At 53.4% G+C, this 67,362-nt stretch overlaps 6 protein-coding genes across 8 annotated transcripts in view; 3 read left to right on the top strand and 3 right to left on the bottom strand.

The window, feature by feature from the left end:
• UBAP1L (ubiquitin associated protein 1 like) overlaps positions 1-633 on the top strand; it is a 21,097-nt gene extending 20,464 nt beyond the window's left edge. The window contains exon 6 of the mRNA XM_044444926.1: positions 1-633. This exon is cut by the window's left edge and continues 1,287 nt beyond it. The gene's annotated coding sequence lies outside the window, so the exon portion shown is untranslated.
• A 2,623-nt stretch (positions 634-3,256) lies between these two features.
• On the bottom strand, positions 3,257-4,618 carry KBTBD13 (kelch repeat and BTB domain containing 13). The gene has a single exon (XM_044444925.1). It carries the CDS (start codon positions 4,616-4,618, stop codon positions 3,257-3,259), a length of 1,362 nt encoding a protein of 453 aa, XP_044300860.1.
• Positions 4,619-9,216: 4,598 nt separating this feature from the next.
• RASL12 (RAS like family 12) lies at positions 9,217-21,953 on the top strand. The gene is made up of 6 exons (XM_044445063.1): positions 9,217-9,273; positions 11,495-11,619; positions 13,458-13,514; positions 18,927-19,000; positions 19,805-19,995; positions 21,252-21,953. Exons 2-6 carry the CDS (start codon positions 11,502-11,504, stop codon positions 21,634-21,636), a joined length of 825 nt encoding a protein of 274 aa, XP_044300998.1. The 5' UTR covers positions 9,217-9,273; positions 11,495-11,501; the 3' UTR covers positions 21,637-21,953.
• A 4,338-nt stretch (positions 21,954-26,291) lies between these two features.
• On the bottom strand, positions 26,292-33,672 carry SLC51B (solute carrier family 51 subunit beta). Of its 3 annotated transcripts, none has more exons than XM_044445067.1 (5): positions 33,515-33,672; positions 29,204-29,298; positions 27,922-28,057; positions 27,152-27,242; positions 26,292-26,703 (listed from the first exon to the last, which is right to left on the bottom strand). In XM_044445067.1, the coding sequence occupies exons 2-5, from the start codon at positions 29,240-29,242 to the stop codon at positions 26,481-26,483; spliced, it is 489 nt and encodes a 162-aa protein (XP_044301002.1). In that variant the 5' UTR covers positions 29,243-29,298; positions 33,515-33,672; the 3' UTR covers positions 26,292-26,480. The 3 variants fall into 3 exon arrangements, with proteins under 3 accessions (XP_044301002.1, XP_044301000.1, XP_044301001.1); XM_044445065.1 differs by having other exon boundaries at positions 27,922-28,071; positions 29,203-29,298; positions 33,515-33,661; XM_044445066.1 differs by lacking the exon at positions 33,515-33,672 and adding an exon at positions 32,665-32,833 and having other exon boundaries at positions 27,922-28,071; positions 29,203-29,298.
• Positions 33,673-39,469: 5,797 nt separating this feature from the next.
• On the top strand, positions 39,470-47,849 carry MTFMT (mitochondrial methionyl-tRNA formyltransferase). The gene is made up of 9 exons (XM_044445000.1): positions 39,470-39,627; positions 41,078-41,290; positions 42,131-42,253; positions 43,085-43,187; positions 43,411-43,486; positions 44,208-44,299; positions 44,431-44,512; positions 44,996-45,078; positions 45,677-47,849. The coding sequence occupies exons 1-9, from the start codon at positions 39,470-39,472 to the stop codon at positions 45,872-45,874; spliced, it is 1,128 nt and encodes a 375-aa protein (XP_044300935.1). The 3' UTR covers positions 45,875-47,849.
• A 764-nt stretch (positions 47,850-48,613) lies between these two features.
• Positions 48,614-65,991, bottom strand: LOC123030786 (cartilage intermediate layer protein). Its single transcript, XM_044444999.1, has 7 exons — positions 65,928-65,991; positions 59,476-59,745; positions 56,806-56,985; positions 54,904-55,218; positions 54,218-54,326; positions 52,612-52,769; positions 48,614-51,028 (listed from the first exon to the last, which is right to left on the bottom strand). Exons 1-7 carry the CDS (start codon positions 65,989-65,991, stop codon positions 48,681-48,683), a joined length of 3,444 nt encoding a protein of 1,147 aa, XP_044300934.1. The 3' UTR covers positions 48,614-48,680.
• Positions 65,992-67,362: the final 1,371 nt, after the last annotated feature.

Genomic DNA, 67,362 nt, shown 5'->3' with positions numbered 1-67,362 from the left:
AGTTCTCTGAATTTCATAACAACATTCTCCCATCAAAAAGTGCAGGCAAAAATTGTACCATAGGGGCTAAAACATTCAAAAATAACATGCACATATCAGGGGGGAAATGTTTCTTTGATGCAAAACTGCCTACAAAATCCATGTATTTGGAGCACCAAAACTGTTTATGAGAATTCCGGGAAATTTTAAAAGGAGAATTCTTAAAGTTTGGGATGAATTGAAAATTGGAGAAATGAGAGAAAACAGAAGCGACAGATTCAGCTGTTCCTATTGCAAAGGATTCCATGATTGCGCTTGGCTATAATTACCTCAATAGCTGTGTCCTAATTAGAACTCTGGATTTGAAATAAGGAGGGAAAAAACATGTTTGCAAGTAGGAGCAGTTCTTTATTTGCCCCACGACTGCGGACAAATTAGAGTTGTTCCCTTAGACAAAACTATGTACTTATCTGCATCTAGCGTATTTGTTTTCGCCAAGCTTTTTTTTAAAAAAAGGGAACTTGTGTCTCATATTAAAAGAAACAGGTAAAACAACTCTGAGAGCAACAAAACAGAAGAAAACAAGCATCCTTTGTGGTCCTGTAGGTACCTGATACAGCCCATTTTTTTCCTCAAATAAAGGACTCACTTCTAGTTTGTGCGTTCTCTAATTTCAGGAGAAGGTGAATGGGAAGCACAGACAATGTTTCAGATTTACCAGCCTCTTCCAGCCAAGGAGCATATCCAATTTTGGGGAGGCACCTGGGGGCTGCGTTCTGCTGTGGTGCGGGAGAAGCAGCTACAAGGCGGGGAAAATACGAAAACAGGGAAATGCGAGCATCGGTGCAGCTGGAAGCTCTTTCTGCCAGTAACAAATCGGGGAAGGGGCATTCTGCCATTTTAGAATGAGGGAAGAGCTTCAAATCAAGGTCAGCTTCCCCTCGCCTGGTGTCATTCAGATGAGTGGGACCGCAAGGCACATCATCCCCTTGCCAGCAGAAGCGTGGGGCACCAGGTTGGGGAAGGCTGCAGAAGACGCCTCCGTGGACGTGGGAGCTGCTTACTCAGGAAAGCAACGTGGGAAGGCAGAGCTGAGAGTAGGGGCATTTTGGGCCTGGCCTGGTGTGCAAGGAAGTAGAAATGCGCCGTCACTTCTGAAAGCACAGATGAGATCGGGGACGGATTCTGGGGCCTCCCCAGAGGCTCTTCGGAAAGGCTTTGCCCGTGGCCAGGCCACAATTCTCAAAGGACGGGCCGTGCTAAGGACATCGGTGCTGCAGCAGCCTTCTCAAAGAGGCAGACTTTCTGCAAGAAGAACGAACTCTGGGAAGAGACGAGAGGAGCGCAAGTGGATGGAGAAGTTGCATGAATAATCCGCAGTGAGCACACACAGCATACGTTTTCATCAGATCTTCCAGACGGAGATCTCCCAGCACTCCCAGTCCAAGACCTTGTGCTGCAGTTTGGTCTTTTCCTCCTTTACAAATGTTTTTGTGGGAAGAAAAAATACAGAAGAATTCCCGGGGAATCATCCTCTTCTACACATAACCCTCCCATGTTTTTCATGGCTTCTTCCACCGTTTTCCTTAATGCAGAAAGTCCGTTCAAGAGGAGCTGTAAAATCTTTCCAACTTAATGCTAGGAATCGTCCATCTGAAAGCAAAGCCCTTCCAAGCCATGGGCTTATCAAAGGCTGTTTCCAACCCTCATCAAGAGCCTACTGCAAGCCTGGCTTTGGTCATAGACCCTCAAGGAAACACCTGGTGCTTAGCAGCTGTTGCCCTCTCCTCTGAAGAAATGTGTATGAGTAAGAAGGAACAGGTTTGCAAAGAGGAAGGTTTGGGTGCTGCTGTTTCCCCAGGGACTCGGTGGAATTAGCTGCTCTCATCTGGATTTAATTCAAAGTGGTTTAATGCAAATCAAAAAGAATGTTTCGACCCAGGATCTGAGTCACTCTGTGTTTATTGTGAAGCCCTTAATTCCCTAACGAGGGTTTATTTATAGCCCTTCTGAACTTGGAGTGCTGGGAATATAAAACCTACAAGCACGCACACCGCACAACTTGTTTATATGATCACAGAAGACCTGGGCTCACTGACTAATCGCTCTTAAGCTCCAGCAGAGAAGAAGGGGAAGGACGCCCAGGGGCTCAGTCCATAGGCCTGAGTCCTCCCCCAGCAGCTCAGCCGAGGCTGGGGAAGGCTCCCCACAGCAGAGGCGGAGCCCGTGTGGAGCAAGGGGGCTTCCTAAGAGGCTCACGAAGAGGTCGTTGCTTCGCTCACCACAGTTCGGGTTAAAGCAGCAGGTGCTCAAGCTCTCTCAGACTGGAGGCAAGCTGGATTTCAGATGCCCCTAGGGCGCGTTCCAGGGCCGCGGGGAGGGCAGGCAGTGCCGCAGGTGGCAGGGAGAAGCTGCGCGCGGGCCTGCAGTCCTGGCCAGCCCCACGTGGCCGCCGGCAGTGCCCCTTGCCATGCTGTGGGGCTGCTGGCCGGAGCTCAGTGAGTGCTTGCAGGCTCCCTCTGGGCTCAGCATGCTTTGCAAGGCCAGGCCGCGCGTGGGGGGCAGTCTGCAAACACTCGTGGAACTCCCCTCGTGCCACCAGCATCGTGCACGACAGCCCAGCAGGAGGAGGGAATCTGCGAGCAGCATGCGACTCCTGGGCATGCTTACCTGGAACTCAGACCCATGGTCGCAACAAAGTGGACCGGAGCCTGCAGAGCTGAGCCCAGGCAGCGTGACATTTCCCCACCCCCGGAACAGGCTCGACACCCATTTGCAGCCAGAGGGTGGGGGGTAGGTCCTAAGAAGGTGATCTGGGGATCTGGCCAACAGGCAGGTCAACGATTCCGTACCCCTGGCCTGGAGGTACTTGGCCAGTCCGATTCTCCAAGCCCCGCATGGCACATTCGAAGATCCCAGAGCCGACCCTCTCTCCGTCAGTCTATAACATTCCCTCCGGGCATCACTGGCCTTCCGTGGGTAGTCGGCCAACAGGCAAGTACTGCTACCATTCTGGAGAACTGGACTACCTGCTGGTCCCCTGAAAGCTGCCTGCCAATGGCACACCCAGGTGTGGCCATGAGCCAAGCAAGCCGTGGGGCACTCGCTCCCGGGGCAAAGAGGTAGCCCGGATCGCCCCAGTGGTCTCCTCAAAAGACATCCGTATGCATCACAGTGTTAGCACAAGCCTGGAGCCAGTTTGGGTGCGTCCCAGGACGCCTGGGAAAGCGGAGGCGACGCCAGTGCTTGAGCAAGGGATGAAGGGCCCCCTCCGGGTCTAAGTTGCAATGCTGTGATCCGTTCTCGGAAGCCTGAGGAGGAAGGTTTGCAACGAGCCGCTCCTTGGAAAGCCGGCCCGCTCCTTTTTGAACTTCCACTGATTCCCCTCTATGCTGTACAGCAGGGTCAGCATCTTGTTGACCGTGTAAACAGTGTCCCCTCTGATGACGGCAGTGAAAAGGGCCCCTTTGCTGTTCATGTACTGCCCGGGCAAGGCCGTCCACTGCATCGTGGTGAGGTTGAAGCGGTCGATGGCGCACCTCAGGAAATCATCGAACGGCCCGTTCCGCATGATGTAGAGGTTATCCCGGTGCGCCACCATGCAGTGTCCATAGCTCTGCTCCCTGTTCAGGGTTGAGACGGGCAGCCACTCGTCCTTCGCAGGTGCATACTCATAGATGACCGTGGTGTCCAGCGGCTTCCACAGGCACACGAAGATGCGCCCCATGGTCTGGGCGCAAGGCACGGCTCCGGCCGCCTGGGGCAGGTCGGAAGCGAAGCTCCAGGTCTTGCTGGACAGGTCGAACTTCTCCACGGACTTCAGCGGGGTCTTCTCAAATTCCCCGCCGATGGCATACAGGTGGCCTTCCTGGCCCGTCAGTGTGACGTCATAGCGGAGCTGCTGCGGGCTGGGGAACTCGCTCCAGCTGTTGCTGGCAGGGTCATAGCAAAAGCTTTGCTCCACCACCTGCTTGTTGTACCCGTACACCCCTCCCACAATGTAGACCTTGTTATCCAGCGTGGTCATGCCTGCGAGGAAGGTGGTGGCAGTCAGGGGCAAGCAGGAGAGGGTCCGCCACTGGTTGTTGTCCTCATCCAGGTAGCAGATGGTGCGCGAGACATCCTCCAGGAACTCGAAGGTGGGCGTGTGAGCCCCCACCGCCACAAACGTGCTGGGGAGGAGGGACTCCACGTAGCCCAGAAGGTCCGGGGGCAGGCAGTCCAGGTCTTCCTCCAGGTCGGAGTAGCTGTCGCGGATGTACAGTGCGGCGCTGTGGAAGAGGTCCAGGAGGCCGAACACGGCCGCTGCCTGGTAGAGCAGGAAGCAGTTGTCCGAGTTGATGGAAGCGATCAGGTACTTGGCCACGGCTTTCACCTGCAGAAAGGAGGCGCACTCCACCAGCTTCAGGTTCTCCTCGCAGCTCAGCAGAGGGTGCTCCCCCTGCAGGATCTGCAGCATGATGGAGAATCCCACGGCACTCAGGTCCCGGACCTGGATCTCCTTCTGTGTGCTTTCTCGCATGCCTGATTGGAAGAGGGCCCGGAAGTATTCGCTGTGCTCCACCAGAAGGCTCTTGTCCACAGAAAAGGACTCCTCTTCCATGTGGATCCGCACCCTTTCGGCAAGCTCTGGCTGCATGGCCCCGGCCGAGGTTGGCCTCTTGCGGCCAGGATCTGGTCCTCACTGGCCCGTCTGCAGCTCCCTCACCGCAACGGAGCAGCGAAGAGCGGAGCGTTCGGTCCTTTGGGCAGCAAACTCTGCAGTATAAATACCTCCTTCTAAAGATAGCTCGGGCCCGTGTGACCGGGCAGCCGCAGCACCCAAGCCTTTCCAAAGGCAAGTTGCAAACTGATATGAGCAACGTTTGCCCAGCTCCGGAGCTGGGGGGCAGCTAAAATAAAAGCACCTGGAACTGGCAGGTTCGTGGAGGTCACCTTCAGTGGAAACGGGAACACGGCCTGAGGGAGAGGGCACCACCAGCTCCAGAGGGCTCTGCAGGAGGGGCATCGCAGGGCCCCAGGGCCCTCTTGGCAGGCCTTCTGCTGCACAAACCCGCTCCCACAGTCGTCCCCAGGTCTCCTGGCTTCATAATCCAATGGGCCAGCATTCCCACGGGGAAGGGTGAGTCGCCCACCCTGGGGCGTGTGCCTGGAACGGCCGTGGGCCACGTGCCCCTCCGCCCCGCCAGGAGGCGGCCCCTCAGCACTGCCCCCAGGAGGACCACCCCTCGTGCTCGGCACAGCTGCTCCTCAGCCCCGGACCGGCATGAATTGTGGGGCGGGCCGCTACTCCAGGGGGCCCTGCCAGGGGCTCTCCCGCTGCAGCAGTGGCGCGATGCAGAAGGGGCTGGCCGAGCGCGAGGGGTCCCCGGAGAAGCACCGACGCCTCCCCCTGGGGGGTCCCCAGAAGCACCGGCCTGGCTAGCCACTGCTCCAGAAATCCAGGCCTTTCCCAGGGCCGCTCTCCAGAACGTCGACCCCGGTGCGTCGCTCTAAGGGTGCTTGGCAAGGCATCCGACGGGGCAGCACCAAACGTGTTCTGCTGTACAGAGTGTCCTCCATGTGTTCTTCTTTACAGAGGACTGTTCCCTGTTTGAAGGACTGTCCAGGTCCAAGCATGGTTTAAAGCTGCAAACCTTCAGATGGAGAAAGGGGTCAAGGTCGGCCATTGCGCTCCTGGGCAACTTGCTGGCCTCATTCCGTCCCAGTGTGGGCAGGTGCCTGGCATCTCTATTTTAATTATAGCCATTATTCCTACTCGTGCATTTATTTATTTATTTATTTATTTAGGAAACTTCTATGCTGCCCCATTCGCCAAAGCCTCAAGGCGGCTCACAAACATAAATAAACTTCCTTAAAATGATATAAATTAACAGTATTTATGTGTTTGTGACCTGACTTGTACCACTTAAACCCAAGGAGTCAACCCCACTCACGCGTCTGAACAAGGGTGAGTCGAACAAAGATCGCGCATGCCCCACACAAGAGGATACGGAGGTCAGAGAGCCCTCTGCGAGATACCCAAGCGCAACGGCAGCCTGGCACATCGGTCCCAAAATCTGTGAACAGCGAGCCCTGGCTGATCTGGCTGGGGCAGCCTCAGGGTCTCAGGCCTTTTTTTTCGGGCAGGAGAAACTTGGGCAGGAATCCTGCAAAAGGAAGCTGTGCCATGGGATGAAACGTGCAACATTTTCAACTGAGAAATCCCACCCTAAAGATGATGTGCACAAAGCTACGAGCACAGACACCCCCTGCGCCCTCACTCCAGAACCGCTATTTAAGGCTGCATACATTCAACACAACTGCAACGATATTCTGAGGTGCTGATCCAAATGCAGCCGTTCCTGTCAGACTCTGGCATTCAGGAAAGGGCAAGCATTAAGGCGAGCTCTGCGCTTTTCCTCCTGAATAGCAGATAGACAACACGATGGGAATACGTGCGTGTACACGGGCTTGCAGGCCTCCGAGCGCCAAGCCTGACACTGCACAAGCAGGCCCGTCCCTCTGGGGTCCTGCTCAGGACTCAAGCCTGCCCTGACTGCCCCGGATCACAGGATGCGGCCTCAAAGCCACCCCCTTTCCCGCTTAGCCCAGTGCTTCCGAGCCAAGCGGCAGTGTCTTTCCCAGCACACTGTGGGGATCCTTCTTCATGGGTCCCAGACACGTGAACTCCCAGAGAGTCACGTGGCCTCACCCCAACAAGCCACAGCCAGAAGTCGCTCTCTGCTTCCAGGAATAGAAAGCAAACACGCACGCCGGCCCAGGAACACGTAGTTGCGTGACGGAAGAGCAGCCCGGTTGCCCTAACCAGACATTTCTGCTCCGCCACTTGCAAGGGCTTCTCTGCCCCGGCAACAGGCCGTCAGAGACGTTTCCCAGGACTCTGTTTACAACGATTTAGCTCTCCTAATAGCCGGCGAGTGCTTGCTTAAAATAAATGGATAAATAATGGGATGAGACGGAAGGGCTCAGGGCTGGCCTTGAAGGAGCTTCTAGCGCAGACCGGGCGAGTCGCTGAAGTCCAGAGGCCCATTAAGGTCTGCGCATGTAGGTGATTCCATATGAGCTGGGAAGCAAATTAGCTACAACAAGTTGAAGCAAATGAGATTTTTTCCTGGAGGAAGCTGGAAGGCCACCGCAGAGCAATTGCCGTCCATGGGCCCTGCAGGGTTCCGGCATTTGGCAGGTGTCGAAGCCTACATCCTAACTTCCTGCAGCATTTGCCAGTGGAATTGAGCTTTTTTAAATTTTCAACTGTGCACATTGAAAAGGTATTTCCATCCAGCATTGGCACTGTTGAAGGCTACCAAACCTGGACCGTTGCACAACCTCTGCATGTTTAGAATTTTTGAAAGTCCTGCAGGTCCAGGGCCCAAGAGAACTCAAGAGAAGACATAACACTCCAAGAGGAAATGGTGCTGCCATCCTGTACCAGCTCAACTGAAGGAAGCTCACCCAGTCTTCCTTTTGAGTAGATACGCTTTGGGGAAACATTTCTTCTTAAGCAGGGATGTAGAACCTGGATCCTCCAGACATTGCAGAACTACAACTCTCCCTAGCAGCAGTCAACATGACTAATGGTCAGGGGTGGTGGGAGATGTAGTCTAACAGCACCTGGCAGGCCACACTTCCCCACACCCAACTTTGAGTCTAAGCAATTTTCCTCCCGTTTTCCGCTTCGTTCTCTCCTTCTTCCGCCTCCCTTATCTTCCCTTCTTTCTCCTTGGGAATTTGCATCCATGGTGAGCTTCTCCTCTGGAGCTGGGCCCCCTGCAAAGGCCCTCCATGGAGGAGCTGCACCATGTCTGATGGGACCGGGCTCCCACGGCTTTAAAGGTCAGAACCAAAGCCTTGGACTGGGCCTAGGCAGGTAAAACTGAGCCTCAGCACCCCTGCAACTTGCTCTGGATTGAGTGGCTCTCTTGCCCAACTTTTGAGACCCAGTTTGGTGCAAATGCTGCCATATTAAGGGGCATGTGTGCGATCGGGTGGGGGAGGAAAAGGCCCCCTGGCCACCCTTTTCTGAATGTTTTCCACAATGCTGCACATTACTTTTAACGCAAGAGAGACTCCCAGCTCGGAAGGGCCTGGGGTGCCAAGAAATGGAAGGATGGGTTTCGTTCAAGGCAATTTGGAGGAGAAGTGAATTGACCGCCTCTGCCTCCTGTGCCGTGTCGGCGCTCGGAATGATGGCTGGGTCTGGAAGTAGAAACAGAAATCAGCATGTGCAGATTTCACGCAGGTGTGTCTGCTGCAGGCCGAGTGCCAAATCCCATCGCCCCGACTGCGAGCCATCACTGCTGGGGATCTGAGCCAACAGTTAGGGGGGAAGGAAGCCCTTGGCAGGCTAGGGACCTCTGGGACTGCTCCCAGAGCAGATTGGGGGGCCATGGCTGGTTGGGCCACCATGAGGCAGCTCTCCAAGCGCTGGACTAAGTGGAGAGGGCTGCTCGGCCTCAGCTCCCCAAGAGTGCTTCAGGAGGGAGGCCCAATGCCAACCATAAGTTCCTCGCCTCCAGGTTCTAGGGCATTGTGGGAAATTTAAATGGCAGCCAGACCTAAATGCCTCCCAGCTCTAGGGCGTTGTGGGAAATTTAAATGGCAGCCAGACCTAAATGCCTGGGTCACAGACCTAAAACCATACTAGGAAGACAGAGGGAGCCCAAGGCAGGGGTCAGCGGTGGGCCCTCCCGAGGCTTCTGCATCCGCTGGGGCCTCCTTTTCTCCAGAAGCGGAACCTCTGGGTCCCTACAGCCTTGGAAACAAGCCCAGATCCCTCCCCCCGGCAGCCCCTGCTTTCAGATGAGCCGCTCAGGAGCAACGCACGGTGCCCAGGAGAGCTCCCAGGGCCCTGCTGGCTGATTCCACTTTCAGGCTGAAGTCAGGAAGTCCCATCCGTCCCCCCCTCCTCAGGGCATCTGAATATGCCTTTTCCCCTCCAGAAGGAATGGCCCCCGCCCTCACCCTGCCCTTTGCCGATGGGAAATTTTGTCCTTCAGAGGCCAGGAAAGGCAGCCGCAGCTTTCCTTACAAGGAGTTTGGCTGGAGCTCAGCTGGCGAAAGTGACGGGAACGGGAGTCTGCGCCTCATTCATTCAGGTCAACTCCGAGTGACTTGCAGCTCTGGGGAAGACGGAGAGCCGGCTCCCTCCCTGCTTCGCTGCGGGGACCCCGGAGGCAGGGACCTGGCAGCCCAGCGGAGAGCAGCCACGGCTGTGTGGCTCTAAACACCTCCGGCTCTTTCCGGACTACCTCCTCTGCCAAGCTCCCAGGAAAGCCCAGCTCTGATCGGAAGGTGAGCCGCTGGTTCAGTTTTGCTTCTTCTCCCGGGGAAGCAGTGAGCAGCTTTTCAGTGGGCTTCTGACAATGATGCCTACGGCCTCGTTTATTCCAAAATGGAGTGCATCCCTGTTCCTTTGGGAACCCTCCTGCTCATGAGGAACTCTGGACCTCTGCCCCAAAGTCTTACGCGGCAGGCACTGCCGCTTTTCCACAGGCCGGTGCCAGGCAGATGGGGAGCTGCGCAGTGCCCCCGGAGAGTCGCTCCGCGGCGAAACGGGGCTGACTGGCAAGCCCTCCCAAGGTGGCTCCGACGAGCCTGAGGCAGCCAGGAGGGGCTGAGGAGGGGTGGGAGGAGGCATCCGGCCCAGTCGGGCTTTGGCACCACAGATGCCTCTGCTTGCACGGGCCTCTCTGGCTGTCGCAAAACGCCCAGTGCCCGGCTTGTTATTCCATTTGTGAGAACACACGGACATGCATTCTGCCCGGGTTGCCTCTTTTGTGGAAACATCAGTGCCCTGGAGAGAATGATTGTCTGCCCCACCCTCTGCCGAGCATGGGTCTGGTCCGAAGAGATGGATCTGCAGTCCCCTGGCTTGCAATCCCCAGGCTTCTGTGTGTGGGGATGACTGGGCACCCTGTTCACAGAATCACAGAAGGGCAGGGGCCAGAGGGCCTCCGGTCCCACCCCCTGCTGCTGCAGGACTCCAAGCTGAACCATCCCTGTTTCCGAGCTTCCCAGAGGCCCTGAACTAAGCACCGGGGGAAAGAGACACTGGGCCAGATCAAGCTCGGCCTGACCCAGCAGGGCTGTTTGCCCGTGCTTATGTGCAACCCAATTTCAGACTGTGAGTCCTCCCTTGCGATCCTCCGCTTCCTGCTTGCCTCCTTTCCTCTCGGTACTAACCATTAACTGTAAGGTCCTCAGGGCAGAGACTGCCCCGCTTGGCTTACATTGCGAAGCACCATGCTCATGCCCCATGGAGGCACGGACAGTGCTGCTACGTTGTGCCGACAATCAAATGCCGGGGAATCTCCTCAGTCGGAGGCTGGCGCAGTTCTCTGTGTAGAGCTGCAAAGCTGCTGGGATGCCATGCAGGGAGAACCGTGGCTCTGATTTGAGCAGGGCAGCCCCTGCACTCGTGGGATCTAGACAGTCCAGAGTTCTGGCAGCTCTCATTTTAGAAGCCAGCAGTTGGACCAGGCTTGCTGCTTGTCCCGGTTTGGCAGGAAAGGGACGGAAAATTCGTTCACGACCGCACGAGATGGAAAATACCCTCGGATGAGCCGGAGACTGCCTGTCAGCCCGGATCCCCCCAGATCTCTTATTCTCCGCTTACTTGCTGGCAGGAATTGCTTGTGCTGCAGTCAGGGGAACTTCTGAAGAAGAACTAGCTGCGTCTTGGGCGAGGCTCAGCTTTCTGGGGCGGCCAGTGCCCTGCTTTTTGCCCAAGTGCTGAACCTCTTCAGTTATGCAGCATCTCTCAGGGGCCTCATCTTCTAGGGGCTTGATGGACCAAAGAGGCAGAACCAAAATGCAGCATCCTTTAGTTGAAACGTCTTACTGCCTTGGGAGAAATGTTTCAGCATTTCTGATGGGAAGCAAGGAAAAGCGATGGGACCAGCCATCTAGGTGGATTCCACGCTCCGGGTAGGAAGCACCAGGTCCTCTGCTTTGCAAAATCCAGAATCTGGCTGTCTCGGTCTGCTGCACACCCAGGGAGGGCTGGGCTGGGCTGGGCTGGGGAAGGCCCTGGCCTAGTCCCGGGAAGCAGCTGTCCGGGAGCATAGGGGCAGTCCTGAAACGGGGCCCAGCAGCCTGGCTCTGTTGCAGGCAGTGTCCCGTGTTGCCAAGCCGGCTTCTGAGGCCAGCGAAGTGCCGGCCAAGCCCATTGCCCGGCAGCATCAGGGTGGTTTGTGTGCACCCTTCAGCCTGCGCGTCTCGTGCCTTCGCTTGGCAGAAACAGCCGCCTTCTGCCTGTGGGCACATCTGCACCTCTCGTGTGCACGGACGGCTGGGTACGTTCACGCTATTAGGAACACGAAGTGTGCAGTTGCGATTGTCTGCACACACTCGGTGAAAATAGCTTGAGCTTTGCCAGCCAGCCTGTTCGTGGGCGGCATTTTCTCTTGCTGAGGCCTGGTGGGTTTGATCAAGGCTTCTCCAAGGAAGTTAAAGAAGGAACCAAATGACGTGCGGCTAACGACCTTCCCCACACTGTCTGTCGTTTCCCTAGTCCGAGGATGTCGTCCATGTTTGGCAAGCCACGGAGCGCCTCCTGCGCGAATGAGCGTCATCCCTGCGGCCTTCTCCAAGAGTGCAGCGTGGCCATCTTGGGACTCCGGGGAGCTGGAAAGTCAGGTCCGGAGGTCTGGGGAGGGCTCTGTGGGGTGCGTGGGGGACTTGGCCCAGGTCCGGGGCTGTCACCCCAGCGCAGCCATGTTGGCCACCGTGGCTCCAGCGGTGCCGCCCGCATGTCCCCACCCAGAAGCAGAGCGGCTCCTGTGCAGGCGGAGGAATCGGCTCTGTGCCGGCTGGAGGAGGGGTCACAGGTGGGCAGGCCTGTGGGGAGCGCGAAGCCTTGCAGTAGCCCTCCCCAGGCTGATGCCCTCCGGATGCTTGGACTGCAAGTCCCAGCATCCCTCAGCCAGCCCTGAGAGTGGCAGCCAGCAAGGCACCAGGCTGGGGGAGGCCGCTCTCGTGGGGGCGATGAGCACCTGCCGCCCGCTGCCGCTCACGGGGCGAGGGGGCTTCTGCTTAAGGCCCGGGGCCTTTTCAGCCTCCACGGCGGGACCCCGGGCCAGCCGCGGCGACGTGGCCAGAGAGCCGCCTTCTAATCATGCCGAGCCCTGAGCTGGGCGCCCCCGGCCCACGAGCCCCTGTGCCCCACATCCGATCGTGCTGCTGCGTGACCAGGCCAGCATCTGGGAGCCCGTGAGGAAAGCGCTGCCGGAAGGGCAATGGAGCCCCCCCCCCCCCGCCCCAATAACAGCTCAGAAACGGTCTTCTCAAACAGCCTCCCAACCTCGTGCTCCCCTCAGTCCTCAGCCACGACGTTCGTAATGACTGCCTGCTGTCCAGGCTGCCTGGGGCTGATGGGTGTTGTGTGGAGCTGGTGGGGAAGGCTCCCGAGCCGTCAGAAAGAAAGAATGCCAGGCACCAAGAGGGAGGCAAGGTCGAGCAGGGCCGCTGGGGCGGAGGGGCCATGGCAAGAACCCTGGCGGGGGCTGCCCAGTGTCGGCACCAGCCCCGAGCGGCAGGCGTACCGCTTCTCCAGAGGGCAGAGCTTCCCTTGACACAACGAAAAGCAGAGAGCGTGTCTCCGAGAGGAAGGCGGAGAGGAACGCCCAGGTTCACCCAGTGCACGGACCTGTCCTGGGATGCTTTGCTTTGTTGTTCCAGCTGAGACTGATTCCTGCAGGGCAGCTTGTCTGAGAACAACCAGCCGTCCCGGCAACCCAGCTCCGGCTTATTGGGAGTGCTGTGGTGCCTCCAAGGGGGTGCTGGGTCATCCGCCCCGTTGTCTTACTCGGCGGGAGCCAGCTGATCGGCCAGGCTGGGCTGGTGGGTCATGCAGAAACACCCGAAGTCTTGGTGGCCAGCCAAGTGGAGAAGGAGATTCAAATTCGCCGAGCGAGAAGCAGTGCGTCCGAGGGCAGAGGACACCGCCGTTCCTTCGGAGGGTTCTTGTCTGCCTGGTCCTTCCAGGTGCAAAAGGGGGTTTGCCTGACGTCGAGACAGCACTGGAGAGCAGCCTCCCCAGCTGCTACCCCTCAGGGGGAGTTTCATTTTCATTTCCTAATTGATGTATCTCCAGTGTTTTTATGCTGCTCCATGTTTAGGCTGATTCTGGAGCAGCAAGCAGTGAAACAATAAACAGATAAAAGGATAGAAAGAATACATTCAAAAGGCATCCCAGAATGAGGCCTGGCCTGGCATTCCCTGCCTGGCCACCCGAAGCAGGGAAAGCCAAGGAAACGGGGCCATGAAAGCGGGATGTGGTTGTAATAGGATGTGCCTTGCGATGGGGTTTGCCTGCCACAGACAGGCTGATGTCCCCCAGCAGAGGATTCACTGCCAGTAACCAGCCCCACAGAGTTTTTGCAGGATTCCATGCAGGACTGTACCACTTGTGCAAATAGGACACGCTGGCTCAGTCCTCGCAAAAATGCTAACTGCCCCCTTCTTGCTTCTTACAGCGCTGACGGTGAAGTTTCTAACCAAGCGGTTCATAAGCGAATATGATCCTCACCTGGGTAAGGCACCTTTGCCCCGGCTGCAGCTTCCAGACCCCTCTCCTCACATTCCTTCCACCCCTGTGCCTTTTCTCCCCTGACAGCGGAAACTCACTTCTCCGGGACGTGGACCAGGGCCGCCCCCCCTCCCCCAGTCCTGAGTGCTGGAGCGAAGCGACTGCTCTGCCACAGCACGTGCGTTTGGGTCCCAGGTGTCCTGGCTGGGGATCATGCAAGGGGTGGACCCACAGCTCTTGGGGAAGCCCGCTTTCCGGCCATCAGGCCTGGAGGAGGCAAAGAGTCCTTCCCATGGAGCCGTTCTGCAGCTGCCCGGCCCCAGCAACCAAACCCCATAACCCCTGACCGGGGAGGGGGAGCTGCCGCCCACGGGCCCAGCCTGGCCTGGGCCACATTTCTGCACAATTCTAGGGGTCACTCGAGGCGAAGCTGCACGCCAGCCAGGCTGCCTTCTCTCGGCTGATTTGCGAGCAGCAAGCAAAATCCCTGACCCACATCTTGGCTGTGTCAGAATCCCGGAATCTCAATTTGAGAAGAGGGAATAAAACTCGGGTTCGTGGGAAAGACCAAGCGTCCAGACCATCTAGGCGTTATTGAATTTACCCCAAGGTTCCCGCGGTGCTCACGATAATGCATGCATTACCGGGCAGGCAGAGATGAACTCTGCTGCCAAGCTTCAATACCACTACAGGGCATTTATAGGTACACAGGTACAGGGCAATTGATGACAGAATGCAGAGATTACAATAAGATTCTGAGGTCATCACAGGACAGATAAAGAAATGTCAGTCAATCACACTGTAACAATGAGATTACAATATTTCTAATTGCCTGTATTGACACTTTAGTTGAGTAACTTGAACCCATCTCAGGGTCTGCTCAGACATGCAAATTCAAGCTACTAGAAACTATTCATGATAAGCTCAGACCCCTATCTCGACTCTAAACATTCTGCATGATCAGGGGACATGAAGCCCCCTGGGCTATCAAAAGATTATTGTAAACTGAATTCCAACAATGACTATTTACAATGTATATTTGGGCTAAAATGGCCTGTCTACTGTAGCCCACAGCTAAAGGTGAGAGAAAGGAGCGGGGAATGCCATTTTAAACAGTGACAGCTTGGTTTTGAGAAGGAGTACAGGATTTGATCCCACAATGCAAAGGCACACAGAAGTAATGCTTTTCAGACAGGATTTATCCAAATTTTCCAAACAGCTGCCATTAAAAATAGAAGGTCGGGATGGTGGGGGTTTAACCCTCACAAATGTGGTAGCTTACGCCCCACAGATAGAAACTGGAGCATGAGAGGACCTGGCCGAGCCCCTCAAGGTGGGCTATAAGCAGTCCTCACGGCAGAGCGTTTGGTACCCCCCAGTTGCTGGCAGGACCGTCCGCGGCAGGAGGGCTGAAGTGGGGGCAGGGAGCACAGGATGTACCGATCCTAAAAGAGTTCATTAAGAGCAGGGCAGAAACAATGGCCCTGATCCTTGAGCCCCTGGGAGACCTCAGCAATCCTCACTTCTGCCTTCTAGGGAAGGCTTGTCCGGAAATGTTCCCAAGGAGTTTCAACTGCCAGAGTTCTGCTCGCTCTGTTGTTTTGCCATTATTTGAAAACAAGCTGCCAAATTTAGAGCACATACCAAGGAAAGCAGAGATGGAAAATCCAGATTGTGCAGAAGGGAGGCTGTTTGGATCTTGAAAACCCTCCGAACTTTTTGCTTATGATATTCTCTTTTACCCTTTGTGGGCCGGGAGATGGAGCCCCCAAACTGATGGAGTATGTGGGAAAAAAGCATCGCAAATGAGGCGTTTCAGTGCAGTAGCCAAACCGTGATGTCGCTCTCGGATCTCAGCCTCCTTTTCCCTGTCTTGTTTCCCGCCTGACCTTGCAATTTGTGGAAGGCAAAAGTTTGCCGTCGCATCTGAAATGGGACACCCATGGTTTGCACAAGCCGTAACTGGGTTCCGCCATCCTTTGGAACTGTGCTTTGCACAAAGAGGTTTCCCATTCCCATGTAATGGCAAACTGGTGGCTAGCTGATCGGATCGTGCCAGTGTGGTGGAGTGGTTAAGAGTGCAGGACCGGACTTGGGCAATCCGGGTTCGAGTCCCCGCTCGGCCACATGGAGCCCACTGGGTAACTTTTGGGCTGGTGGCAATTCTCAACCCAGCCTACCCCACAAGGTGGTTGTTGTGGGGATAAGACTGAGAGCAGGAAGAGGAGAACGTAAGCCACTTTGAGTGTTTAGAGTTCAAAAGCAGGACATAAATCAGATAGATGGACAGATAATAATGCCACCTAGCCCAGCGTTGCCATCCTGATTGGCAATATCTCCCCAGAGCTGCCGGGCTTTGAAGCTGGGCTGTTCAGTATGGAAATCATAGAGTGTCCCACTCTAATTCCCTTTTCTAATCTTGTCCCAGTCCGGCCCAGCAAAGGTGAGATGCAGCGCAAAAGCTCTCTTAAGACCGCCCCCCACCCGATGAAGGACAGACCGGAGTGCAACGGTCGCAAGGTCTGTTCCGAGTCGGCTGCAGAGGTGGCCCGAGCCCGTGAGTGGCACAAGTGGGGAGGGCACCAGAAAGGTGGGGCTGCACGGAGAAGGCCCTCCAGCCCACGTGATTTCGGTTGCCGCCGACCTTAGCGCTCGTGCAGGTAGGAGGTCCGGGAACATTTGACCCAAGGCAGCCTGCTCCGACCTGCTGCTCGCCGTATGGACAACTCCCGTCCTCCCAGCACGCACATGTGCTAGGAGCTGTCGTCCAACAAAGTTGTAGGGCACCCGCTTGGGAAAAGCTGTTCCAGGCATCTGCCCACAGCCTCCAGCTGACCACGCGAGGGGCGAATGCAGGGCTCTCCGGGAAGGGGAGCTCGGCCGCCCCAGGAGAAAGGGCGGGTGTCCCCCTCCCACACACGCCACACATTCTCCCCGCCTCAGCATCTGGGAGCACAGCTTTTTGGCAGTTGCCGACTCCGGCACCAAGCCTGTCTTCTGCACAGCCTTCACGGAGACAAACGCACACCCATCACTCTGCGCTTTCATGGGTTTCCTTCAGAAAGTAGCAGCATTGCTAAGATATAGTCGAACCTTCTGAAGAAAATATGCAGGATGCCTGCATGTAATCTGCCTCCCCCCCTTCCCGCTCCCTCCCCAGAATTCCTTTTCTCATCTGGACGGCACACACAGCTCTGTTTGAATTCACAAACCTGCAATCTGCAAAGTGTGTTAGCTCTGGCAAGGACTGTCCTAAAACAAATAATTTCAAAAAGAATCAGGCCGGGCCAAAACTTCACGCTCACTTTAAACATGCGCTGCCATTGCTAACTATTCCTGGCATGTTTTTCCACTGCTGCATTCAAGAAGTCAGAATTATTTTTATAGCAGGAGACAGCAAGCATCACAGAGAGCCTTTGGGCCAATATAGTGGAATATACGCTTAATAAACAAATCTGCAAACAGTCATTAGGGTCCGAATGAAGGCCGCATGTGAGCTTGCCCAAAGGCAGGGTAGCTTGAATGGGTGATATTCGCAAGCAGGATCTGTTCCTCAAACTTCCAGGTAGGGGGTGTTTCCACGTATCTCTAGAAGGCACCACGTATCTGTTCCAGTGTACATCCCTGAGTGGCTTTTCTCCTCAAGGCAAAAGACAGAAGAAGCAGTATGAAAACGCAGGCCTGTCACAAGCGGAGAGGAAACCTCCAGGCCCCGGGAAGCATCCACAAATAAATCCAGGTGATGGCACGAGGCAGGTCTTCTTCCGTGAACTGGGAAGACGGCGCCGTGCATCCCGCATTCCTCCTTGTTCATGGAGCTCTGCAGCAGGTCCAGGTGCCATTGGCCTCTTCCGGGAGTAGCTTCCGGGGTTCTCCCTCCGCTCTTCCACTTCAACTCCCTTTTCCTACTAGAAAAAAATGCACCAAAAAAGAAAAGCCTTCACATAGCCGTGCTAGGAGCCCCCAGTCTAAAATCCACCCAAACGGGGGAAAGAGGGCGATGCCGCCCCGCTGTTTCTGTGGAAAGATTTCCCTGAAAATACACAACGAGAGTCACAGAGCACGCGGGAGAGAACCTGGGGCAGGAAAGGCCCTCCCTCGGACCGCGAGATGTGCTTCTTGTTTTGGAAAGTCGCTGTTGATAGAACCATGAATGTCACCGTCTGGATGGGGGCTGGGGGGGTGGCGCCCCCGGTGCAGAGCACGTTGCCAGGGAGGGATGCTTGGGCGGGCTAGCAGCTCCAGGCGGTGGGTTGCCTCTCTGCCAGAGGGACCGGTTGCTGTTAGCATTTGTGTGCTGCCACAAAGTCTGGAAGCTGCAGGGAGAGGGCAGGAGCTGCCCTAGTCTCTCTGCCCTTGTCTCATTCCCTGGTGTCGGAGTTATTTGCTGCCGTCTGCGCAAGAGCCCCGGCCTGGAATTTTGGCCGAGGCACCTCCGGCCCAGGGTGCAAGCTGGGTTCCTTTCCCAGGCAAGCCCCACTTCTTGTTGGAGGGGCAGCAGCTGCTTTTGAAGGTTACAAAGTGTGGCTCATCCCCTGTTCCATCCGCGGGAGGTGAGGGGTTCCACCCCATAGGCCCTTGGCCAAAACCCTGGAGGGACACTGCCAGTCAGAGCAGGTAACACCAGCCTAGGAGGACAAGGGGGCGCCCGACTTGGAGCCAAGGCAACTGCCTTTGTTTTTTCTTTCTTGGTGTATCTCAGGAGAGCTATGAGCAAAAGACGCAGGGCGCCAAAGGCTCCGTCAGTGTGTCGGGGACAAGAACACCCAGATACAATCTTGCAGACATTCTTGGCAGGTGGCTGTTCTGAGCCGAGTCCAGAGCCTGGGAAGGGTGAGAGGAGAAGGCGGGGGAGAAAGCGCTTGGGGTGGGTGAAGACTCTTATCGGAAGGTCTCCGAGGGGATTCTTCAAGCCCGAATGCGGAGTTTTCGGCAAAAGACGAGGATTTAAACTACCTTGATATAAAAGGAAACAAGCAGCCCATCTGACTAGCCACTCTAAATAAGAAGCAAGATTCTTGCTTTGCAGGAGATTCCCAGCGTTCTCTTGTTTTGGTCTGGGGGAGACTGGCCAGCAGACAGAGGTGGTGGAAAAGAGCCAGCTGTCTCCGAACCTCCACCCCACAAGGGGGAACCCAGTGGGCTCCCCAAGGAGCCAGGCTGCATGCCAGGGGCAACTCACGTGGCTGCAACAAAGCGTCCTTCCTGGCAAGACTTATGGCACCATGACACCGAATTTTACGAGGGGTCCCGGCAGTGTCCTCTGCTACTTCCAACCCCACCATCTTTCCCTTCTGTTGCTTTTCTTACTGCAGAAAATCTGTTACAGAGAAACCCTGTGGGATCGTGCATGCTGCCTCCTAAGGGGTCCTTTTCATGCTTGGCTTACCCACTGGAAAAAACCTTTCTCTTCCAGAGGACACTTACGCCTCAGAAGAAATTGTGGATCAACAGCCAGTTCTGCTGAAGGTTATGGATACGGCCGACCAGGTACTGGAAGGCAGCGTTTGAGGCACACGGGAAATGGCCGCTTCCCAAAGGGTCCCCGGGGATTGACAGAGGCACAGAGCACCGCTGATTATGTGGCGCGATGCTCCAAAAGCCATGCGCTTGCACAGCTGAGCTTCCCCCGCAGGCGTGCACTGCCTGCACATCTGCGATGCTCTTTCCCACCCAGCTGTAGAACGTCTGGAGGCCGATGGGATGGCCATGAAGACAAAGATGAGGACGCAGAGCGATCCTTTGTAGAAGGCCCAGTCACCGAAGCTCGTTGGGCAGGTCCCAGAACAGACAAGACAATAAAACACCGCACAATTGTTCGACCACACAACTGTTTTAAAGTGCAGACAGGCCCCTGTGGAGAGACCTCACTGGTGGGGAGGGCCACTGAGAAAGCCCTCCCCTCATGGCTGCTCTCTGGGACTCCCTTCGAAGCGGCACTTGGAGGGGGAAGCACTGGGGGTCCCTCAACGAGGGGAAGCCAGGGCAGGACTCAGACCACACCGCCGGGCGGTGGAATCCCTGCCTCTGGCTTGCCCTCGGCCGTGCCATGCGCCCTCTGGAAATGTGCCCAGCTGCCAGATGCATCTTTCCCAGGTCTTTCTTGAAAGCTTTCTCTGCATAGCTTGAAAAAGCAGGTTGCCTTATACACCGGATGAGCCAAATGGCCATCCCAGTTGAGGGACCGGCAGGTAAACAGCAGAAAGTTTCTTCCAAGGCAGAGAGCAAAGCTTGTCTTAACGAACAAGGAAAGGGGCAGCCCGTTTCTGACTGCCCCATTTGCTTCCCTGCCAGGATGCGCCCATGAACTGCGAGCGATACCTGAACTGGGCCAGCGCGTTCCTGGTTGTCTACAGCATCGACAACCGGCGAAGCTTCGAGGGCTGCCGGCCGTACCTGGACATCCTCACCCTCCACTCGAAAAACACGCAGAATGAGGCGCCGGTTCTCCTGGTGGGGAACAAACTAGACATGGAGCAGTACAGGTAGGTGGGGAGGGGGGGAATCAGGGGATAAAAATGCACACACACACCCCTCCTGCCAGCTCTGCCACGTTCACTTCCCCCTCTCTCTCGTTCAGTGAAGCCGTTTGTCATAAAATTGCTAATCCGCTCCAGGCAGCCTCGACATCAAATCACTCTGGCAAAAAAATAAGATCAAACTGAGCTGCAGCCAGTGAAGAGAGGGCTGCGCTCCTCACCCACCACTCTTTATTCACGGTTGTTTACAGATGCTTTAGATAACTGGGGATCCTTCCAGTTGTGATTCTGCTTTTTCGGGGCCCTTTCCATCATTTTTAGAACAGGGGAAAGAGGGTATTATTTTAGAACTGGGGAAATGGTGCTGTTTTGCCTTGTGCTTTTGAGCTAAGCCGCTTAGCCTAGCTTCAGCTCGAGCAGACGTGCTCAAACCACGTTCCGCGGACCCTGTGGCTCTGCAAAGGCCTTGCAGGGGTTCCACGAAAAATCTCGGAAACCAAATTTAAAACAGATTCTAAACAAAGCCACACGAGGCCAACCATTCAATTGTCAGTTGGCTTCCAAGCAGCAAACAAGGAAATTAATCACGTCATTTGATTACTGGGACTCTATTGTGTAGTGTTGGGAACAATCGAAAGAATTCATTTGGGATATTACCGTATGATCTCTTTATTAATTCCTTCTATCTAAGATGTTTTCTCTTTATTTCCAAACCTACTCCTTTCTGCAAAGCACTTGGGCAATAGGAGCAGATGAAAGAGGGGAGGACGTTGTGGGTTCACAATGGCGAGTAAAAATCAGCGACGGGGGTAGGGTTTCGTGGGGGAAAAATGTCTTCGGAAAGGTTCCACGGCTGGAAAAGTCTGGGAGTGCTGGCCTGGAGGTTACGCAGCAGAAAAGCAAGCAAGCAGGACTGTGGACTTTGACCTCATGGAGAAAAGTCCCCAGAGGCTTGGTAACAAAGGAAGAGCAGGGCACTCCCCCCCCGGACCCCCCCCTTGTCTTCGATCCCCAGAAAAGGGCACGTTGCCCGTTCTCCCTTTTGCTCCCCCTCCCTCGGGCCCAGAACTGCCCCTCGGGGTCCATGCTCTTTTGCACATGTGCGCACGATCCAAGCTTTCCAGAGAGAACTGCATCTATAGACTGCCTGCCAGCAATGGAGATTCAGGATGTGGCCCGTGAGGGGTGGGGGTCCCATAGCCATCCTCACCCACCTCCCTTCCCCGGAAACCCCTCGTTCCATTTCCGAATGCCTTTCCCAGACAGGTCACCAAAGCGGAAGGGGCCTCTCTCGCCGCCAAGTACGGCTGCTTCTTCCACGAAGTCTCGGCCTGCCAGGATTTCGAATCCGTGCAGCACGTTTTCCACGAGGCCGTCCGGGAGGTGAGGCGCGAGGCCGAGAGGCACCTGCCGGTCCGCCCCTTGTACATCTTCGAGGAGAAGCCCCCGCTGCATTTCGTCACGCCGGTCCCCGTGGCCTCCAAGCACGGCCTGGCCAGCTGCACCTACAGCACGCTCTCCACCGCCAACTACAAGGAAATCCCGTCGGTGGCCCAGGCCAAGCTGGTGACGGTGAAGTCCTCCCGGGCGCAGAGCAAGAAGAAGGCGCCCACATTGACTCTGCTGAAGGGGTTTAAGATATTCTAGCGGGGCAGCCGGAGGAAGCGGGAAGAAGCCACTCGGGCCTGCGTGGAGGCTCCGGCACGATCCAGCGGCCACGTTTGCAGATGGCGGACGGGCCGGCCTTCCGGACGGTCCACACGGCCGCTCGCTCTACAGCAAAGCATGCTGGGAGAATCAGGGACCCAGCCTGGGGGAAGCCAGGGACCTGTTCCTCTGCAGACCACCCCACTGCCAGTTTTCCTCGCGGCTGGTTGCGGGATTTGCACCCTTGCGCGTGCGAGTGGCACCAGCTATTCCGGAGGGCTTTGCTCCTGGGTGGAATTGCTGCCACGTCGCCTTGGGGATATTTCCAGCTGCTCCGTGCACCCTCGACGTGCAGCCCGGATGCCAACCGAATTGCCCGACGGAGCCTCTGCTGGGCAGGACTCAGAGCAGCAGGCCGGAGGTGCCCAGCCGAGACGGGGTCACTTGCACTGGTGGCAGAGCACCCCATCCTCACGGACACGCAACGACGGAGGCCAGCACTGGGGACCCGCGAGCCCAGCCTTCCTCAACCTCAGCGCACCCCCTCTGGGAGATCCGATTCGCAGCCTGCTGAGAGCTCCTCACAAGGCCTGCCAGTGGGAAGCCCGAGTGCGGCGCAGGGGTGGACCCTGCCTTCCCTTGCTGCCGGTTTACAACTGCACAGGCCGCCGGGGCACCGGGCTGCCCATTCCCTCCTGGCCGCTGTCTCACACGGCCGGGTTGCGCCACTGTGCCTGGAAGCAGCAGTGAGAACATGCAAAGGCGGGGGGGGGGGGCGTGTGAAGGGTGACGGGCTGTGGACAGGACGTGGGTCACCGTTCAGTAACCGCTGCTGGCCACGGATGCGTCGCCTGCCCGCTTCTTCAGCACTCACCGTGGCTGCGGATCAGCTGCAAGCGGGGCCAGAACAGGGGGGGGGGGCGCCCAGCAGAACATGCCCCGGTAACAGCGGGGGTGCCCGGGGCTGCCTGGCCCACAAAGCTGTCCCTCCCCACTCCCACCAGCTCTGCACCTGGCTGAGCCCCCCCCCCCCGCCAAGTGCTAGCGAGGGGCTGGTTGGGTCCCCCTAGGGCCAACCCGCTTGGCCACCCTTATTTTCTTAAACGACCACTGCCATGGCAAAACGAGCCAATTGCCGTCGTGATCAAAACGAGCAACCACCACTGATGGCTAAAAACCTGGTGATTACAGTCGCCCCTCGTTCTGGGGCAGCTGCAGGGGGCTTTGATGGCCAGAGAAGAGGAGGGCGAGGCTGAACCTGTTCAGGCCGGTCTCTTCCTTTAGAGGTTAGTCTACACAAAGCCCGGGAACACCGAGGACCGGACTTGCTGCGTGCAACGCAGGGGCGTTGCCTTGGCCCGCTACTCTTGGGAAGGCTGAGCGAGTCCCCTGTTTGCACAGCACCCACGTTAAGGGGCGCCCGGCATGCCTTTGTCCCGAAGTCCTCGACGTGCTGGGGCGGGCACGGGCCGCGTTTTCCCGCGTCCGCTTGGCCCGCTTCCCTCGCGCGCGCGCGCGCCGCCCCCCCTCCGTGCCGAGGTCGCGTCCTGGTTCTGATCCCGGAGGACGCTCTTCTCAGGCAACCGCCTTGCGCTGTTCCCCCAAGGTTACAAGCTCCCCTTGCACCCTCCCTTGTTTTTCCACTGCTGCTTCCGTCCTCCTTTCTTTCCAGAAAATTTCCACGGAAAAGGAAATGATGGAAGGGGTACGTGTTGCCACTGGGGCGGTAATGTGAGGAACTGAAGTGTCCTTGCTTTTCACGCACACACCCGGTTTCACACTCACACACGTTTTCCCAGGCACAGGTGGAAAAACCTCCTGTATTCTCTCCAGGAGGGAAAAACACGTGTGACCATATCACACGTAGTGGAAAGGACTTGGGGCTAATGCTTCCAGATACAGAATGGGGGGATGGGGGTCCCTTTCCCCCCTAGGGCAGTCCCCACCTTGACTTCTCCCACGAGGGCAGGGAAACCCGCCAGATTTTGGAGGGTGTGGTGTGGGGGGCTGCAGAGACAAAGGAGAGGGGGACCTTTGGCACCAGTTGGCGCAATGCTAGATTCTGCCCTCGGCTGGCACCCTCCCTCCGAAAATCTTCATCCGCACCGAGGCATGGACACTCTGAATCCAGGAACATAGGTGCGTAACTGCAGGATCCGTCTGCCTTTGTCATGAGAGTGTTTTAACCATAATGGGGACGGGTGGGGAGGCAAGGCATGGGAGGAACAGACGGGAACGGAGGGAAGGCGACTCTCTCTCGGTGCGTGGCGGGTGCCGAGGCGCGAAACGGCCGCTCTGCAGCGCCTCTGTGCCTGGGCGGAAGGGACACGGGGCCCCCTGGTGGAAGAGCGGCCACCCGTTTTGCATCCAAGATCCTGGCGGTGGCGTCTGCCCCTCGGCACGGCGCGTGCAAATCCCGCAGGGGCGCCAGCCCTTCCCCGCCCGGCGCCGTCATTCGGCGGAGAGGGGCAGCTGCCTCCGGGGCGCCCTGTGCTGCCCCGAAAGGGCGGGCCATTCGGCTTATCCTGGGGGTGTTTTGTTCTGTGACGCGAGGGAAGGAGAGGCGGCTGTGCGGCTCGCTGCCCCCAGGGACCGGCCTCGAGGCCGAGTGCCCCCCGGCAGGCCGTCCCGCGCCCAGGACTGGCCCAGCCCTCCCGTTGAGGCGCAGGGGAGCGGCCTTGCCGCCGGGGCCAGCCTCCCTGTCGGCCGGGGAGCGGCAGCGCTCCTGGGAGGCGAGTCCGCCCTCCGCGGGGGACAGCAGTAGGGGCTCCGCGCAGATCTGCCGCCGCCTCGGCCAGCGCTGGGGCGGCCGACCCGGTCCCCGCGGCCCTCGGCGGCGCCATGGGGCGCCCTTGCAGGGACTCCCCGTGTCCCCGAGTTCCTCTAGCTGGAGGCGGGAGAGCGCGGCGGGATCCCCGCAGGGCGTCGCTCGGAGGCCAAGCCCACCCGCTGGGCGGGGGCGCAGGGGGCGCCCGGAGCCTCTCGGGGAGCCAGGGGTTCCGCGCCCTGCTTTGGGGGTGGCCGTGTGGGGTGCATTTCCTGCGGCCACCACCCCCCCCCCCCGGCTTTCTGATCGGATCGCCGCCCTGCAGAGCGACGTCTTCAAAGGCTGGGCGCGCTCGCGCTTCTGCCCTGTAAGCAGCGGCCACGGGCGGGACACGAGCGCAAGGGCTTCTCTCCCCGCCACAGTAAACCGTGGGAGCTTCCCTGGAAATGCAAGGAGTGGTTTCCGGGAGTCGAGCTTTATTTGGGATCGTGGCAAGGAAGGGAAAGTAACCACCCCTTCCTCTAGCCGGCGGTCCCTGGGTGGCCCCAGGGCTGCTGCTGTCACGGAACAAGAACAAGACTGGTTTCGTGGCCATCCCTTCATGCCTGGGAATGCAGCCCCACAATTTTTAGCAAAGAAACTTTCTACCTTCCCTGAACTACAACTGGCAGTACTGGCGGCGGGGGGGGGGGGGGGGGGGGGGGCAGAGAGAGATTAAACCAGCAGAAATCCAGTAATAGGGCAGCTTTGGTCTTTGGGAAGACCCAGTACTTAATTCTCCGTTCATATGGCATAACAGATCAACAGAACCTTGGTTTGGCACCCTTTTTGTAGTTTTTTCTGAACCATTCTCCGTTTCTTCTGATTTTATGGTTGCATAACCCTATAAAATAATGTTTTTCTAAAAAAATGTTAAGAAAAAGAATCACAGCATTTCATGATGAAAAAAATCAGCTGATTTATGTTCCTTTCCTTTTGGGGCAGCGTAGAGAGTGGGCAAAGTGCATTGTGGGGTAAACACACTCTTATCTTCTATCCAGCTACACTTCTTGTCACAAAATGTCCGTTAGATTCAGTATTTTGCTCAACTGTTGTGGAAAATATTTTAATAAAGGAAATGTGGGGAAAGCCAAGCGTGGGATTTTCTTCCTTTCCGCTGGTTGGCACCATAGCAATTTTCCTTCTTGGTTTAGGGTTTGATTTATTCGCCTGGGCCCTTGAAATAACTTAAATCATGCACACAGGTGTGTCCTCTTGCACATTCATTGGGATAGTAACCACTGCTCCTGCTCCCATGCTCACTTGTGTGTGCAGAAAGGAGCTGGCAATTTCAGTAAGGTTAGGTAAGTAACCTTAAGAAAATATCCAACTTCCAATCAACCAGACTGAAGTATGACAAGGAGCTTAAAAGGTACAGAGTGGGAGCTACGCTGCCTTAAATGTTTTGGGGAAATCCTCTGAAAAAGGGTTGGTCAGACTTTGAAGGGTGCTTTCAGGTAAGCCGGCCAATGTAACAGGAAATGCTGTTTAACATCTCATAGGAGGCAGCCTTTCTTTTTAGTCAACTTGAGTCGGAAGATCTGGGTTCAAGTCCCACCTGTGTTAGGTATACCTGGACCACAGAATTAAAATGTTGCACAGGTGTGGGCTCAAACCAGAAATTCACTTTCTCCAGGGAACTCTGGGAACTGTGGAGGGGGGCAGGCATTCCGGAACGAAGGAACCTCTGGGCCTTCTCCAAAGCCCAGTTCCCAGGGTTCTCTAAGAGAAGCACTGATTGTAAAAACTGATATAAAATCTGTCAACATGTTTAGTGCAGAGACACTTCTGTTTCTCGGCTCCCGGGGTATTGTTGGAGCCCCTGAAAAAACTACAAAGCACTTTAAAATGATAATTAGACAGACTGTTTGAATCTTGGTAGGTTCCATATCACAGGTGTAATATGAAGGCAGATGCAGCTTTTCTGTTTGCTCACTTCCACTTGACACGCATCGCTTTGAGACATGATTTCCAAAACTGCAGGTGGTCCTGCAGTCCTGGCCATCTTCCACTGCAATGAAAATTATCACGCTGGTTGTTACACGTCTTCTTCAGACACCTCTGGATACAAGCTCGTGGTGGTGCCATCCTTCCAGTGGACCAGCACCTGGTCTTCGTCCTGTGGGTTTGGATCCAGATGCTCGGCCGCACTATTTAAGTTGCTACTTTCCTTCAAAGTCACAAAACCTTGCTTCATTTCTGCATCAGTCAGCTGGCTCGCTTTGCTTTGGTCTCCCTGCAGGTATGTAGCTTTCCTGTTTCTAAATGGATGGGGAAGGAAGGAAGGAAGGAAGGAAGGAAGGAAGGAAGGAAGGAAGGAAGGAAACAGAGTAATCTCAGATCAATTCTGAAGATGTCACAATAAATATGCAAATACGTAATCACTGCCTGGTGAGATTTTGGAAGCCAGTGTGGGACTGAATAGGATCTGCATAAGCAAATAGACACTGCGGGGCTTCCTCCAAAGAATGCTGGGAATTGTAGTTCCATGAAGAAGGTACTGGGAATTCTACCTATAAAGCTGCCCCCCTTCTGCCCAAAACAATAGTTCTTGGGGATCCTGGTAAGAGAGAACGGTCTAAAGCAGAGGGTAGACGATGCGGCATTTGGGGGCATGTGGGGGAAGTTGCTGGCCGCGGCTGCCCAGCCCAGCTGCTCCCTCCTGAGAAACTTTTCCGCCCCACCCTTCAAGCGCAACTTTTCCCTTACTTGTTTGCCTTGATTGTCGTTCCCAAGAGGACAACGCCTATGAGCAGAACCATAAACGAGAGGGCGAGAGTGCTGTAGTTCCACGCAGGCACTGGGGGCAGTACAGTGGGGAAAGGCAATGTGAACGAGCAGCTCCGTCGGGAAGGCCTCTGACTCTGTCCCAGCACATCCCGCCCCTCTGGCCAGGGATGCCAGTGCAGCGGTGGGAGCTGCACCTGTTACACATCTACCTGTCATTCTCAGAAGCTTTGGAGGCAAAAAGAGTGGCCCTCCCAGATCAGTCCGCACAAAAGCATCATCACTGGCTGATTGGCCTCCTCTCCCCTGCCCCGCAATGCCATTAGTAGCCACCCCACAATTGAATGATGCCCTAAGCAGGGAATCTGTAAGTGAGCATGAGTTGCGGTCAACCAAATTCCAGCCAAAGCTGGTTGTGCTCTGCGCCTGTGTGCTTTGAGGTTTTCCCCTTTTCCCAGGCACCTTTGTGCATATTTTGGTGTGTGTTTCTGTGCACACTCAGTGCAGCACACTCTGCAGCGTGTGCCTTGTCTCCCAGCAAGTGCATTTATAGGCTTCATGCACTTTCGGGGGCTCTGCAAGTCAAACTGAAGTCTGTACATGTGCAGACGTCCACCCCGACCGTGGACTGAGGCCGCGCTTGGTCCGGACCGTGCAAGCAGGGCAACTCAAACCGAAGCAAAGTTTGCCCACGTTCTTCAGCAGCGCCCCGTAGGTGGTCGGGTGCTGACCCGTGCCGTGCAAGAACCTACTTTCATCCGTCCGGAAAAACCACAGCAGCTCCTGCAGCTGCTCTGGAGACATCTCGACATGTCCTTCGAGGCTTGCGCTCCGCTCTGAGTCACCCTGCGGGGCTGAGTTTCCCGAGGCCAGGACGAGATGTCCTCCCAGGTCCGTGCTTCCTGCAGCAACAGGGGGAAGCCAAATGAGGAGGCTTTAAGCTCGAGCTGCGATGTTTACTGGATGCGACTAAGCTGTTCTTTAGCATGTAAGGCTAGTCTTGCTCAGACCAGGACTACTGGAATCAGTGGGCAAATGAACCATGCTGAAGGGTCCCTTTTCTGTCTGCACATGCAAAGGGGGCCACGTTAACTTAAGCACCTCAGTGTCGATGGGGCTGCTCGAAACAGGACTAAGCGACTAGAAAGCAGCCGTGGCTGCAAGCGCCCGGTGCCTCGCCTCTTCATGCAGGGCTGGTTAGTCCTTGGATGGCCAGGCCGGAAGCGCAGGGTCCTCAAGCGGCCTCGCTCCCCTCATCCCTCCTTCCTTCCTGTTTGCTCTGACTTGAAAGCGCTGCCCGGTTTGCTTCCAGGGACTGAGGACCCGAGGCTCAATAGCCGCTGAAGAGTCTAGAGGCGAGGCGGGTTTCTAGCCAGCTTTGTTTGGGTGAACAAAGGGAGCATGGAGCAGTCCAAAAACTCAGATGTGGTCAAACAAGTCACAGGTCTTGCTCCGACCACAGTTCCCATCCAAAGGCCCCTTGGGTACTCCTGTCATCCTTCTTCTCTTGGTCATTCGCTGGGATTTTCTGTTCTTTTCTCCCCGTGGTCTTCCTCCCAGGCAGCCTGCCCTGAAGATCACTCCGCGCTTAAGCTCATCTGTGCCACAACTGAATTCATCTAGCTGGGGCTCCTCTCCAGCTTTCCAGGAAACCCACCCCCTCCCTCTTTAAGGGGCCTTCAGCCTCAGACCCAACGAACGTGGCTCTCCGGCGTCCAGACTGCGCCTGGCTAGGACTGAGCCCTGCAAAACATCTGCTCTGCTACTGAGCTGCTACAGATACCCTCTCCAGTCATCTGCAGCCTTCAGATAGCTGGGAACACAACTCCCATCCTCCCCAGCCAGCATGGCCATTGCCCAGAAAAGTTTGTTTCAATGGGGCTTGCACGAGAGACCTCTCTTCTTGTCCACCCAGCCCCAGCCCCCCCAGAAGTGCTGCCTACGTCTCTCGGTATCTTGGAGGTGTGCTCTAAGGAGACCCCTGTTCAGCGTTCCACTGGGACCCCCTGTTACTTGTGGAGCAATGCACTTACTGCACACCAACAGGCAGAGGAGTGTCCAGAATGTCTTCATGGCAGCTGTCGGAACCCTTCGAACAAGGGGGACGGATGTTTCCCCACAGCTGGAAACTAGAGAAGGGAAACCAAGACGCTCACTGACAGATTCCTGACATTCGGAAGACGTCCAAGACCCTGGAAGGCCATCTGCGCACCCATCCGGTGCTCTTGGGTTCCACCCCTTCCGATCAGAAGAACTTGGGCTGCTTGCAAACTGCACCGTAAACATTCCGAGTGCTTCCAGGTGAGGTTTTTATGGCATTGTCTCCCCGCTTCATGCAAATAATTTTATGGGAAGCAGAGGCAAGATTGTCTTCACATGTTTTTCCACCGCTGCTTCCACTTTTTTCCTTCCTAGAAAAGCCCATTAACCAAAAGAGGATGGAATACCTGTGCAACCCTTTCTAATGGCTAATACCAAGACCCATGTGTCTGAAAGCCTGACTTCTTTCAAAAAGAAGTGATCTTGGCTCACTCCTGCAGCATGAGCCCATCCTTTTTAAGAGGCATCCTTGGCTAAATGCAGTGGTGTCTGGGCCAGAGGATGCAACACCCGGCAAGCAGATTCCTGCTTTTCTTCACCTTTTCCTTTCTGGCCAGAGCTGTATATACAATTTCTAAGTGTACACTGCATATTTTAAATCAGTCTTTAAACGTGCGCTTTCTCACCTGTATATTTCTAGTGATTATAAAATAGCATTTAAATGAAAAGTAGGGAAGAACTAGGAATTGCTAAACTTCCCCAGCTGCTCCACTGCCCTCCTGCTCTGTTGTGCTACAATTCCCATCACCCCCAGGATAGGGGGGTGCCAGGCTAGCAGGACTGCTCTGCAGAGTCTGCAGAATGATGGGGAAAGCATGAGAAGAAGAGCAAGCAGAGGGTCGTAAATCTCCTGAAAAGTGGGCGAATTGAGCACATTTGTCCCACGATAAAGAGATAGCAGGGAATTCCATCTGGATTCTGCAAGGCTGAACTCTAGGCACGGTTGCTGTGGAGCAAATCCCACAGAATCCAGCGGAATCCTCCCCTGAGCAACTGTGCTTAGCACTACGCTGTGCAGCCCCAGTCTTAAACTTGTGTATCTCAGACATACACCGTGCATCTGATAATAAACCCCACAGAACATCTATCTATTTCTTAGTCTTATATCCAATCTCTTTTCCTTTCAAGGAACTCTGGCTGGCTTCCCTAATGCTCCTCCTCTCAACAACAACCCTGTGAGGTAGGTTGGGCTGAGAGTGTGTGCCTGGTCCAAAGACACCCAGTTGGCTCCATGGCTGAGTGGGGACTAGAACCTGGATTGGTCCCACTGCACCGCACTGCCTCCGGTCCATGGATGTGGTCCTGAAAGCACACACCTGTGCTTGGCCCCATCCCTTGCTCTCACAAGAAGCCGGGGGGCGGGGGAGCACAGCTTTTTTCTCTGCTTGGCTGAACCGCTTTGAGTGTGTAGGTTGTGAAGGCAGAAAATGGTGCATGCAACTGGCTTCACTCCCAAGTGGACACAATCTACCTCACGGCATTCGGATTAGCAAATTAGCAAAAGTGGACTAGAGAGAAAAACTGTTAGGTGGATCCAAAATTGTCAGCTAAATTGGACACAAGTAGCCCTTTCTCGAACTGGAGGGAGGTAATGCGTGGGGTGCTGCAGGGTTCAGTCCTGGGCCCAGTGCTCTTCACCATCTTCATCAATGGTTTAGATAAGGAAGTACAAGGAAGGAAAATCAAATTTGCAGATGATACAAAACTGGGTGGAATAGCAAACGCCCCAGAAGACAGAATGAAGATCCAGGGCAATCTTGATAGACTTGAGCACTGGGCTGAAAGCAACAGAACGAGATTCAGCAGGGACAAGTGCCACGTCCTGCACCCAGGAAAAAGGAACCAAATGCTTGAATACAAGATGGGGAATATGTGGCTCAGCAGAATTGCAAAAGAAAAAGACCTCGGAGTTCTTGTGGATAACAGGCTAAATATGAGCCAACAACGTGATGCAGCTGCAAAAAGGGCAAATGCTATTTGGGGATGCATTAATAGAAGTATTACCTCCACATCATGAGAAGGAACAGTTCCCCTATGCCAGGGGTCAGCAACCTGAGGCTCTGGAGCCGCATGTGGCTCTTGAACCCCTCTGCTGCGGCTCGTCGCTCAAAACACGCGCCGGCACAGCCGCTGATCTGCTAGTTAAGTAAATCAGCTAATTAAGTAAATCGCACCATTCCTCTGCTAAACAAGCTTCCTGCAGGCTCTCATGTTACACCAAAGGCTGTTGAAAAGATTCTCTTTGTCCCAACCGTAATCTCCTTCATCTGAATGCTCCTTCATCTGAATGTTAAAAGCTGTGCTTGGGACCTGTCACAATTCACAGCACTTGACTGTTTATCTGCTAATCAGTCGCTAAACACACCTATATCTCTGGCACAGCTGCCGATCTGCTCCCCCCCACCCCCCACTCCTGTAGGCCAACCGTGGATAAATCGAAGAAAAGAAAAGTTTCTGAAGAAACCCAAACGTTTAATGATACGTGGGTAGATTCATTTGCTTTTACTGCTGACAAACTTATAGGGTTTGCTGTTTAATGCATGCAGCCCTTTAGCACTGACTTTGACTCTGCAGGAAGCTGGTCTCCTATTCAAAATATATGAAAGGAGTCCTACTAATTTATAATGTAAGATTAAAAATAACAGTTTTTAGTGACTGAACAAGAGCTGCAGCTAAATCATAATGAAGATATACATAGCATTAAGGTAAAAAACGATATATGCAGTGTCATGTTCATTTTAGATGTCAAAAGGGTTTTGCGGCTCCCGCTGTTTTCCTTTGTGTGGGAAACGGGTACAAATGGCTTTTTGAGTGTTAAAGGTTTCCGACCCCCGGACTAGACTCATCACTAGGCAGACCTCACCTGGAATACTGTGTCCAGTTCTGGGCACCAAGATTTAAGAAAGATGCAGGTAATGAGAAAGGGTCCAGCGGAGGGCAACAGAAATGATCCAGGGTTTGGAAACACTGCCCTGTGAGGAGAGGCCAAGAGAACTGGGCATTTTCAGCCTTGAGAAGAGAAGACTGAGGGGGGGGGGGCATGGTATCCTTCTAGAAGGACCTCAAAAGCTGCCACAAAGAGGAAGGTCAAGATGTCTTCTCACTGTTTCCAGAGCGTAGGACATGGAATAATCGACTCAAGTGGTGACAAGCCAGATTCAGGCTAGATAGCAGGAAAAGCTTCCTCACTGTCAGAGCAATACAGCAATGGAACCAGCTGCCCGGAGAGGTGGTGGCTCTCCCACCCTGGAGACATTCAAGAAGAAACTGGGCAGCCACCTGAGTGGGATGGAGTGACTTGGTGTCCTGCACCAGCCGGGGGCTGGACCCAACAGCCTTCTGGCCCCTTCCAGCTCCACTATTCTATGATTCTTTGGTTCTATGATATCACCCACCTCACGAGACTTCAGCAGGATCCTTGGTGTCTGTTTTCCATATGCAGGCTGGGGTGTGGAGGGGTTGTCTGGGGGAAGCGAGTTCCTACCCACAGTCTGAGATGATGCAGCCCAAGCACTGGGCTTTGCCTTTCACCCACTGTGAAAGTTGAGCGCTCTCCAAACAGCCTCTGCATGGTAAAGTCATTATCTTCACATTACCACTGAGTCATAGCCACTAAAATTTTGCCATGTCCTTGATCCTCTGGGTTAGTGACCCCTCCTAATCACTTTCCCTCTCACTGCACTCCTCTGGTTTCATTCTTGTAAGAATTCAAAGTTCACATTTAATGGGGAAAGAAATTGTCAAACAGAGCCAAATGCTATGCTGAAACAGATACTTGCACTCTTATTTCCAAAATGCACAAAAGCCATCAGATTCCCCTTTCCTTCTCTGACGGATTCTGCCTTTGTTACTATTAAAAATGGACTTTCCAGAGATTTACCCACCCTTTCCTCCGGGTAGCTTGGGGCACTGCACATGGCTCCCCACAATAATAAATCATTCCAAGCTGATGTGCTTGTTTGTGCACACGGGGCTTGAGCTGAGCCTAAATTCCCCAAGTCTTGTCCATGCAATCTTTTCCCGCTGCCTCAGATCCTCTTAAGGAACTTCAGGGAGAGGTGCTTCTGAACATAAGCAGAGTTTTTGCTCATCCCAGCTGAGGTTCTACACCCGCTCCTCACACACCCAGGACTGGAGGCAAAAGTTGCACACCTGAGTGCTTGTTCCTCCCCTTTTAAAAGCCAACCCTTGCCCCCCGTTCTAGCACGTTTCCTCGGTTTTCTTTTCCCTTAAGAGTGAACTTACCAAAAAGCCTGCTGAGGAATGGACAACAGAGTCACATGGATGCAACTGTCAGGAATCAGAGTCCCTCTGAAATATTCGGTGCATCTGACTGCTTGTGAAAAGCTCAGCACTGACTCCTTGGGTTGCAGCCCGAAATGCTGTTACGAAATGCTGCTGTTCGTTTCCCCTCCCTCCTGTTGAGAGAACTGGATCGCAGAGCGAGGGGATTTCTCAAGTCCTTGGACCTTTCGCACCCACAGACGGCAAGCAAAGGTGAGTGAACTCTTCCCCAACCTGAACCCTGGGACCTAATCATTCATTGACTCGAAGCTGCCTGTCGAAACACCTACCAGGTTCACATTCCGAAGGGTGGCATGACACAGGCGTCCCCTTGGAATGTTCCTCTCGCGCTGCAGGGAAACGTCCCTTTTCCCTGCCATCCTCTCTCCTCCGCCTTGCACTTTGGTCCTCCTGGGACATCCCAGAGGATGCCCCAGCATTGTCCAAACCTTTCAGCCGTTCTCACCCGCTCCCCTGCCCTGGCAGTGGGGCAGGTCTGCTTGTGAGCATCCGGGAGGGAACCTGTAAGAGGTGGCAAGAAAGAAGAGCTGCCCCATGGACATGGGGCAAGCGATGGGAGGAGGCGAGCCACAAGAAAGGGAGGGCGGTTTTGTGCCCCCCGGTCAGTATTTGAGGCAGCTTCAGGGCTCCACCAGAACTGCCCTGGTGCTTGCAGGACTGGACCCACAGCATCCTGCAGCTCTCAGGGCCCTTACGAGCATCACCAGGGAGCCCTGGGGATGGACTATTAAGGCCCGGCTCTTCCCACCAGGAGCCGTCTCTGCAGTGAAGGTCCCCTGACTTTTTCCTGGTGCTTCCTGTGGCTATGTGAAACCTTGGCTGTGGACCCTGCGCTCTGGACCTGCGCCTGCTCCTGGATCCTGCTGCAAAACCAGCTTCTGGGCTTCGCTTCTCCTCCCGCTTCTGCTCCAAAGGTCCCCGCGCCTTGCATGGACCTTCTGGCTCTTGACTCCTGGTTCGTGCCTACCACCTGTTAGCTTGGAGGTCGGACTGAACATTGCTTCATATGCGGATTAGGGTGGCTAGTCCAGGCCCTCATAAGTTTAACCAGCTGCCATGCCTTGCAGCCCGATGCCCCCCTCGCCCAGCAACCTCGGCTTTCCCCGTGGAACATCAGCCCTGCCAGCAACAAGAAGGCGGGGGAGCTGCTCCATCTCATTTCCTCTCCAGGAGGGCAAGCAAAAGTGGCAGCAAGCAGGATCCGACCCCTGGGCTTCGCTCCTGAGCAGCTGGTTCTTCAGCCAGGCGCTGCCTTCCCAGCATGCCGAGAGCCCAACGGCTTCCTCTGTGCCCCTGTGGATACTCGGGGGAGAGTGGATTGCTTGGGGGCAACTCTGCTCCCCCCCACCGCCCCCGGCATCGCCAGCAGCACAAGGGAAGCTACACAAAGAGCTGTGTGGGCCCTTTGTGGGCACTTCCTTGGTGGGGGGACGATGCGTTTTTGCCGCTCTGGCCGAGGAACAAGCTTCACCAAGGGTTCAGAGGACACGTTAAGCCGTGGTGGGTTTGATAAACCTGAGAGCAAACTGGCATGCTTTGTAAGCCCTTGGCAAGGCTACCGCAGCCGGGCAATGAGCAACATGCGAACAAACCATGGTGGGATTTCGTGCTGCGTAAGCCCAGGCCAGGGGATCCACGGCCTCTTCTTCTCCTGGAAGGGGAGCTTGTCCGTTGCCACCACAGCGCAAACGTCTCACATAGCTCACACTATCTTTCTCTTCACTTAGGGTCCTACTTATCTCTAGCACCTGATGCAAGCAGCGTCAAAGGAAGGGTTGCTGCTTTTACCGACGGTTATCATAGCAAGAAATCATCCAAACGTAAGCGCAGCTCTGCTTCACAAGCGCTGCACGGCCTGCAAAGGTGGAACCGGAATTTTAAGGAAGGTTTGTTGGCAGAGCAAATGTCTTGTTTGCGGCAGGTGAGCGATTCCGAGCTTTGTGGCTTCAGTGGAAAGGGTGAGCTGATACGTAATGGGACGGAGCGGCTTGCAGACGACTGCCACTACTGCCGCATGCGACGCGCGGAGCATCTCGCGAGCTGGGGGAGCACAAAGCGTGGGCTGCTCTGCCTCCCATGGCACGCCTGGTGGCCACCCCTCCATCAGCTGTCGTGGTCCCAAGCCACGCCAGAGGAGCACCTGGAATCGGGCTGGGAAACCAAGACGGCCAGACTATTAGCACCCTTTGGCTCACTTGCACTGGGCTTCCAAGCCTGATTCGAGGTCCTCCTTTGACATGGTTGGGACACAACAGGCGACGGAATGTGTCTCCCAACCGCAATCCACACGGACACTGCCGTCCACGTTTGAGGTCTTCCTCTCGGTGCCGCTCCCAAGGCAGGCTCGGGTGCGGGACTTTCTCAGTGGCAGCCCCCCAAGTGTGGAATGACCTTCTGCTGTCCTTCTGGCACCAGGTTAAAACATCTCACTACAATGAGACCTTTAGGTTACCTCATTGTTAGTGTTGTTGATTTTGTATTTTGGGGGAAAGAATGGTGTTTTGTTGGATTACGGCCCTGTTTTAGGAACTGTTGTAAAAAGTGCATTGGCTTGCTGTCTGGCATGGAAATGAATCAGTGAAATGGTTGATGCTCTTCATTCTGCCCGGTTCTGGCCTTGATATGTCTGGAATGAAGCTGCAATTTGGATTTCGTATCTTATTCTTGTTTATCTGTTCTCATAACTTATCTTTTCCCTTTGGTGTCTTTGATTTGCACTGCTTGGTTACAGAACAACTAAAGCTTGTCCTCCTGCATCCACTTAATTGGAATAAGTCTACTAAGCTCAGCTGGACTTACTTGGGAGTAGACATGTGACTGTACTCCTGTTTTCACATTTAAAACTCATGTCAAAGATTATATTAACGTTACAGAAAAGACTTTGTTCCTTTTACTAGTTCAGTCATACAGTCAGCAAATATTTATAACTCCTTGTAAAAAGCAACACAAATGGCATGCTTCCCAGAAAAGAAAGTTTAAGGAAATGCAATCCGACACACATCTACTCTGAAGTAAGCCCCACTGAGTTCAATAGGGCCTACATGATCACCTCCTTCCCATAGTTTCAAGAGATTTAGATCTAATCTTTGCCCTCTCCTAGGGGATAGATTTCAGGTATTTGAAGAGCACATCTTTCAGAGAGTTTAAATTGTACAATCCTATTTGCAGGGATCTTCCGACGGAGCAAGAAGCATATTGCCTGGCACTTGCCAGTTCTTACGGTGCCCCCGCGCGTGGCTGCCCTGCGAAGTGTCTGGCCGTGACAGCCCAGCCCAGCTCTTGCAGCTCCTGATGGATATGGCCCCAAACATTCGTAGCTGGAGAACTCTGCTGAATCCCATTCATGGTACACAACTGACTGCGATCTCTTGGTCCTTTGCAAGCCTAGTACTGGCCAGTTTCCCCAGCCTGCTTTGGCCTCCGTTCTCAGCATCGTCAGGAAGCAACCAAAGCATCTGGGGAAACCAGTTTGGGAAAGCCTGCCCTATTTATATGGCTTACGCCTTTCTATTTATGTGGCTAAAGACCTCTGTCTATTTATCTTTGATGGTGAAAGAAAGGAATGCAAGTGTGTAAAAGGAGCCACAACTTTGTAAAAAATGCATAGGCTTATTTCTGTGTATTGATGCACATTGGCGAATGATCATTAATCATTAGCATTTAAACATGAGCATTTAAATTATAATTTAAATAGAAACCTGATGCATCTTGCTGAAGCAGTAAATACCGAGGCAAGGTGACCTGTGTGATCGCTGGCACCGTTCACAGGCAAGTTCAAGGCCCTGAGCTCCCATTACGGTTCTTTTACCTTTCATTCCACACAGTGGGGTGACTTTAATACCCCAGTTGTACATTCTGTATTGCAATTTACATGAATAGTCCAACTCTTTCCTTTAACATGTTCTCTCAAAGTGCCTGTTCCAATATGCCCCCAAAGTTCAGCTTCCTACATTTCTGTTTTCTTATGTCTTTATTTAATAAAATTAATATACCTGGAGTGAACAAGTCACCTGGGATGACATTGCGACCTCAGACAAAGGCGCCCAAAAAAGGCGCCCAAAGCAAGGTTTAGTTCAAATCTTCCTGGTCTCCTTTTACAAGATGGGATTATTAGCTAAAACTTCCAGCAAACAGATTGAAAATCCATGGAGGAAAACACATTATGATTTTGAAAAGCCAAACCATTGTTATGCAGAGAAAAGTCAATGGGCCTGCTATGATCATGCAGGTTTTCTAAGTTTGCATGGCCTCAGCAAGACTTAAAAGAAGAATTACCTGTGCTGGCTGGTAGGCGAAGGCCATGCTTGTGCTCTTTGCAACCCCTTGAGGGGAAATTCTAGCCAGAACAAATTTTTAGGAGTTTACATTTTTGTAGTCTGGGGCACTTTCTCCTGGGGTTCTAAAGTCACCCCAGAAGCAAAACCTGTTGGGTTTTTCAGAAGAGGGGATGAGGGTGTTACCGAACTCAGCCAGTCAACAGCTAGGGCAAACCCGGGTGGACCCCAGAACCAAGCCAAAAGGAGCCCGAGACGAGACTTAGAGCGAAAATCAGCTTTATTCTAGTGCACTATAGAATAAAGGGAGACAAAAGGGGACATTCAGTCCAAAGCAGTGACTCCAAAGTTGCACCCCAGTACATGCGTTTTATACCCTAGGTAACCAATTAGGTCACCTAATACACATCCAATGCATTGATACAATGTATGCACCCCCTCTCCTGCTGGAGAAAGAGTCCTTTCTTCTGTCAAGGACCAGACAGTTCCCATGCCTATTTCTTATCTGCTCGAGATTCACACAGGCTTGCCATGTTCTTACTCCCCGCACATTTGCAACTTTCATGGCATCTGCAACCAGTGTCCACTGTCCCTTTGATTGCATTCGAGGTCAGGCTGGCGTGTTAGCTGTGGGTTACACAAAGTTCATTTTGTTCTTATCCGCCCTCCCTTCTAGGACAGTATAACTGTAGTGTTTTTACTATGTGGCCTTCCTCTGGCCAATTACTTTTGGGGTGTTTTGGGGTGCTGCAATTGGCAACAAGGGTAAAGCTGGACTTGTATGGGAGAGGCCACCTCCAAAGCCCTTCAGGTTTGTGAACTGGGCCACTGGCTACTCTAGTCACCCGGCCACATTTGTGAGTCATCCAGCAATTTCATCTCCTCCACCCTCCAGTCCTGGGTCCATCACAGCTCTCCCATCCAGCCTCCTGTACGTAGACAAGACAAGCCAGTGCCCAAGGGCTGCTGCTTTTGCCCAACAGATGGCCGCCCCCCGCAAAAGGGTCGAGGCGGACCTCGAAAGGCTTCATTGAAATAGAGTACACCCATCACCCTTGAAGATTTCCTTGGCCATCAGGGGCTTGAGAGGATTGCCCACCTTTTGCAGGGTCATTTTTACCATAGGATTGAGCTGTTTTGATTTTGTTTTCAAGCTGCTTTGTTTTTACTCTGTGTTTTGTTTCTATGCTTCGTTGCAAACAGCCCAAACAGCTTCGCCTATGGGGCCAGATGTAGATTAAATAAATTTATTTAAGTATTTATTTGCAAGAAGCTCCTTGCAAACATATTATAATGTAGTAGCAGTAATACTTTTGCAAGAACCGCGCCACTTCTTCCCCGCCCGGGAGGCAGCGCGCCGCCAACAACGGCGCTGCAGGCGGCCATTCATCAGGGCGAGCTCTTCCGAGCAGCCGAATGCCGGCGCGACGCTTCCCCGACCCCTAGCATTCCAGCGCCAGGGAAAGCCCGACCTGCCGCCCGCCTGGCAGCGGCCTGCGCTGCGGGGCGAGACGCCCGAGCAGAGCGCCCCGCGCAGTCGCCATGGCTCCCGAGCGATCCCAGCAGCCCCCGCGGCGCGGCCCCGCCTCCCGCCGTGCGTCGCGGCGCCGAGGGGGGCGCGATGCGGGCGCGGGTGCTGTGGGCCTGGCGCGGCGCGTGGGGCTGCGTGCGCGGCCATGCCGCGGGGGCGGCGCGGCGGGGGAGGCCGCCCTGGCGGGTCCTGTTCTTCGGCACCGACGGCTTCGCCGCCGAGACCCTTCGCGCGCTCCAGGCGGCCCGGTGGGTCCCGCGGAGGGAGCGGGAGGGGAGGGGAGGGGAGGGGAGGAGGCGGCGCGGCCAGTGCTCGGGCCGCTGGCCGGCGCTCGCGGGGCCCGGGCTCTAGTGCGCGCGCAGCCAGGCGCGGCCGTTCAGCCGAACGCACCTCGCGGGGTGGTTGTGCGGGCGCGGGGAGGGCGAGCAGCGGGGCGGGGCTGGGGAAGCTGCAGGGGGTGCCGGGCAGGGAGAGGGGCGGGGCTTAACTGACCGACGGGCGGACTGGGCAAGCGGGCCTCGGGTTGGGAGCGCAGGATGCGGGTTGGCGGGGAAGCAGCGGGAAACGGGTGGGCAGGGCAAGTCTGAGGGCGGCGATGAGGAAGGAGGGCGGGAACCTGTCCTCTGTCCAGGCAGACCACCAGCCTTGGCTAGCAGGAGCTCTCTGACCTGTGGTGGTCAAGGGGCTTTCTCAGTTTCCGCTCCCAAAGCCAAGCCGTGCATTACTCCATGTGTGTTTCGGGTGTCAAAATCCTACTTGGCTCTCAGTGGCACAGTGCAGATTTTGCATGCAGGAACTCTGGGTTTGATCTCTAGGTAGGGTTGGAAGAGACACCTGCCTGAAACTGGAGAGCTGCTGCCAGTCAGTGTTGACAAAACTGGGCTAGGTGGAGCCATGGTCTAACTCTGCCTTACCCCACCTTGTGTCTTGCAGACACATTTGGACTGCAGCACCCAGAATGCCCAGTCAGTGGCCCTGCTGGATGGGAATTCTGGGAGCTGCAGTCCAAATGCCTTTGAAGGCCACCATGTTGGCATCTAACTTATACATCTACATTTCTGTGCTGTCAAGCTGGACATGCCAGGGGTTGAACTGGGGACCTTCTGCTTGCAAAGCCAGAGCCCATGCTCAGCTTGAGTCCAAAGCTCGTGGTCTGTATTTCAACCATGAGCATGGAGCCACATGTATAAGACATGCACACTGAAAGCCAATAGAAATGTAGAAGGCATTGGAGAGACAGGAGTAATAGAGGCTAAGTTAGGTTGGCCGAGCACTGCTTTTCACAGCAAAGGTTCCCAGTTCAGTCATGGACTTCTCTTAAACTGGTCAAGTAATAAAGGAACTGACAAATGGAGAGTTGGTGGTTCTTGAAATTATGCATAAGAGCACCTGGATAGCAGGCCAGGTAGCTAATGGGTTACCTGAACACAGGCCTCCCCACTATTGGCTTCTCTTCCAATTCTGCTATTTCCAAATTTGTGTCTCTGTACATCTAAATTAGCACAGAAATGTTATGTCAATCTGTGCCTTCTTTCATGCTTTCTCTGTGTGTGTTTTGGTGACAGGCAAGTGTCCACCCTGTAAGTACATACTCTGGCCTAAGGCAGCTTCCTGCTTTCCCATGGCCGTTCAGGTACTGGGGTGACGGCCACTTGCAGACTTTCACCGTGGATTCGCTTTTGTCTCCTGCTCTGCCAGGGAGCCCAGATTCGGCCCGCTCGTGGACTGCCTGGAGGTGGTCACCCTGCAGTCCCGGCTGGCAAAGGGATTGCCTGTGCAGAACTGCGCAGAGCAGTTTCAGCTTCCCGTCCACCTCTGGCCAGATGTGGGGCTGTGCAAGCACTTTGATGTCGGTGTGGTGGCATCCTTCGGGCGCATGCTGAGTGAAGACCTCATCCTGAGCTTCCCATAGTAAGGCTGCAATCACGGGGGGAATTGCGTGTGGTTAATCGCAGAGATTGGAAAACGGTGTCTATAAAAAGATTATTATTATGCTACCTGTATATTTATTTATTATTTATAATATTTGTTAAGGTACTTATATAGCTGCTGATAGCACAAATTGGCCCTCTACCCGTTCTTTACAAAAGTTCCGCAGATGGCATATCTGTTCACATTTTGTGGGAACTAGAGGTATAGCTGTCCAGACAAGTGATCTTCATACTTAAGATCAGCTGTTGGCATACAAGGAAGGACATTTGTTTTTTTTTAATTTTCCTGTCAAAGTATTTGCATCCCAGACTCAACCAAATCACTGTTATTAAAAGCCCCTGAAAATGCTGCCTGAAAGACCCCCTTCTTGGCAAGTGCTTCCTCAGCCTTAAGACCTTGTGGAGGGTCTTTTTTGCCCAGATGTTCAGAGGAATGCTGTGGAACAGGGCCTTTTCAGGGGCACTGCCAAGTGCGCTTCACTGGATAGACAGGCAGAATACGAGTCCAATAAATAACTAAAAACATGTCATGCCACGCCCGCATTATTTCCTTCACCTTTCACTCCTTTTTCTTTGATCTGCCCTTCCTACAGTTAAGCAGCAGGTAAATTAATTTGTGGTAAAAGGCAAAACGTTGTAACACTTGTCTGTGTAAGCAGTTACATAGAATATTATTTCCATTCCATGTTTATATCTTTTGGTGGTTAGTTCCGTTTTCCTGAATGTTAAGATGCTGGTTTTTTAAAAGCAATTTCTCAATGCGCTTATATATGTTGCAGAATCGCTGGTGCTCTTCTAACTTCCCCATGTTCTGTTTCAGCGGAGTGCTGAACGTCCACCCCAGCTTCCTTCCAAGGTGGCGTGGCCCTGCGCCGATAACCCACACAGTGCTCCATGGCGATGCAGTTACCGGCGTCACAATTATGCAGATCAGGCCAAAGAGGTATAGCAGCCCTTTCGTCAGCACAAACCATCAGTGCAGACATGTCATTTCGGGAAACTAATTACCTGGGTGCTGGGTAATCTTCCCAGGGTTTTAATTTACAGGGTGCTTTCAATGCGCTTTAAAAAAAATGTTGTGTGTTCAACATTTAAAGTGATATAATTGTACAAGCTGGGTTTCTCCAGAACTTAAGCACAGCTTTGTGGAGGAGGTACAAACAGTTGTTAGGTGATTTAAATCCTATGTAATTATCCAGGTGCCCGTCCTTTTGTAGCCAGAAGGGCACCATCAAGAGAGTAGGGAGAGATTTGCAGGGAGACTCGGAACAGAGAGGTGGGATCGGTGTGCAGTCGGTGGGTGGGGGCTGCCGACTGAGACGGTGCGGCACAGTGGGGGCGAGAAACGGAAGATGAGCGGAGAGCCCGAAGCCCGAGAAGGCGTGCACGACACTGTGGCATTTCCCTGTGGGTCGCACTTGTTTTCTCTCTCAAACCATTCAGCATATGCATTTTCTCTGAACCCAGTTTCGTCTCCGTCGTCTTACTTTCATAAAATTGTGTTTGCCACAGTGTCTGTTTTGCCCTTTTGCAAAGAAACAGATAAGGTATTTGTTCTATTTCAGACGGCTCAGTAATACAGCTGTTGTCTCCTGCCTCTGAAACGAAAGGAGAAGCTGTAAAAGTTCAGTGTCCCCAGTGTGTAAATGCAATGCAGTTTGCTTCTGCCCTTTCTCTCTTCTTGATATGTGAACCTGCTGGCTTTTAATGATTTTTAACCATATTTAGATCCAAGAGGAAAGTGGAAGAGTAATCCCATGTGTTGTGTTCTTAGGTTTGATGTAGGTCCAATTATTAAGCAGGAAACATTTGCTGTCCCACCCCATTGCTCGTCGAAAGAGTTGGAGTCAATGTTATCAAAACAGGGCGCAGACATGGTGAGTTAACTTTGCCTTTTTCTGAGTGTTCCAGAACCTTCATAAATTAGTGAAACGAGAGACAGAAACGAGATCAGTTTGAGGACTGAGGCACCAGGTTACTGGCGGGCAAAATTCTGAAAATAAATGCAGTTCCCTGTATCAGGAATGCGTGTGCGCCCGATTGCATGTGAGTCTCTCTTTCTTTATGTGTAATATCTTTTCTGGGTTTTTTTCCTCACAGTTGATTGCTGTTCTGCAAAATTTACCTGAAAGTTTAAGGAACAAGAGAGAGCAACCAAAGGAAGGAGTCACATTTGGTATGTGCTGGGTGTTTCATGTGTGAAGGAGGTGTTAGCCAGAGGACTGCTTTTCTGCAATTTTGTGTTTATAAACCACCCCTACAAGAACCACCCCTCAGGGAGAGGAGAGGAGTGGCAACTAGCCGAAGGGCCTTTTCCGCTGCTGCTCCCCATCTCTGGCACTCCCTCCCTAGGGAAACTTGCCTGGCGCCATCTCTGTTCTTTCAGCGCCAGGCAAAGACATGCCTTTTTAGGATTTTTCAAATGTTTAGCCTGTATGCTGTGGCCCTTTTTAATCCTTTTTATAGACATTTAATTCATTATATTTTAATTGGTTTTATAGTTTAATTGTTTTTTTAATGTGTTTTTACTCTGTTAGTATGTTTTGCATCGTAAGCCACCTAGGAAGGCCTCAGCAATTATAGGCGGCCTATAAATATATGTAAATAAATATAATAAAGGAGTGGTTCTTCTTAAAGCTGTTGCAATCAAATCATCAGTTTTCCACTCGGGAGCTTCTGCTGTTTCCATCCCATTCTTGGAAAATTCGGGAGGAGCAGCTGGTTTTTCCCAGGGGTCATTTTATGGCCATAGCATTGGGCAGGGTGCCTCTGTCCTGGATTGCCAGGAGCTGCGCTGCAGTGAAGGAATCTTCATGGTGCAGTCCGGTTTTCTTCAAAAGGGTCGCGAAGGTGTCAGGATGCAAGGCAAACGGTGGGTGTGTTCTCTTTCTTCAAAGCCCCGAAAGTCAGTGCTGCAATGAGCTGCATTCAGTGGGAGGAGCAAAGCGCGGAGCAGGTGCTGAGGATGCATCGTGCGCTGGGAGAAGTGGTGAGTCCCCTTTCTCCAGCCCGTCCATGACGAGCCCCAGTGGCACCGGAGGTGCTGCTGCTTTGGATTATTTTGGCTGGAATGAGCGTGAGCTGCTCTGCCTGTACATCTTACCGTGTGGTATTTTTCAGATGCCCTTGCAAACCTTGTGGAAGGGTACTCCTGTAAAGCTGTTGGATTTCGTGCAAGTGGAGGCATCACCTGACTTTGCTGGTATTTCACACGGATCCCTCAGCATTCCCCCCCATAAACTGGCACGTGCAGTGGTAGCACTGTCCTGAAATACTTCCTGGGAACAGAGGGTCGTTCCCTGCTCCCTTGCCCACGCTGCAGGGATTCCTCCCTGCCGTGCTGCCTGCCTCCATATTCCTTTCTAGGCACACCGCTTTTGATCTAGAAAGCCCTTGATTTAACTCCTGAACGACCTGCCAAACCTCTGTTTGCACTGTATCCTGTAGTGACCACCGGAGCGCCCTATCTGCATTTTCCTCTGTGAGACATAGAAAATTATCCTTAGTTGCCAGTGCAGCACTTGAGTGTCCGGCGCTGACTAGAGCAGCGCTTGAAGCATCGCACAGACCTTCTGCTTGACCTGCATTCAGGCGGCAGGGGCTGCGTCAAGGCGTTGCAGAGGCCCCTCAATCGAGCGGTTGCCCGCTGGGGAAGCCACGTGCCCAACATGCCTTTTGTGTTCAGACAGGCTGGCGAAGGAAGATGAGGCCGTTCCAGGGTCACTGTTCTACCACAAACAGCTGCAGACACTGGTGATCCGCTGCAAGGTGTGTTCATGCGCGTGTTCGTGCGGTATTTCTCTTCTGTTTTCTTCGGTGGGCATAAACCATTTTAGGACATTTTATAACCCCTAGCCTGAATGCTGTGGCCCTTTTTATATTGCGTTCATAGATGTTTTAATTTGTTGTGTTTTAATTGGTTTTAACGTGTTTTCTTTTGTTAATATGTTCCATGTATTGTAAGCCACCTAGGGAGGCCTCGGCAGTTATAGGCAGCCAATAAACAAACGATTCTTGAGCTGCCACACTGGTTGAACGATCGAGGGGTGGCTTGGAAATCAAATGTACCTTGAATTCACCTGCTCATGTTGCTCCTCAGCATGGCTGAAATGTATGCCATGCAAGGTACAGACTGCTATGGTCTTGCTGAAATCTGCCTTCTTGGATTTCACCAGCCGCTGCCCACACAAGTTCAAGCTTATTTCCATAGTCTAGAAAAATCTGGTTTAAAAAGGAATCATTGAGAATGTGGGGATGCGGGGTTTGGTGTCAGGGCCCATCTGTTTACAGCATCCTGCCAGCTTGCAGGATGAGTCTTCTTTGCGCGTGCGCTTCCCCTGTGCACATTTCCTTTTTCTTCTTCCAGGATAGTTGGGTTGGAGCCAAAGGCATAATACTCAAGAAGAAGCTGAGTGCTGCTGATTTCTACAATGGCTATCTGCATCCTTGGTTTGAGCGTAAATCTGAAATGCCTTCTGGGAAGTGCAGGTTTCAAACTCTCAGGCTGGCCACAGCAAAAAAGACCCAGCGAGGAGCAGTGCTGCAGACACAGAGCGCACGGTAGCCGTGAGACCCGGCTTAATTCCCGAAAGAGGCACCGCTTACGAAGCTTGGCAGGGTTGGAAACGTCTCAGCTTTGTGTCAGATCTGCACCAAAACGCAGTGCTGGAATCTCCCTGCAGAGGCTCCGTTTGAAACGGGTGGAAGGAATGGAACTGTGGCCCTGGAACTGTGGTTGCACCACTCTGTCTGTATGGAGTTTGGGCCATCAAGTAGCTGTTCATCCTCAGTACCTGGAACTGTGAAATACGTTTTCATCCCTGCCAAAGGGATTTCTGGATTCGTATCCTGACTTCTCTTGTGCATACATCATTTGTCTTTGCATTCAGGGTCCAGGTTTGCGGAATTAACCAGACAACGACGGCACGTTGAACAGTAAATAATTTGTGCACACGTGTTTCTCTGAATGAAGTGCTGTGTGTATCCTGCACACCCAATGCATTTTGGTGGGCCACACATTAGACCTATCGATTCATATAATTCTATCCATGTAAAACCATATAATTCTGTCCATGTAAAAGCAAATCCTTCATATATTTCCCACTCTAGAATGCGGGTGGAATATTTCTGGCTTTCCAGTTGGAGGGCTCCAGCTCCCATTATTTCTATCCCTCAGCTTGCTGGGGTTGATGGGCGCCAGAGTCCATGACATACTTCCTATGCTTTCTCTAGAATGACCAGGAATAGAAGAGCAAACCTGATGGAATGTTTAAAGACTGGACTGGCCAGGAGCAAGTTCAGCTTCCATTCTGCAGGTGTCCTGGAGTATATATTTTCCTGGAAGGATTAAATGGAACAACCTGTCTTACCTGGGCAAAAGCGCAGCATTGCTGCTGGGGCCAGCACGTTCCTCTGACTTCCGCGTTGGCTGCCCAAGCCCTCGCTGTGCATGGCAAATAAGCCTTTCTGTGTTTGCCTGCCTAGCTCAGGATTGCCTGCTCGTTGGCATGGTGTTTCAGGGCTTTGGGGAGGGAGGCCTTTCGCGCCGGCCGGTCCTGGAGATGCCAGGTAGTGCTCGTGGGACACCCCCCGTGCCAGATGCATACTCCGCAACCCCGCCGTGGTCTCTGCAAGTTGAGCATGTCCTGTATTCTCCCCCACAAATCTCGAGCGATATTCCATCCACCTGTCACGATGATGAGCATTTTGCTCGTTTGTGTTGGTAAAATAGTAGCTCGGCCTTTCTCCCTGGGGTGCCCTTTCGATTGTTGGACTGTACCTCCCAGCATTCCCCAGGCAGCACACTAGCTCTGGGGACTCTGGGACTTGCGGTCCCAGGACATGGTGGGCGCCCAGTGCAGCACCAGCAAACCAGCAGGTGTCCCTGAGCTGTTGGGCAGCATTACTGTTCTGGGGTAGTTTTTATTTTTGGTAAGCAAAGAGCACAGCCGGGCTTTCACAGCAGGAGTTCGGCACTTTTGCTTACAGACTCGTCTTGGACGCTCCCCGTTTCCAGGAGCGATGACCGATGGGCAAGCTTGTTAAGTCTCTCTGGCATGGTGAGGGCTGTCCATGAGTCCTCAGGTGTGTTTATTTAATCTGGCTGTAAAATTCTGCTTCAAAAGCCAGAGCTAAGAGACACCTCTTAGCACATGGCCTGTAAGCTGCCCGTTTCTAATGGTAGGAAAGGGCAGGCAGGATGAGGCCCGTGGAGCAAATCCAACCCTGCCTGCTCTCCTGTGGAGTTGAGCCATCGTACGTCTCCAAGCATCTGGAGAGAAGCGGGCTCATTCCTGTTCAGCCGCAGAGCTCACAGAACGACGCTGAGCGAGCGTCTCGCCCTGACCCACCTCCCTGCAGGCTGTGAGAATGAAAAGGGGGTGAACTTGAACTGCCTTGCACTCTTTCGGTGTGAATGTGGGATAAAAATGCATTGAATCTGCTCATTTTTAAATGGATGTTTCAAATAAATGCTTTAGGATTGAACACATACAACTGCACAGCAAATACAGAAATAAATATTATTGTTCACATTTCAAGTACAAATTCATACAGTTAAATTCAAAACAAAGGAATCGCTTCCTTTTTTATTGGTTACCATTTGCTAGCAGGGCTGCCAAAGCCAGTCTTACCAGAAAGAGAATTTACGTATGTTCTTTTACATCTGATAATTCATTTTCCTGCCCCTAATGCTAATTTTTAAACAGTATTGAACATTTTATAGAAATGCAAGCTCAGCGTTATGAAGAGAGTGTTAACACTTTCATCTGAGTGGGATGGAGTGGCTTGGTGTCCTGCAACAGCAGGGGATTGGACTCGATGGCCTTCAGGGCCCCTTCCAACTCTGCTCTTCTAGGATTCTATGCATAGCTCGTATTATAAATATGATTTTCAGAGAGGTGATCTTGAATCCATATGGATGGTCAAGTGTACCAAGTTCTAAAGAATCAACAGCCAACTTTTTTGGGGGGCGGGGTCCACAAGCCACATTTATCTGCCAGGTGGGTTGCTTGGTGGATGGGTCACCCTCTTTTCTGTTGTCTTCTTCATTCCCATAAGCATGGAACTTCTGAAGCATGGACAGGTCAATAATCGGAGGCCTGAAGTGACTGGCTGCGGGGCACATCCTGTCACAAGGTTGCTGTCGTCCAGCCCCATTCGAAAAGGGTTTGCTGGTGGTGCATCGTTTCAGCCAAAGCCGGTGGACTGAGGGCAACTGGAATGCCAGTAAATAAGGAATTCCACATCTCCATTTGTACATCGGTGTTGGGAAGGTTCTCGCATGTTGCCGTGTCACGTGCACTGATGCGTTGGCAGGAACTCTCGGATCCTTTCAGAGCTACTGGATGGGGAGCGGCTAGCAGAAGAGCTCACTGGGCTTCTTGGGATGTTTTCACGAAAGCGGCACCCCTTCCCCTGATGACAGGCCGACGGCTTTCACTGGACCGCCTGATCCCCGTTCTCTCCCTACCAGAGCTCGCCGGGTACCGGCTGGGCACATTCGGCAGCGCTGGGAACAGGTCTTGTTGCGGCGTATCTCTTTCTTGGCAGTTAAAAGTCAGCGCGACGCCCACATTGTTCTTCATAATCCTTGAAGACCCATCCGACGTTCCATCAAAACATCTGCCCAGAGCAATTTCCTTGGCTGTCCTGGGATCCTGGTCTGTCACTGTGTAGATCCCGTAGTTGTGACCGAGAGGGTCCAGAGGAGCCAACATGGTATACTGGCTGGAGTCATTATTGACTGCGAATGGAAGATGGTTCACAAGGTAGTCGTGGAGCATGCCGTTGACGCTCTCTCTGTAGCAGCTCCCCTGCGGGATGATTCTCACCAGGGTCCGGTCAACACGTTCCTGATCGTATAGCATGCCGCTGCACTTGAATTCCAGGCAGGCGGTGGACAGGTTGGGTTGGTTCAGGTCTCGGATGCTGCGCGTGTCCCTGATGCCGTACAGCCTGCCGGCAGTCTGCGGGTGGGTGCCGCCTGCGCTGCGGGACCTCACCGTCGCCTCCAGGGGCCCATGGATCTTCACCTTAATATAGCACGCTCTGAATTCCATCGGCTTGGGCCACCAAGCCAGGTAGTCTTCCGTCCAGTTCATGGGGTCGTCCTCATTGAAAGGGACGGTGTTGTAGTCATACCTGTCCCCCTCCACCCTGTAAAACCTGAAGTGTGCGGCGCTGTGCTGGGCCGCTTCGCACTCTCGCTGCTTCTCGTACGGGTAAATGGGCCCGTTGCTCTCTTCCGCGGCGTTGGGGGTGGGCTTGGCCACGCTGATCCTGAAGGCGGTGGCTTTCACATTCCGGTCCTCGTGGTCCGTCCGCCTGTACTTCAGCTTGTTGAGGTAGGGCTGCGGGACCCCAATGGCAAAAGGGTTGAGCCTTGGGGTGGAGGGGACAGCTTCAAGTTCTTCTCCCGCAAGACTTGCCATGACGTAAGCGCTGTAAGCGTCGGGGTTTCGGTCGTCGCAGAATGCCGGGACACAGGCCCCATTGAAGCCGGTGACGGCGCTGTCAAAGCGGCCCCAGGCTCTGGGATTCGATGAATATCCCGCCATTGGCTCCAAGTTGATAACCGAGACCACGGCCCCCGCAACTTGTTCGCTGGGCAGGAACCTCTCGCTTCTGTAAACACGCACCTTGATGTAGCACCTTCGGCTTTCGGGGACGTCAAGGTTGAACAATCTCCTTTCTCTTACCTCCATGTTGCCCACCAGGAATGTTCTCTCCTCCCGCTTCCTGCGCCTGCTCTGGTCCACTTGGAAGGCCCCTTCTTCCTCCCACAGGCCTGTCTGCGGGTTCAGAGACCAAAGCTTCATGCCTTGCAGGTGTTCTGGCATCCTGACTTGAGTGGAGTCCAGGTGAACTTTCACTTTCCCTGCATTGAGTGGCTCGTTAGCATCTTCATCCGTGAAATCCATGGAAAACATGCCATAGGTCCGCAACGGGAGCATGTCACCTTCGCCATCCACAAAATTCAGGTCACTCTGCACTGCAGCCGCGCTGGAGATATTCCTCGGGTCCAGGAAAGTCACACTGGCCTTCACTTTTCCTGTGTAGGCTTCCCCATTCTGCTTGTAAAAGGAGTTGGGAGGAATTTCCAGTTCAGCGATCGGATCATCTCCTTCCATATCTCCCAGGGGAATGAAATTGGTCTCGGTCGATTCCAGTGTGACGGGCGGCTTCTTCCTCAGCATCTTGACCTCGTGGAAGACTGACCCACCATGTCTGTTGAACGGCAGCACTTTTGTGGTGTTCACGAACTTTTGCAGGCGATCCACAAAAGTCAGAACCAGCCGCTCCGTGTTGGGCGGCACCTGAACGGAGAAGGTTCCATTATAGCCCGTCATGCTGACCCTTTTGTTCCCCAGGTATATATGACCAAACCTCAAGGGCTCCTCCGTATCCAGTGCCATGGCTCTTCCCTTGACAGTGACTTTGGGCTCAGTGCACCTTTGACAGCCACATTCTACAGTCACCTTGACGGGAAGCGTGTATCCGGTGCACGCGATTTCTCGTGTTTCCGTTTTGGAGACCCCACAGCAGTAAGCAATGGTGTCCTTGCACCGGAGAGTTTTGCCTAGCTTTCCAGAACATGCCTTGGATGGGCATCTACCAACGTTGTAGTAGAAGGAGCCAGTTGAGTTTTGGAAGCAGTCGGGAGGCAGGCGGATGCGGTAGCTCTCGGGCCTGGGTGCACAGGCAGCTTCATCCTGGGCTGTTGAAACAGAGTTCATATATTAACAGTCGGTGCAGGCATTTCTTTGTGAGCTCAGGGTTATTGATTTATGCAGGCAGAAAATCAGTCTGGACCAAGGAAATTCAGCTTTTCTCTAACTATAAACACTTTGAGCAATTTGAAACAGTTTGTGATCAAGTCTGCTTAAATGACTGAACTAGGTCCTGTAACAGAGAGCGAGCAATTTGTGGCCTTCTGGGTGTTTTAGCAGCTTACAACTCTCATGATCACTTCTCCTTTATTAAGCTATGTAAGATGGAAGCACAACATCTGGAGGGCTGCAAGTGGACCTTATCTGCATAATACTAGAGGTGAAGAAAGAATGCATAACCCATCATGAGATTATTCTAGAAGTGGCTGTTGTACCGCAATTCCTGCCTTCCACCTGGAATAGCTTTGCCTGTCCCAGCTTCTGCTAAAACTACAGTCTTAGCAATGGGTTTACCAGAGGGATAGCAACAGATCCTGTAGCTTCAGGTGCCTACAATGCCTTGAAAGTGGGGGTACATAACCTGCGGCCTTCGACCACTCCCTGTGCAGCCCCCTGTTGGACCCAGCAGTTCAGATGCCGCATCTGCCAGCAGCTTCCGGGTATCTTCTTTCATGCAAATAAACCGTACTAATTTCTTTCCTCTAGTGGCTGGAAAGTCAAGCTTGGCGTGAGACAGCCTGTTCTCAGTTCCTGCAGAGCTGGCATTATTGTGGGCTTGCAGAAACAAATGGAATAACCCCCAAGTGCTAGTGCTTTAGCATAAAGGTAGGATAACGACAGACTGGGGAAACAGTGTATTTTCTTATCGCCGGATGCTGCATCATCTGTGCTACCAGAATCTGCAAAGTGGCTCCCTCACGCAGAAGGAAAACGGCACAGCAAGCAAGCGCTTGGCTTGAGTAGTTTTCCCTGAGGTGCTAGTATGCTTGCAAGAGGTTTCTTGCCTTTCCAAAGCATCATCCTAAGCTCATTCCCAGAATGGGGCAAGGCAGTTCGGATCCATGTTTGCATTCATACGGGGGGCTCTTTTAAGAAGCAGGGAAGCCCTGTGGCACAAGTGGGAGCTCCCACAAACACAGTGGAGTCCGCGGAAGCAAAGTGGCAAGGCTGAAGAGTCAAGCTGCAACCTGAAGCAGTGCCGGGGCTGCACAGTTTTCCGCCCCCTTTGACGGCCAGGCCGATGCCTGTGGGAGCCACGCTGCTTCCCAGAGAAGTCTGCAGAAGAGGAAAAGACCTGCGTGCTGGCAGATCCATCTCCCACCAAGCACCGCCCCAAGAAGGAGATGGCTTGGCCAAGTGTGCCTGGCCGCAGGGTGGTCAGCAATGTCCCAGCCTTCATCCAAAGCATGGACCTAGGGGTGTTGGCCCCGGGCAACTGCAGGTGCTTCCTGCCCAGCCCTGCTGCTCCAAGATGGGAAGGAAAGCCTTTGTGAGGACACTAGAAGGCTGGCGGGTACGGCCCTTGTCTGCATACGGGCGTATTAGGATCGCCCTGTTTCCATGAGCTGTGGAAATTCGTTGCAGCCCCCGCAGGGCCCCCCCCCCCCCCCCGTTCAGCCACGCTTCTCACCTGCGAGGGACAGCGTGGCGACTTGCGACTTCACGGAACCTGCTTGGTTGCTGGTCTTGCAGAAATACTGCCCGGCGTGCGCCCTTGTCAGGTTCCTCAGCACCAGGTAGCTTTTGTGTTTATAGAGCGTGGGGTCCAGCAGAGTCTCATTGTGGAACCTGTGGAATTTGGGGGAGGTGAGACACACACAGTTTATAGTCTGAGCGTCCTCGCTGCTTTTCCCTGCGTGCCGCTGCTCTAGCCGGGTTTCCCGATTTCCTGGCTCTGGTTTTAGGTTAGGAAACAATGGCGACCGCGTGCCTGGAGCTCGGCTCCCCCTTGCCCGTCCAGAATAGCAGCCTGTTCTTTGGCGAAAGCTCTTTTTTCTCCAGTGTACATCAGGCAAAGCATAATCAGCAAAGAAAGAGTCTCTGAGCATGCACAGAGCGGCTCACTGAATCCACGCCAGAAACGACTTCCAAGAACTTCCTTCTGAGTAACCCGGGGGGGGGCACCCCTCTGGGAGGGCCCCTCTGGAGTCGGGCTGCCTCTTAGCCACCCACCGCCCCTCCGGTTGGCCAGCCCTTCTCTCCCCACATCACGCCACGGGGTCAAGAGTCCTACCAGGCTCGGCTGGCCCCCGGGCCTCCCCCATGGCCCCTCCCGGCAGGTGCCGCCTCTGGCTGTCCTCAGAGGCCCCCTGCACACCTGGGGAGGGCGGCCTCGAGATAAGCCCCCTGCCTCCTCCATCTCCTACCTGGAGGCCCAGCTGCCAGGCCTCTTCTCCCTGCCCCTCTGAAGTGTCCAAGTCTCCTTAGCCTTGAAACATGTGCTAAGAACAACGGCCCCGTCCATCCCCAGCACCACTGAGCAAGATGCTTGAGGCAGCGCTTTGCCAATCAAAAACAGGTCGGTGAAACTGGGTGGCAAACGTTTTCTCCCCCTGCCAGCACTGGATCTTTGAGTCCCCTGGCGAAATCGAGTGGCAACAGAGGTGGGAAGGGAGAAGAGGGAAAAGTACCTCTTTACATAACGCAAGCGCAGCTGATGGAGCCTCTCCATTTATGGAACTGCCTCCCAAAGAGGCTTTCCCGGCACCAAGCAAGAACTTTTTCCACCCTGCCTTGGAAATAAAATGCCCTTTGGGCTAGACTTTTCAGTTCACAATCAGTTTCCATTCATCTTTTCATGTTGATGCTTTATGGTCTGATTACGTATTTTAATGCTTTATCTGTTTGTGGGTTGCAGCTAAAGAAAGAGGGCAAAAAGACCCCACAATTTCCCCCACGAGATAAAGGGATGGCTGCTGGCGCCAGTGACTTTAGAAAGGGGTTGGATAAATTCATAAAGGGTAACACTGCAACCCTGGATAGGTCTACACAGACGTAAGTCCTACTGCATTCAGCAGGACACTAGGAATGCAAAGGAAACAAGGATGCCCCCTAGAACTGTAAGGACACGCTCCTGGGCACACTTAGCACAATGTCCTCCAACTCACAACGCCCGTCAGCAGCCTTTCTGGGTTTATTTTTCCTCGTGCATGAACTTAAATGTAGCGCGGCACAGTTTTTCCCTGTAAGAGGCAAAGAACAGGTGCTCCCTTCGTAACCTCGCCGGAGCGTCTTACCAAAGGTATTGCTGAGGGACGGGATCCCCGGCGGCCTGGCAACAGAATGAAACGCTCTGCCCCTCTCGTCTCGCTTTGCTCTCTGGCTGCATCACCATGTACGGCTTCTCTGGAGGAAGAAAACATCGCTTGCTCTTACTGACCTAGCGGCCTCATTTTACTTTTCTCTCTGCTGAATGCCGCCCAAATTAGTAAGCAAATCAGGATGCAGAACCTCGGGGCCAGGGGTCCAATCCTGCCCCACAAAGCCCCAGAAGGGCACACCTCCCTTCCCCCGCCCATGTGATGTCCTGGCCCATTGTGTGGTTTTGAAAGGTTAAAATGCCCCCACCCTGCAAGGCTTAGTCTCTGACCACGAGACCTTTCACTGAATCAGGCTGTTGTTTTTCTCATTTTGCCTTGCCCCTCAGCCTCTGATGAGGCACCTGTTCGCCCAGGAGCTTTCCTAAAATGGAGTTTGGCCCTTGAGCAGAAGGAGGCTCAGCCCACTGGCTTCGCACCATCCTCAGGCAGCGCATCTCGCAGCTGGGCCGAGTTCTTCCCCGCTTGGCCGGGACGCGAGCCGTGCCATCCGGCTGCGTGTTCATGAGATCCTTCACCGTGAGGGTATTGTAGTGCAAGCAACAGACTTGGAGAGGCCATCTGAGCCCATCCGTCTGGGGCGCGCAGGCTGCAACGCTCTTCACCTGCTCTTGTCAAGCGGATGTGGACCGAGGAGGAGTTCGTGGCGCTCTCGGTCACGGTGACCAGCGCCGTCGCGTAGTTCGGCTGCTTGACCTGCAGGACGGTTCTTCCGTCCGGGCACACGCCGGGAACCTGAAACAACCCGTTGGCATCCGCCACTGTCAGCAACTTGGCCGGCTGGGCTTGTAGGTAGATGGCAGCCCCGGCGGCCGGAACGCCATCCTGGAGGGAGGCCTTGCCGTAAAGCGTGTGCTCCTCGCACGTGCAGCCGCTGCAGTCGGCGTTCTCACGGCCCAGGGGACACGTCACGGTGCAGGCTGCGGGGAGAAAGGAAGCAGCTGGTTGCCCAACGCAGCTCGATTCTCTTGCATTGATTGTAAAGATTTTTTTAAAAAAATAATTCAAAGAAAAATCAGGATTGCAGTCTTTAGACCGGCCTTCCCCAAAGGACATCCCCTGGATGTGTTGGACTCCAACTTCAGTCACCCCTGCTATCATGGCTGCAATGGGCAATGGGAGTTGTAGTCCAACTCATTTGGAAGGCCAGTTAGGGAGAGATGGCTGAGATTATTCAATTAATCAGTTACAGAAAAATTTAGTAAGAAAATGTACCCCTCTCTAACCAAGCATTGTGTCTCCTCCTCATTCTCCTTCTGTATATTAAACATACTCCCAAAAAACATTTAAGATGATGCCCTCTGGGATACATGCCTCAACCTAGCGGCCTAGCAGTAGGCAGCATATAAATGTTTTAAATAGAATAAATACATAAAATGAAAGTGCATTTTTCTGCTTTCTCAAGTGCAGATATATGCATTAGTCGCTCAAGGGAAACGCACACCATGAATCAACTAAGCTGTGCTTAATTAGGATGACTATCATAATAAAAACACACTTATCCACTCCTCTATGCCTTGCAGAACGAACACTGAGCCTCACAGAGTGTGCTTGGACGGTGTCACCTGAGCACTGAAGAGACCGGCCTGGAGGCACAGAGGCCTCTGCCTGCTGCTGAAAAGATGCCCGCAAGCCCGGGGGCCGAGGGTCCCCCCCTCTCTGCCCAGGGAGAGGATTCCCCAAGCTGGGCATCTCGGTGCTCTGCCGTCCCTCCTGCCATCGGCTCTCTTCCAAGGCCAGTAACACAGGTGTGGCGCTGGCACTCGGTGTGGCCAGGTGGAAGCCTGGGAACTCCAGGGGGGCACCAGGGCTGATGCCCTTTGGAAGAAATATTTGGCTCCTTCAATGAAAATGACTTGCCCGGCCCGGCAGCTGTGCAGCCCTTTCGCCGCTGCGGGTTCTTTTCCTGCCATTAGCAGGAGGTTAGCGGGGAGAGGGCTGGACCGCGTGCCCAGGCAGTGGGGGCTGGAATGCCTCTCCAGGATGCACCCAGGTGGAGGGATGTGGGGGGGGTGGGCTTGCCCCGGGCCTGGTTCTGGGCTCACAAAGACAGTCAAGGGAAAGTATGAGGAAAGATCTTTGTGGGTGGACAGGCAGGCAGAGTGAGAGAATGTGAACTCTTTAAGGGTATCTGGGATTCTCCGGTAACTAGTTGAGAGGGGATCCCACACCCGATTTTGTGCATTTCAAATTACTTGCTTTCAGTTGGCTTTTTCCATATTTACAATCCCCCCGTGCAGCTTAGGCTCATACTTAGGCTTAGGCACTGGAACTTATCGCCCTCTGCCAAAGGCAAGGGCAAGCTCCTGGGCACGCTTGCAGTGCACATCGAGTCCTCGAGTCTTTCTGTGACCTAAGCCGAGAGCCCGGCCTGGGCATTCTTTCCAACCAAGCACCGTGCTCCCAACAGCAAGCCGCTGCCCCCAGTGGGGAGCGCTCCGGCCAGAGACGGGGCCACAGAGCTTCCCTGCAGCACTGCAGCGGGTGCCGTGGCGCGTCGTCAGCACCTGAGCAAGGGGGTCCGGAGCAGTGCCTTCCTTCCTCGCTCACGTCTTTGCAGCGTGGGTCCTGGAGGTTTTCTGCCAGGCAGACCCTGGTCCGAATCTGGATGCCAGTCTGATTGCACTTCGCAGAGCAGCTGCTCCATCGGGACCACGGGGACCACAGTGACTCCTGGCGCAGGGAGCCTGGGAAGAAAGCGGCGCACGCACCAGTGAGCCTCGTGAGCCCTTCCTTCAGGAGGAAGCAGCGGGTTGTTTCAGGGTCCCACAGGGACCCCAAAGCCTTTTGTTCTGGGAAATTTACATGGCCGCTCAGTCTAAATCAGAAGTCTCAGATTTACCTGGTTTTAACCGCTCTGTACTTAAATTGTCCTTCAGCCCATCATCCTGCTGTCCATCCATCAAATTTAAAAAGCCCATTTTGGAGCTCGTGGGTATTTCTCTGGGAGTTTTATTTATTTTATTTTATTTTATTTTATTTTATTTTATTTTATTTATTTTCCGGTTTATATCCTGCCTTTTTCCTACAAAGGGATCAAGGCAGCTTACATCATACACCACACTGGCTCTCCTGAACAATTTGGTGTCCTTCACACGTCCGACCTGATCATTTATTACCAGTTTAATTCAGACCTTGGAAGGGGGACACTTTCTATTCCGCTCCTGCCCCGTCTCAAGGAATCCGACTTTCTGACCTTGTTGAATGCAGGTTTTTGTGATGCTAAATTGTAAGTCAGCAAAGCTGGTTGCAGGTTACAGAGGAAGAGTTTTTAGAAGGCTGAGTAAAGAAAGAAGCACATTTTGCTGCCTTCCTATTGAACCAGCACCTTCATGCAATACATCCCAATGGAAAGTTGATTTCGGAAAAATGGGCATTAGGTGCCCTCCCTGCCCAGTGGCCGGAGTAACCCAGAGGCTTCCAGTGGCTGGTCCTTAAGCGACTTCTCGCCCTTAGAAAAGCTACGCTCCTCTTCAGAAAGGGTGTCCCTTGTCAGGAAAATTTGGATAAATCCTAGAAGAAAAACGTTGCTTATATGTGCTTTTGTGTTACAAAATCAAACCTGCACTCTTTCTCAAAAGCACAGCTTTCCAAGCTAAGTCACTAAGCTAATAATGTTTGTTGTCTGAAGAAAATGGCACTCCCTCCATGCACCTGGCCAATCAGAAAGGCACGGATGCATCACTCAGGGTCTCAGCCTTCCTGATAATGGAATGCAACACACAGGTTTATGATTTCAGGAAATACGTCTTAATAGCTGGAATTTACATGTCTAAGCAGACCCAGAGATGGGTTCAAGTTTCTGGAATTTACTCAACTGAAATGTCAATACACTGCAATTAGAAAGATTGTCACTTGCATGTTTTGCTGATCTTCCTTATTTGTTCTGTAGATGATGACCTCAGAATTTCATGGTAATGTCTGCATTCTGTCATCAATTGCTCTGTACCTGCATACGTGATCAGGAGGGTATAAAATGCCCTGAACTTGCATTGAAACCTCGCAGCTGAGACTGCCTCTGCCCGGTAATGCATTATCGTGAGTCGAACCTGCAGGGAACCTGGGGCTTCCATCAATAAAGCAGCAGAGGTTCAAAAGGCTGATCCTTCCCACAAACCCAAGTTTTTATTTCCTCCTCACAAATTGAAAACCGAGATTCTGTCACCCTTTGCCCAGGAGATTCCTGACACTCAGTTTCTCCCTCTGCCGTCTCCAGCCCTTGGTCTCCATTCCCAGAATCACCATCTTCCTCTTGGCTGGAATCAGCATTTTCCTATGATCAGCTTTTGAGGCCTTAAATGATTTTACATCTCTGCTCAAATGCTACGATCTGCAGTTATTCTGGACTGCTGGGAGCCACCCAGAGGACTTTGCCTATAATGGACCTATTCCCATCTCCTTCAGAGTTCCTGTGCAGGCCTGGGGTGCACTGGAGCGTTTGCAGCATCCCAAGAACCCGCTTCAGCAACGGCCCATGTCAGAGCCTCTTTGCCAATGGCGAGAATGAATTAGCAGGACCCGCAGGGAAGGCTGGACCACCTTGAACCCAGATGGGCGAGATCTCCTGGGCCCCTGCAGTGACTTGTGCCAGCCTGCTCCCGGGCGGTGGTCCTCACTGCCAACCACAAGCTTTTAGAGCATACACAGAGTGTTTTATAGACTCTGAGTCACATGGGCCCAGCAGCTGGGCAGGTGATGACGAAATAAGGTGATTGCAGTCAAGAAGGTGAGAGGTCTGCAGAGGGGGCTCAGTGCAATGGCATTTGATTGCAGGATATTAACATAACAATCAGTGAGGCACTGGAATTATTGTGAGTCTTGGCATGCAAATACGGGTGATTGCAATGCTGTTAACCTGGCAGCCTGGTCAGTTCTTACTGATCTGCAAAACAGCAGCCCTGGCAGCTTCCTGGGGGCCCCATCAGGTCCCTCCTCTTAAAGCAACAGCAAATGCCAAACAGTGACCTGGCTTGGAATTTTGGGCGCTTCCTGAGAAAGGGGTGCAGATTTGATTTTATAACACAAAGGCACATGAGCAACCCTTTTCTGCCAGGATTTATCTGAAGTTTCCCAACTCGCAGAAACCTTTCCCGGCAAGGTTGCTCCCCTCTTAGCCGTGTGCGGGTCGAAGCCCGTCTTGCTCAAAGCCCAACCCAGAACGCCCGGGCAGCACTCACCAGCTGGGCAGAAGAAACGCACGACGTAATTCAAGCACGTTTGCCCGGCCGGCTGCTCTTTATTCAGGCACCAGAACCCCTCCCGGGCGTTGGCGTGGACCACCTGGCCCGTGCTGGCGGCAGGGATCCAGTCCGTCGTTCGAGCTTCGATGCTGGTGGGGCTCGGACAGACCCTGTCCCGGTAGTAGAACCGGATGGCGTCCATGCGCTCGTAGTCGCCGTTGCCTCCAGGATGGTCGATGTTGAACCAGGCCGTCCAGGCTCCCTGGGCTGAATAACAGAGGACTATGCAGGGGCTCCGGCACTGGCCTGGAGCCGCTGGGGTCGCGGGCACGCCATTCCTTCCAGCGCCCGGCTTTTCCAGCTGGGCACGGGAAGTAAAGAGGGAGGCATCGCTTTGCTGCGCACGGTCTGCATTCCTCCAAGGAGGGCTGCACCGGAACTTGCGAGAGCCGGCTGGGGTCCCTGCTGGGCTATGCTGGGCCCGTGGCTGAGTGTCCCCTTGACCTACTTGCAAGGCTGTTCTGAGGATAAAGCAGAGAGGGGAAGGGCACTCGGCCCTTGCCGGAAAAGATGAGTAAGAGCCAGGCAAATGAGCTTCCTCATGGGGAACGTGCGACCCACAGCTCGGTCCCTCCGTTCGCCCAGATGCATGTCCAGAAGCACTTTGGACATGTATCTGGGCACTTTGGACATGTATCTGGGCACTTTGGACATGTATCTGGACACTTTAAAAAATGAGAGCCGGGGGGCTGTCCTGGCTATGGGGCTGAAGGACGACTTGAGAGGTCCCTGGTGCAGCGCTTGCCTCTGCCATCAAGCCCGCCCTTAGGCAAAAGTCATGCCTGGGGCAGCCTCAGTTTTCCCATCTGTGGTATGGGGGGAACGAGGCCGACTTACCTGGCACCGTTGTTGCAAAGAGTGCTAAAGGGGGGGCACGCTTCCGCCTCTCCCCACAGCCCAGCTGCAGAGCCGCCCTTCCCCTATGCGCCAGTCAGACACCGCCAGGATGGCATCCCCTGTCTGATATTTTGTTTTCCAGCAGAAATGGCCAGCCAGCTTCCCTTCGGTGATAGCCAAATTAGCTCAGCAGTGGCAAGAATGAGCATGTTTTCCTAATCTCCCACGAGTCAGTAGCTTCAATTTATTTATTAGAAATGGAGCAGCAACCGCAAGGCTTCCTCCTCTTTTCCTAAAACAAACTAACTCGAGATGGAAAATTACTTACTGTCTGGTCTGTGCTCGATTGGAAGGCCGTGGAGTTTCTGTCCAGGCTGGATCTTGCTGACGGATTGCCTTAAAACAGGTTCACCTCGGGGAAAGACAAGGCAGACAAGCATAAGCAAGCTTCCTGGAGAAGGTGGCCTCCCCGCAGCATTTAGCTCGTGCCACCCAGGGCTTGATTGCCGCAAGTGATGCAAGGGGCTTAAACCTTGTCTATGCGCTACGGATGTTCAATGGCTGGAAACTCTGCCTGCTAAATTCCCCGTGCGTGGACGAAACTTGGACAACCCGCGAGCGATTGCACATGTCCCAGGTTTGCACACACCTTCCGGAGCTTCCATGACTGGTGCTGGGGCTCAGCTTAGCTTGGGACGCAACTGTGGCTGAAAGGAGGCAGAAATGACTCGTTCCGGCTCCACCAGAATGCAGCGAGCCTTGCAGGGTAACATCAGGGTGGCGGGGGTGGGGGAGATCCCTCCTGTGTGGTGGGAGGAATTTCCTGTCTGCAGGACGGCCCCCCTTCCTCTTCTCCCTGAAGTCCTGTGCAAGAAACCTCACTCTTGGCTACTCTGGTTCTCAGCCATACACTCTTAGGGGCAGCTGGCGTGTGGCTCTCACTGGGCCGGCTCCAGGAAAGACTTCATTGCATCGCTGCCTGACCCGCTCATGGAATTTTATTGTGGGGGAGTGCTCCAGATGCCAGCCTCGCCCCTCATAACCCTCCCATGGTTTTCCACTCTTCTTTTCTGGGGAAAAACCTGCGAAGGAGAAAGAAGAGGGAATAGCTGCGAGAGTCACCCGGGGCATCCCGGGACAGGAGCGATTGGGTGGGGGATCTGTGTCCCCCGAAGCATGACTGCACCCCCTTCTTTGTGAGCCACCCCAGTTGGCAGCGGCTTCGTCGGCAGCCCCACAAGGGGGACACCAGCTGCAGCTACTGCGCCTTGTGCAGCTCCGCCCAGCAAATGGGCATGTGCGAGCGGCACTGCGGGGGTGCGTGTTAGCATTTGGCAGCGTGACGAGACAGCCAGGTTTGGTTTTATAGCCCCGTTGCATCCTTCTGCGCGGCACAAGGCGTCATGCCCTTTTCTGAAGCCAGTTCACAGGGCAAACAGAACGAGCGGCAAGGCGTTTTGTGCGCTCTCGGTTCTGCTGGCTTGGAACCACATGGAGCTGGCCACTGTCCCGCTTCCTGCTGGACCGTGGGTTTTATGGCAGAGGCCTGGCACCACTCTTGGCAAGGGTCCTTCGCAGGAATCGGCAGCCCCCACATCCGCCCCAAATGGAAAGCAATGGAAACTCTAGCACAGAATAAAGCTGCCTTCAGCTCAGAAGAACTCCCACCGGCCTTGGCAATCTTGAGCATCTGTCTTTAGACAGAAAAAAAGCCCCACAACTCTTAGTGTTCCCCAGCAGGGCCGTTTTTCTGCCTAAATATGCTCAGATGCTAAACTTGCACCTTGATGGGGTTTGTCCTTTTGTGGATTTCTTTTGTTCCTCTCGTAACAGGTACCACATTCTTGACTCCACCACTTTTCTGCTGATCCGTGTCCGGAAAGAGCAATGTGGAGAATGTGGCGTTTCCTCGTGAAGCTAAGATCCATTGTGGTCCTTTTGCATTGTTAGGATTGTATTCCTGCCATGCAATTGTGTGCATCTTTAGTCAGGAGTAAGCTCTAGTTACTTCAGTGGAACACACACCCAGTGACATGGCCCAACTAACAGAACAGCAAAATAAAGGGTGAACAGAGCTTCTTTTTAAAAGTCCTGCTAGCAAAACATACAATATATATTTATTAAGCATAGACAATGACCACCCCCCGCCCCAGAAAAAAACCACCACTGGATAAAACAGAAGCCCTTATTAGCAGTAAGAAAATACAAATAATGCCAAAGTACAAAAACAATTTAGCATAACAAATATCTAAAATGCAAAAGTAGACGTGCATATCATATAGAGGCAAATGTCCTTAAGGAAAACCTGTCCTCTTTTAATGACTGTTTGAAGGAGGTGTTAGGGCATGAATTGATTATATTTTTTATTTTGTTTATACCCCCGGCGGCTTAGGAGGTCCCTCTCCTGTCCATTTTGTCCTTGCAACACCAGCTCTGTGAGGTAGGCTCGGCTCAGAGCTAGTGCCTGGCCCCAAGTCGCCCCTGAGCTTCGAGGTCAAGTGGAAATTAGAACCCCACCTCCCAGAGTCCCAGTCCAACCCACCCAAAGCCCCCCGGCTGCATTGGCTGAGCTCCGTCCTGGTTTCCTCTCCCCATGGTGCTGAATCAGCTCCCTGGGGGCTCCCAGACCACATTATGTGGAGCAGCGGGGGAAGCCTCTGCTTTCCCTGCCCTGCCCCCCCTTGCTCATTTCGGACCCCAGAACCTCCCCTAAGGCTCCCTGAGCTCGGAGCCCTCCACCTGGAAGTTTGCCGCATCGGTTCTCTGCTCCTTCCTTCAGAGCACCCAAATTACGACACCCTTCCCAGGAGGAGGTAATTTCTGCATCTTTGAAAATGAAAATTGTGGGTGGTTGCAGTTTAGAAGAGAAGCCCAGGCCGGGAGGTTTGTGCCATCCACAAATGATCTGAAAGTACTCCCCGCCACCACCATTTTTCGAGGTTTTGGGGTAACATTTACTTGTTTTAGGATTTTTAAAAATTACACCACCTTGGGTACCTTGCAAAAAAAGAGAAAGGTATCAAATAATAGTTTGCTTTGCTGGAGATACCTTCTTGAGGACCATTTTTTCCTTCTCTATTTTGAGTCTATTTGTTATGCTGAATTGCTGCATTTCAAACTTATTAGTATTTTTGTTGGTGTCTGGTTTTATCCAGGTTTTTAATGGCTAATTATCGATAACTTTTTTAAATACAGAAATGTCCAAGACAGTAGGACAGAATTAAGGGTTAGTTCCCATGCTGATATGTATTATTTGAATCTGTGATCACCCTTCTGCCCCTTGAAATCTTTTTGAGATGTTCGCCTTTTATTATCTGAAATAATTTGGCAGTTGCTTGCAAGAGGCAAAGGGTTGAGAAAATCAGACGTTAAAGCTCGGCCAGCAGCCACAGGCCTTCCGGTCAGGTCCTTCCGCAGCGGGCAGGGCCCTGCCCGCCAGCGCTGCTGCTTCCCAGCTCCGGGAATCATTCTGACAGTGCTGAGTCTGCAGCGGTTGGGACCAGATGCAGGGAGCCTCAGGGAAGCAACTGGGAATATTTTTGGAGAAGTTAGCAATGCTCAGTTCCCTTCTGTAGCAGCCAGCAGTCGCGGCACTACGAGAGGGTGGTGTGTTTGTGTGAGACGTGTCCAGACAAAAGAATAATGTTGTGAATTTCACGGCAAGCACAACAGGCTGTTGGGCAGCCGAGCAGCTGGGCCAGGGACCCTGAAACAAAAGAGGTTTTGTCTGCTCTCTATCAAATCCTGTTTCCACTGATGTGTTCCAACCGACAGCTGCTTCTACAAGCTGCCGAGCAGAACCTCTCCGCGGAAACACGACCAGCCCGCACCGAGCGCCTCCGCCTCGGCTTGCTGAGAAGCGCCGCACCGTCCGACAGATGGCTTCCAGCCCCCTGCGCTTTCAGCCTCTCTCTCTGCCTTGGCCCAGCGTGCTTTGGCTTCTCCTGCCACGCGAATCCACTGCAGGGGGATCCTCTGGGAAAAGAAGGCCCCTCCTGAGACTTGTCTATCCTTGGGCAGGGCTGTACCATCTCGGAGTGGCTCAGCGGACTGAATCATTGCAGCTGCGGCACGAACACAACCAAGGATGTCAGAAGGGACGCCTGTCTGTTTCTCCCTGCAAAAGGCAGCGCCCGGGAGGCAATCCCCTCTGGAAAGCCTGGCACAAGGCAAGGCTTAGCCTTCCTGTTAGGGGCCCCCAAACCATTTCATCACCCTCAGCGACTCCAGCAGGGCCCTGGCTCTCTTTGGTGCCCACCTGTCCGGTGCCTAACGCTGCCCTTCCAGCTGGGTGTGTGCGCACACCTGATGGGATAAAGGTACACGAGCCCTGAGCACCTGTTCTGCCTGAGCTGCCCGGCTGAGCGGCCTTCCCCACACATGTCCTTCGCTTCCTGCTCCATCCCCACTCCAATTGTTCTCCTGAGGCTCTCCCCCCCCCCCCCCAGGATGGATCCACCGTGTGCCCCGAGGCGTTGCCCAAGCTCCCCCACCTCTGCTGGGCCTCTCCAGCCTAGCCTGGGCCGGCCCCGCCATTAGGTTCAGGGAGCTGGTTAGGACGGGCTCGGCAGGGCAGCAAATGGTTCGCCTCGTAACAGATTGCTCTGCTGCTTTTGCTGCTCAGAAAAAGGAAAGGTCTTGCGAGATTTTCTGCCCAAAATAACCGGGGTGGCCCCAGGTGCTAAGACGCACCCGGGCTTGGAAGGGCACCATTTGGGTCTTAATCTGGACGCCTCCGTAATGATTCCCTTCTGCTTCCCATGCTTCCTGGGCAACGTCGTGCCCCCCCCCCCCCCCCCCCTCCCCCCCTCCGTAATCCCCCTCGCGTCTCCCTGTTCGCTCCCCTTTGCTCTCGATGCAAACAGGGTTGCAAGCCAGAGAGGCAAGCAAGATGCTCGCTGGTCAGGGACAGAACCGGGCTGCAGAATGAGATGCTTGTGTTTTGGCGCTGAGCTTGGGCAGAGCCGCATGGCTGGAGGGGATCTGTGGGCCCAGGTCCGAGTCCAAGCCCTGCCTGATGCAGGAAATCCAACCCAGAGAGAAGCAGTTCTGCGAAGTGTCTTCCCTACCCCACCGCTTTGCCAGTTCGTCTTGCTGATTCTTTGGCATGAATTCTGCAGGGCTTAATGTAGGATTGTCACTACTCTCATTTCTTTGCCAAACAGGTCTTCTAAACCTCCAGGTCTACTTAAAGATGCGGGGGGGGGGGGGTGCAAGATTTTCTTCAATTGCTTTGACACTGAAGAAACACTAAATTGGAGCAACGGATTTGGAGGGGGGTGAAACAGGTTTTAAATTTTAATTGCCATTTCTAGCAAGCCCTGCTGAATAGCAAATGCTAGGCAAGAACAGTGCCTATTTGCATTCCAGCTGTGTGGGCAGGAGACGGGACACTGAATTTTTGTAAAATGTGTATGAAAGAGACCTTTCTTCGGTCCCAACCGCTAAAACAAATTTCTTCCCTGTGACAATGTTTTCAGACCCTGTGCCTTCAACCTCCACGAGTTTGCCATTTTGAAATCTTGAATGAAAACGGTCACAGCCGTGCTCACCGAAAATGCCCATCACTTCAAGGAGGAGTAAGAAAGGGGGAAGCCATCGCTGCGTCCCCTCCATCCTTCCCTCCGGATGCTCCGCTGGTTCTTCAGGAGCTGAGTTCTAATCGCGCTGAATGCATCGAGATGTTCTCGCTCTGATTTTTCAGTCTTATTCCTCCTGCATGAAAGAAAAACCTTGCGAGAAAAAATGCTTCCTTTGATACAGCCCGGAGTGTCCCCTTTGATCTCTTGGGTGTGTATGATGGGATGCCTGGCCCCGTCGTTATTTGTTTTTCGGCGCCAGGCGAAGACCTTTTTATTTAAACGTCATTTTAATTGTTAATATTATTTGCTTATTTTATCTGGCCAGGGTGACTTATTTTATATTGTTAATTTGTTTCATATTTTGAATGTATTATATTTTAATTTTATGTTGTGAGCCGCCCCAAAATGTTTTAAATAAATAAATAAATTCCAAGGCGCATCCCTTCCCTGAGCACCGTGCCTGGAGTTAGGCTCACATGTCAAAAATTTGGGAGCCAACAGAGCGACTTTGCTGCAACTTATTGCAGGATCGTGTGGATGTTTTCTCCCAAAGTCCTGGCATCACTTTTTGCGTCTAGAGCAGGAAGAATGTAGCAGACGGGATGTCCTCGCATTTCTATCTGCTTGTCCACTTAAGTTTCAGCACTAAATCAGTTCTGCAGATGACATTTTCCTGAAACCTCATTGGCGGCCCCTTTTGAAAAGGATTAAACGCCTCCAGAACACAGATGATTCAAGAATGCTGAAATGGCTGAGCTTGACCACTCTCATCCATCCTTGTAACTTAATCCTGCCCACTAAGATTAGACATTCTTTAGGACTCATGCTAAGAAAATAAAAAACCTTTTCATAGCCAATATTGTTTGCAGTCAGATAGGAATGTAGCCAGAAACTATGCCATTCTTGTTAAGTCGTCCAAACTTAATCCCTTCCCCCAGGCCCAGTTTACAAATAAATTTGCGCACAGACACACACAAGGTATGTTTGATAAGTACTGATGGAATGTCAAAATTGGTTTAAAAGTAAGGTTCTAGTCCTTGTGGTGGCTGTTTTTTTTAAAGATATTTGCTTTAATATTTTAAAGATATTTTAAAGATGTTTGGGATAGCAGTCTGGGAGAAGACCAGTTATGTCTCTCTGGATCCTCTCCCTCCCACAAACAGGGTGGAATCCCTATCTGGATTGTATCCTACAGAAGAAGATACACAGGATTCGAAATCTTGTCCCTCAAGTTTTGGAGGTTTCCATAGGTCTTGCCCACCTGTCTTCCAGACTAACTTCACACACATGAGGGCTAGAAACTTATTTTAAAATGAGACAGCACGTTCAGGCTCAAGCTGTAATGCAACCTCACCCAAATGTTATGATCTTCAAACCCAAATTTTGCAATACTGTTTTCAGAGGA

Source organism: Varanus komodoensis, unplaced genomic scaffold (genome assembly GCF_004798865.1).
Source record: "Varanus komodoensis strain SLA01 unplaced genomic scaffold, ASM479886v1 scaffold46_3, whole genome shotgun sequence".
Taxonomy (NCBI): Eukaryota; Metazoa; Chordata; class Lepidosauria; order Squamata; family Varanidae; genus Varanus; species Varanus komodoensis.
The sequence above is the reverse complement of the archived record's forward strand: the minus strand, read 5'-3'. Positions and strand labels throughout refer to the sequence as shown.

Bases quoted from the DNA above. Each gene is read 5' to 3' on its own strand.
- KBTBD13 (XM_044444925.1), bottom strand. From the start codon at position 4,618: ATGCAGCCAGAGCTTGCCGAAAGGGTGCGGATCCACATGGAAGAGGAG.
- RASL12 (XM_044445063.1), top strand. From the start codon at position 11,502: ATGTCGTCCATGTTTGGCAAGCCACGGAGCGCCTCCTGCGCGAATGAG. The intron at 11,620-13,457 runs GTCCGGAGGTCT...TGCTTCTTACAG, and splicing joins CCGGGGAGCTGGAAAGTCAG to CGCTGACGGTGAAGTTTCTA. The intron at 19,996-21,251 runs GTAGGTGGGGAG...TGCCTTTCCCAG, and splicing joins CTAGACATGGAGCAGTACAG to ACAGGTCACCAAAGCGGAAG.
- SLC51B (XM_044445065.1), bottom strand. From the start codon at position 29,242: ATGAAGACATTCTGGACACTCCTCTGCCTGTTGGTGTGCA. The intron at 28,072-29,202 runs GTAAGTGCATTG...CTGTTGCTGCAG, and splicing joins CCTCTGCCTGTTGGTGTGCA to GAAGCACGGACCTGGGAGGA. The intron at 26,704-27,151 runs GTAAGGGAAAAG...CCATCCATTTAG, and splicing joins ACGACAATCAAGGCAAACAA to AAACAGGAAAGCTACATACC.
- MTFMT (XM_044445000.1), top strand. From the start codon at position 39,470: ATGCGGGCGCGGGTGCTGTGGGCCTGGCGCGGCGCGTGGGGCTGCGTG. The intron at 39,628-41,077 runs GTGGGTCCCGCG...CTGCTCTGCCAG, and splicing joins CGCGCGCTCCAGGCGGCCCG to GGAGCCCAGATTCGGCCCGC. The intron at 44,300-44,430 runs GTGAGTCCCCTT...GGTATTTTTCAG, and splicing joins ATCGTGCGCTGGGAGAAGTG to ATGCCCTTGCAAACCTTGTG.
- LOC123030786 (XM_044444999.1), bottom strand. From the start codon at position 65,991: ATGGAGGGGACGCAGCGATGGCTTCCCCCTTTCTTACTCCTCCTTGAA. The intron at 55,219-56,805 runs GTGCTGACGACG...TTCTCCCCGCAG, and splicing joins CTCCGGACCCCCTTGCTCAG to CCTGCACCGTGACGTGTCCC. The intron at 52,770-54,217 runs GTAAGACGCTCC...CAAATTCCACAG, and splicing joins GTCCCTCAGCAATACCTTTG to GTTCCACAATGAGACTCTGC.